At 45.3% G+C, this 72,089-nt stretch overlaps 1 protein-coding gene and 1 pseudogene across 1 annotated transcript; one reads left to right on the plus strand and one right to left on the minus strand.

Moving 5' to 3' along the window:
* Positions 1-8,733: 8,733 nt before the first annotated feature.
* Rpia (ribose 5-phosphate isomerase A) lies at positions 8,734-45,875 on the minus strand. The gene is made up of 9 exons (XM_004660503.3): positions 45,591-45,875; positions 37,034-37,094; positions 35,415-35,470; positions 22,113-22,172; positions 19,740-19,804; positions 18,826-18,894; positions 18,019-18,160; positions 15,600-15,699; positions 8,734-9,625 (listed from the first exon to the last, which is right to left on the minus strand). Exons 1-9 carry the CDS (start codon positions 45,873-45,875, stop codon positions 9,528-9,530), a joined length of 936 nt encoding a protein of 311 aa, XP_004660560.1. The 3' UTR covers positions 8,734-9,527.
* Positions 45,876-63,348: 17,473 nt separating this feature from the next.
* LOC123461500 lies at positions 63,349-63,824 on the plus strand (annotated as a pseudogene).
* The last annotated feature ends 8,265 nt before the right edge of the window (positions 63,825-72,089 follow it).

Consider the following 72,089-nt stretch of genomic DNA (forward strand, 5'->3'; position numbering starts at 1 on the left):
TAGCTGTCCTGGGTCTGGCTAAGTAGACAGGATATATTAAAAGAATCCCATTGGTGCTGGAGAGATGGCTTAGCCTGAAAAGCCTAAGGACTCAGATTCAACTCCCCAGTACCTAAGTATATAAGCCAGAGGCACATGGTGGCACATGTGTCTAGAGTTCATTTGCAGTGGCTAGAGACCCTGGTGTGCCCATTCTGTGTGTGTGTGTGTGTGTGTGTGTGTCTGTCTGTCTCTCTCAAATAAATAAATAAATATGTTGGGATTTTTTGTTTTGTTTTGTTTATTTCATGGTAGGGTCTCTCTATAGCCCAGGGTGACCTGTATTTTCAGGATAGCCTCGAATTCATAGCAATCCTCCTACCTCTGCCTCCCTAGTGCTGGGATTAAGGGTGTGAGCAAAAAAGGATACCACAGAACTCCAAAATGACTGGGAAGGTTTGGAAATTGAATTTGAAAATAGAATTAACAGAACCTGGTAAACAAGCCCAACTCCCAAAAAGGGCCTGTTTAAGATGCCACCATTGATGCTGCCACCCTGAATGCTGTAACTGGCACTACTGTCCGCTCTCCTAAGTTCTGGATGCTAAGTGAACACTAAACGGTCCTTGTATTGTTGTCATTTCCTGTGACAATTTACTGATTGCATTCGTTCCTTCCTTTATGTGGAAGTGGAGTCCATTTCTCCACCCTCTTGAAGCTACACTGGTGTTCTGACCCGTGAGCAATGTGGCAATGTGGGAGTGACACCACATACTGCCTGAGGAAGACTTGTGGCTGCCACAAGAACATTCCCGTCATGCTTTGGGTGTGCGTTAGTTGCAGCTGCTAGTTTGTTGTACTATTGGCAGGTGGCGGGATCTTTAGGAAGCAAAGCCTGATGGCAGCTAGAGCACTGAGGGTCTGCCTTTGACGGAGACACGGCCTCAGCCCTGTCCTCTCCCCGCTTCCTGGCCACTGCCAGGTGAGACTTCCTCTGCCATGTAGTCCTGCTAGGATGCACCGTCTCCCCACAGGCCCCAAAACAACAGGCCCGTGGACTGCATCCCTGAACATTCAAGCTAAAATAAACCTTCTCCTCTTTGTTGCTTATCTCAGAATTTTCTCCCAGTGGTGGAAGGTTAGCTAAAATCCAGGTGCCTACAATTCCGTGAGGAAGCCCAAGATGGCTCATGGCGAGCAAGAGGTCCAGGCTGCCCGCAGATGTTTCAGCCTCAGTCAACATTGCTCCAATCGAAACCATGTACACCAGGTCCTGTTCAATTTGTACTTCTGGCTTTATACGGGCACTAGGGAATCGAACCCAGGCCATCAGCCTTTGCAAGCAAGTGCCTTTAACTGTTATACCATCTCCCCAGACCTCCTTGTTCAATTTGTGAGATTGTGAGCAAGTGAAAGTTAGTGTTTGGGGTGCTCTGTTATGCAAGATATAACTAAGATACTCTCTGGTGGTTCAAACTCTAGGCAGATCTTCTAATTGCCCAAGCCTAGGTCAGTGCCCTGATTGACAGGAAACAGGGAGATTGGACATTTTGGCTTCAGTGGAGACAGAACTGTGTCCCTCACACAGGAAGTTCTCATAGCAAAAAATTCTCCAAATAGAAGTTAGATGTTCTGACAGAGAAAGAAAAAAAAAACAACCTATCCTGTCTTTGTTTGGCCATATGCCTTTTTTTTATATTGATCTTATTCTACAAATCTTAATGATAGGGTCTCCTTCCCAATAATTGTATTTTTAAATATTTTATTTATTTAAAGAGGAGAGAGAAAGAGGCAGATAGAGAGAGAATGGGTATGCCAGGGCTTCTAGCCCCTGCAAACAAACTCCATATGTGTGTGCCACCTTGTGCATCTGGCTTATGTGGGTCCTAGGGAATCAAACAGGGCTCCTTAGGCTTTGCAGCCAAGAGTCTTAACCGCAAAGCCATCTCTCTCTAGCCCAAGAATTGAATTTCTTACTCCCACATATGTATAACTTGTGTGACTTCCTAAACAATGGTTCAATTTAATGGAAAAACCTTTTTTTTTTAGGTCCAGTCTTGCTCTAGCCCAGAGTTGACCTAAAATGCACTATGTAGTCTCAGGCTGGCCTCAGACTCACAGTGATCCTCCTCCCTCTGCCTCCCAAGTGCTGGGATTAAAGGTGTGCACCACCATGCTGTGCTAGATTCAGGAAGCTTTCAGGATCCTGTCCTCAGGGTAACCAGTGACATTACATGGTATCACAAAAAATAATGTCCAAACAAGAGAATATTTCCTATAGTGGAAGTGTCTCTTACCACTTTTGTGCACTAAATGCAGAAAGAAAATATTTTATAAACTTTAAAGAAAATCTCTTTTAAGGGCTGGAGGAATGGCTTAGTGGTTAAGCGGTTGCCTGTGAAGCCTAACGACCCCGGTTCAAGGCTCGATTCCCCAGGACCCACGTTAGCCAGATGCAAAAGAGGGCACACACGTCTGGAGTTCGTTTGCAGTGGCTGGAAGCCCTGGAATGCCCATTCTCTCTCTATCTGCCTCTTTCTCTCTCTGTTACTCTCAAATAAAAAAATAAAAATAATTTTTTTAATTAAAAAAAATCTTTTTTAAAAGAAAAGAAAGTCTTATGAAAAAAGGTGGGAGAGCTGGAGGGATGGCTTAGCAGTTAAGGCACTTGCCTGCAAAGCCAGAGGACCCAGGTTCAATTCCCCAGGACCCACGTTAGCCATATGTACAAGGGGGCACATGTAACTGGAGTTCGTTTACAGTGGCTGGAAGCTCTGGCACACCCATTCTCTCTCTCACTCTCGCTTGCTCATGCTCTCTTTCTCTGACTCTTAATTAAAAAATAAAAATAAAAATAAATCTTTTATAAAAAGGTGGGAAGTACCTCTTAGCTCCTGCCTGCCTGGGACAACCACAGCTGAATAACAACCAGGATTTAACGGTGGAGTTCTGTGGTGTAGCATGTGCACGTACATTCACCAGAAGAAACAGGACCAGCAAAGCTTGTATACAAATGTCCAGAGCAGCATTATTTCACAGTACCCAAGAAGTAGAAAAAAACTAAATGTCCAACAATTATGAATCGGTAAGTCCATATAAAAAATATTCACAGTCAGGTGTGGTGATGAATGCCTTTAATCCCAGCACTTGGGAGGCTAAGGTAGAGGGATTGCCATGAGTTCAAGGCCACCCACAGACAACACAGTGACTTCCAGGTCAGTTGGCTTAGAGCAAGCCCCTACCATGAAAAAACAAAACAAACAAACAAATTCAGCAATGAAAATGAATAAAGTGCTGATGGTACATGCTACAACATGGATGAAAATGGAAAGCATGATGCAAAGCAAAAGCACCAAAACACAAGGTTATTGTCTTATTCCATTTATACTAAAGATCCAAAAGAAGCAAACCTGGGCAGACAGAAGTTGAGTTCACAGTGCGGGGCTGGGGAGGGGGGCAGGACACTGAGGGGAGACAGAGAATGATTGGTGATGGGCACGGGGTTTCTTCAGGATAATGAAAACATTCTAGAATTAACTATAAGGATGGCTGCTGGACTCTGTGAATATATTAAAAATCACTGAACTATACAGGTTTAAATGGATGAATTACATAGGAACTGTCTAATAAAGCTATAAAATAGAGATCTGTGGCTGTGGATGTAGCTGGTCTGGCATGTGCAAGTCCCTGGGCTCAATTCCCGGTATTCTCCTGGGGAGGGAGGGGAACCCACAAGTATTCAACTACTGACCTCCAAGAGGTTTTCTACCCGACTTCCCCAAGCAACACACGCATGCACACATGCACAAACATGCACACACATACAAAACCCCTTGAGTAAATCTATAGACAATGCTTCACAGAGACATACAAAATTACTATAACAGGGCTAGAGAGATGGCTTAGCAGTTAATGTGCTTGCCTGAAAAGCCAAAGGACCCAGGTTTGATTCTCCAGGACCCATGTAAGCCAGATGCACAGGGTGGCACATGTGTCTGGAGTTCATTTGCAGTGGCTGGAGGCCCAGGTGCACCATTCTCCTGCCTTTCTCTTTCTCAAATAAAAAAAAATTAATTACTATAACAATTTGCCTTCCAGTACATTCCAGAAGACTTGGCAAGTAAAACTGTCACACATACACAAAGGTAGCAAGCACTGTTCCAAAAGCTGGACGTGAGCGAGCTGTCGAACTTACTTTACTAGCCTCAGCACTTCCTGCCTCTCACACAGCTTCTCAACTAAAATCATCACTGAACATGGGTGCTGGAAGATTGGTGCCCTTCCCCAGAGTTCAGGTCATAAAGTTATGGAGACTGTCTCCTTGATGTATAGATTCAAAGTTTCAGTTTGAACTGGGGTCAGGGAGGAAGCCCTTCCCCAGCCGGGATAGCTCTCCATGTGACTCAACTCTCTTCTGGCTGTCAGAAATATAACAAGACCACAGGGAAATCCAGGTTTGCTGCACAAAACCAGAGCCACCCTACTGAAGCCTACATAAAGGTACACCAGTGCTCTTTTTAATTCTAGATTTCTGTTCTCCAATATTGTACAATACTGTAGCCACTCACCATGTGGGGGCTAATGAGCCCTTGGAAAGTGGCTAGTCCAAGACAAGACCTCTGAAGTAAAATACACGTATTTTGAAGATGTAATAGAAAAAAAGAACATGAAGTACAATTGTTAAAATGGTAGTATTTTTGGCCTTTGGAATTAAATATTTTATTAAAATTAGTTTCATCTGTTTCTTTTTAGTGTGATAACAAGAACATTTTTAAATATGTAAGTGACATTTCTACTGGACAGAGCTACTCTTTTCATGCTGTTGTTGTTTTGAGACAGGACATCATGTAGCCCAGGCTGGCCCTGCACTCACTATGTAGCTGCACTCCACCAAGTGTATTACATCCCCAGCCCAGCAGCACAGTAACTGACAGTCTGTGCTGCCCCTGGCACCAGGTCACTGCGGGCTGTCATTCGGTGAGTGCTCCTCACAGGTGGGCAAAGAATCAGGAGGGAGACACCTCCTCAAAGCAGAACACAGGCCAAGTGCAGCAAACTCAGAGATAGGACTCAACAGTGACAGTGGACTGGTCTCACCCTGCTCTAAGACCAGCTTCTGAAGTAACATGATGACAAACACTCTTATTTGAAGGATCTCATCAGGGAAGTTTCATGAGTCTTCCTAACAGATGTCACCAACTAGGATTTCAGTTCCCTGAGACACAGTTGCCTCTTCTCCCACCTTGCTGCTAACCTGAGAAGGTTCTCAATGATCTAGCACAACAGAACGAGGCTTCAGTGATAATCATCAACCACATAACACCCTTTCCACAGAACACTGCAGTTGCCTTTGCTTGAGGACCTGAGCTGTGCCTCCACTCTAGTCCACGCTAGCCACCACATCCATCCCTCTCAAAGCACCACTGCTTGTTGGCCAGCTGAGGCTCACGTGGCTAGGCTACACTGGAGTGTTTTGCTGGCTTGTGATACAACCCAACAATTAAAAATGCAAAGGCGCTGAACCTTTGCCAAAACATCATCTGATTACTGGGTTAGTGGAGAGTGGAGGCTGATGCAATCCTAAATCTGGCCACATCAGCTGCTAGGTGTGACAGGAAGTGAGCAGTCAGGCATTTGAGAAGGTCATAAGAAATTGCCTGGTCTCAATGAAGTCTGGAATCTGGGGCCAACTTGCCCAGTTCAAACCAAGCGCACAATGCTAGTTAACCAAAGGGTGAGGAAGATTTGCTTATGGAAGTCTCAGGCCTTCTGGATCCTAACAAAGAGGAACACTTCCCCTGCCATCCAGGAACTAGCATGGCTCGATCATACCATGATGTGGCTACCAGTTAGCCTGGCACCTACGCTTATGTCATAGTGTTCTCCTGGTAAACAATTCCAAAGAACGCTAAGTGGCAAGCAGACAAGATGACACTGTAATCATGATGGGAAAACAGGACCCTTCTATAATCATTCAGGCAGGAATATCATCCAAGTCACAAAAAGGACTACATATTCCCCAAGCCTGGCTCATGTGTGGCCACTCCCTTCCCATGCCAGCAGCTTTAGCCCCCTCCATAGAGGTAAGACTTTTTAAGATGCCCAACCACAGAATTATCGCTGCTTCTGCTTTAGTCTTGGAAGCCCATGGTGGCTACCAAGCCTGTACCACAGGGAGAAAGGGGAGGAAGAAACAAGCCCAGAGGAGGGAAGACTGGCTGTCAAGCTTGATTTCACTGCCACAGAGAGGACTTGGGCCAAGAGCATTTTGCCATGACCCACCCTAGGATATATGCCCAGCTCTACTCTTCCAAAGAAAGCTCAACAAAATACAGACATACATTGCATTAACCATGAGCTTACACACAAACACACACACATGAACATACCATTCACTGTCCTCAGTACTTTAACAAATTACTTGTGACTAAACTTAAAACTAATAGGTACAACCCAGGACACAAGAGCCTACAGCCACCTCAAAGCAAAAGGCCAGGAGCCAGAGAAGACTCCCCAGCTTTCCAATGTGTGACCTGAACCAATTACTTAAACTGAGCCTGTATTTGTGTGTGTGGGGGGGGGTGTTCATGTGTGAGTGGGGACAATGGCATGCATGGCACGTGTGGAGGACAGAGAACAAATTTCAGGTGTCAGTCCGACCTCCCACCTGCTGTGAGGCAGGACTCACATTGTTCACCACTGCTTTTTCCCCAGGCTAACTAGCTGGAGTTTCCCGTCTCCTGCCTCCACCTCCCTTCTTGCCTGTAAGCAAGGCTGGGATTACAAACTCCTGCCTTCAAGGTCTGGCTATTTACACAGATAATGGAGTTCCAAGCTGGGGGACTCATGCTTCCAAAGCAAGCACTTTACCCACTGAACCATCTGGCCAGCCCCCGAGCCTCAGTTTCTCACTCTGCAAACTTAGACACTAAAAGGAGCTTTGGGATAACTGAAAAAAGTCTAAGTAGATTAGTGCCTGGCACAATGGACAGGTCTGATGTGACAAAATCCTTTTTCTCCTCACTTTGAGCTCTAAAACTACAAAGATTTTATTAAGGCCAAGTGAATTTTCTCAATTCCTCTCCCAGAAGGGTGGTGGCCCATCTTGGTTACAAACTTTTCCCAAAAGCCAAACTCAAAGCTTGTCCTGTTTTGCAAGTCAGTCACGCATGACAGGAATTAGAATGCTCATCCAACTTACTACTTGCAAGGTCACATTTGTTTTTGTTTTTGGCTTTTCAAAGTAGGGTTTCACTCTGGCCCAGGCTGACCAGGAATTCACTGTTAGTCTCAGGGTGGCCTCGAACTCATGGCAACCCACCTACTTCTGCCTCTAAAGTGCTGGGATTAAAGCCATACACCACCACATCCAGCACATTTAATAGTTGTGTTAAAGAATCTTTCATCAGAATTTACCTCTGCAGGACTGCCATAAAGTGCCTCAAGCATACCAGTTGTGTGGTTTTTGTTTTGTTTTGTTTTGTTTTGTTTTCTTTCCCTTCAAAAGTGAAGCCTCACAACAACATTCAAAGGGCTACAGTTTTGGTCACAGGTGCAATGCTTACAAAACCAAGACAAAATTTACATGTGATGGAAAGCAAGCAGGTGTTTCAGAAACCCAATTTAACATGTTTATCTTTATCCCCACACTACAAAAAAATTCTGTGCGAAAATTATAGTCTATCACCCAAACTAAGTCCTAGCATAATGCACGCCTCACACCAACTTGCCTAACAATGAGGGAGACAACTATTTTATAGAGCATTTTAAGTGAAAAAGAAAAGGAATCCAGCACGAAGCATTTTAAAAAGCCTCTTTATTGCTCAGTCCTGACTGACTTGTCTTAGCAGAGCTTTAACTGCTAACAGACAACAGACTCCAAACTCCAAATAACTTAGCTGGAGAAATGGCTGCTCAGACATTGTGCAGTTAGCATGGGGAAATGAGCTATGGGCACTGAGATCTTTAACAGAAAGTTTGGTTCCTGGAGGCCTGTCCAGAATCATCAGTGCTGGTGTCCACCTGCCTTTAACAGATTGGTTCCTGGAGGCCCGTCCAGAAGCATCAGTGCTGGTGTCCACCTGCCTTTAACAGATTGGTTCCTGGAGGCCCGTCCAGAATCATCAGTGCTGGTGTCCACCTGCCTTTAACAGAATGGTTCCTGGAGGCCCGTCCAGAATCATCTGTGCTGGTGTCCACCTGCCTTTAACAGAATGGTTCCCGGAGGCCCGTCCAGAATCACCAGTGCTGGTGTCCACCTGCCTTTAACAGATTGGTTCCTGGAGGCCCGTTCAGAATCATCAGTGCTGGTGTCCACCTGCCTTTAACAGAATGGTTCCTGGAGGCCCGTCCAGAATCATCAGTGCTGGTGTCCACCTGCCTTTCCCCATCTATGGACCTGTTTCTAGACAGTGCACTGCTTACTAAGCACTTTATCTGAACTTTACAACAGGATGGGGAAGCACAAAAGCCCAGGCCAACTATTTCACTGCTTATCAGCTCCAATGCCTAAAGGTTTGAATATAAAACCTGGGAGGAAATGTAACTTGTACTCAGTTGTTCTGCCCTCAAATTAACATTGTCTGACAAAGGTCTGTGGAATAAATTTTTTTAAATAATGAAAGAAAAACCTACCAGAAATAAACATGTACCTCATCTTTGTCTCAGATTTCTTGAGTGAATGTCAGCTCTTATCTAATAAACTAGTAAGCAAAATGAATTCTGATATCACTGCTAATTAGTAAAGACCAAGGGTCAAAATGGCACAACAGTATTTTATTTCATCCTTCAAACAACAGAGAAGTGACAACTTCTGATGTCAAGTCATGCAAGTAATATTAAAGCAACAGAAAAAATATATTAACAGAAAGAAGATCATTTAAAAAAAATAAGTGCTTCACATTTCATGGCAGTGCTTTGGCAGGACCAGCAAGTATTTCTGGCCAGTTGCTTCCAACAACAGCATCCAACAGTTACCCTGATAGTTTCACCTGATAGTTTACACCCAAACCACACTGCTCACTCACAGACTTTTGTAAACCTGATCGTGAAAAGTAACTAGGTATTGTGCGTAATAATAATGAAAATTACCTAAAAACAAAACAGTGTGACAGAAAAGTAAACCAAGTTTCCTTTAAGGCATCAGAAGATGACGCTGGCTGGCCCTTCACTGCACCAGCTGAAAGAAAGGTTGTAATTTTTATTTCTTAGCAAATCCAGTATTTCAGAGGTTTGACCAACAAACTCACAGTAAAAGGTTTCAAAGACAGTCTTGACCCTCTGTTTACTTATTTTTTTGATGTTTCATATAAAATAGGAAATCAAGTTCTACTTTATAAAAAAACTGAATATTTTTATAGTAAAAATATATATGTTTAAATTTCTCTTGTTAAAAAGACACGTAACTTTGGAGGATGAGGTTCAACCACCCCCACACGCACGGCCAGCTGATCACCCTGGCAAGGTACATTAAGGCAAAGGCTCCAGGAGAGGTGTGTCCACCGTGGCTGTGGCAGGGGGACTCCATGAGCACCCAGCTCCTCACAGGGTCAACAGAAAGGCTTCTCCCTCACGTTCACAGAGCCATCCTGCATCCCAAAGTAGACTCTCTCTGCCATGTTGATGAACAGGCCCGTGTCCACCACACCTGCAGGATGGACGACAGAAAGAGGCATTGAGGTTCAGCCTCCCAAGGCAAGAACACCAGGGAGTGCAGGGTCTCTGGAAGCAAACATAGTAGCTCTGGGCAAATAGCCCATCTCCAGCCTTGCTTTCCCATGCAGCAACTGAAAGAGACCCAAGTGACCTTCCCCTCCCACCACGGCTGGCACTCTGTGCCCAGTGTGCCAGCTCCGTCCCACCTCAGGGCCTCTGCTTGTGCTGGTCCCTTTGCCTGGCTGGTCACCTTCACGAGCTTCAAGGGAATGGATGCTCTTCACCCTCCGGACATATGAGATGGCATGTCATCTCCTAGAGTCCCTCCAAGACTACTCTAGGAGCCCCTGTGCCCCCAGCATCAATCACACCACCAGCCTGGAGAGGCTTCCTCAGAGTGGGAGGTGCTTGTGAGGCACACCTGACAAAGGAACCAGAGTATGTAAGCAACTCCTCAAAGCCAACCAACAGAAAAATGAACAAGGATTTCAGGTACTTCCTAAAAGAAGCCATCCAAAATGGCCAATTAAGTGCTCTCAAAGGTACTCAAATTCCACCAGGCGTGGTGGCTTATGCCTTTAAATGCCAACACTTGGGAGGAAGACAGGGGGATCACCATTGAGTTCAAGGTCACCCTGAGACTTCATAGTGAATTCCAGGTCAGCCTGGGCTACAGTGAAACCCTGCCTAAAAAAAGAAAAAAAGAGTCTTATATTTCAAGCCAGGTGTGATGGCTCATGCCTGTAACTCAGCATTCAGAATGCTGCAGTAGGCTCTGGATCGCTGTGAGTTCAAGGCCACCCTGGACTACAATGAGTTCCAGGTCAGCCTGAGCTTAAGTGAGACTCTGTCAAAAAGGGGGAAAAAATAATAAATACATAAATAAATAAATAAAAATCACTCAAACTCAGTAGTCATCTGGAATGCAACACTGCTCAGTCTCCAGAATGACAGGCAGCCATGACACAAGGAGGGCCACACATGGATGGAGAGTAAACTGAAAAACCACTTTGGGAAATGTTTATTAGTAATACTCTAATGCTGAACACATTCATACCTAATCACCTAGCTATGCTACTCCTAGCTATGCCAGGGTCAAGATGTGGTCAAGATGCTCGCCGCAGCACCTTTCCTGGTGGCTGAAGTGCTATCAGGAGTAGAAAGGGTATACACGCATACTCCTTTTCACACATACACAGTGGAATACTATTCATCAATGAGAATCAACTATATATGGTCTTTACCAAAATGTTGGCATACACACACACATACCCATGCGGTAACGCTGGTCAACTATCAAAGACAAGGTGTGATGAACCTGGTGTGCAGGGGAACACACTGGCATGGGTTGCTGGTAAAAGGGGTACATCAGCAGTCTATACGGAGGGCAATTTAATGCCATCTCGTAAAATCAAACACGCTTCTCTTCTGAGCCAGTACTTCCACTCTAGCGAAGGACTGGAAGCATAAATGACTACTACTGAGGAGCTGGTTAGGAATTCGTGTTCTATGAAATTCAATACCAGTTATTTTTTTACTAGCCAATACGTAATAAGCTCCCAGATGGGAAAGAACAAGAAACAGAACATGTGCATGGGGTGCCATACATGGGGAGAAGCAGTGGGGGAGGGGAGTTTCAACTTGTTTTTTGATGGAAGACCATCTCAAAGCAGGCTGTACAAGCTTTTGGTTTCAGCAATGCTGGCTGCCTCCAGACACAGTAGCTAGCTGGCTAGAAAACAGGGGAGGGAAGGAACACGTGTCACAGCTTACTTGCAATTTTGAAAGAGGTTAATTTCAAAAGGACAGTACAATGAAAGCTTCCAAGGACAGCTGTCAACAAGCAAACAAAATGGACAGTAAGTCAGTGAAACATGACATCCCTAGCACCAAACTGTCTGCACACCAGGAACTTCCTGAAGAACCAAATCACACTGGTCACTCATTCTGATCAGTACCCCTGCAGTCAGTACTGAGGATCCCTGAGAAAGGCAAGCCTGGTTTTTAAAAAGGCTCTAAAGAACAGGCGAGGCAGCATTCTAAGGCATGATTCTGGGGCAGCCCCTCTTAAAACTGAGATGCTGGGAGGCACTGATCCCCTCCCTCCAAATAGCATCCTGTGGAAAGACAAAGGGGCAGAATGACAAGGGAGGAGGGAGAACATGGCTGGCTGTCGCCGGTCAGCAGAGGCACTCTGCTCCAGGTGGAATCCTCACGGACTGTTCTGAGCATCCTTACTGGTGCAAATGCACCTGGGCCATCTGCAACAGGGATAAACAGAGAAACAAGCCCTGCTCCTCCTCCCCTGGTCTTGTGAATAAGAGAATCTAATGGGGGGGAGGGGGGAGGAAGGAGTGGGAAGAAAAAAGAACTCAAAACAGGACCGTGGATGGCATACCACCTTCCTCACTCTGCGTGCTAATACAACTTCAGCTTCTTTACAATGTATTTTCTCATATTTAGGTGGAAAGCAAGATGGGGAAATTTCCTTATCTTAAAAAACAAAAAGCCAGCCTTAATAAGTCAAGAAAGGCTTGAACAGGAACAAGAGCACTCTCTAGTGGGCACTGCAAGAAATTCAACAGACCTACATTAGAGAGCAGCTTCCTACCCTACCCTGCCGCTGGGTCTGTTTGCATTGGTAACAGGGGCAAATGCTCTCATTTTACCAACTGTGACCACCTCCACCACCACCTTTTCTTCTTAGGTAAAGACTGCTTTATTCAACTAAGGACTAAAACATGCTAAAGAAAAATTTAGAGGAATGAGTGTCAGTTATACCATTATTATTACCTAGCAAAAATAACTTAGAATTTAGAATTTGGTGGGGAGGAACAGACAGGGTTTCATATAGCCCAAGGTGGCCTCAAAGTCACTATGTAGCCAAAGCTGACCTTTAAATCCTGAACCCATGTGCTGAGATCGTAGGTGTGTAGCCCTACACCTGGTAAAAATCCACAGCTAATGAAGTAGTGCCCTTTCTCCTTGGTGATTTATTCAACTTGAACACACCCGTGTGCAAATCGTTTACTTCTCACAACAACCCTGTGATGTATTATTAGCTCCTTTTACAGAGGAAAAAACTGAGGCACACAGCTGCTAGCCAGTGCCTCCACATTCACACTGCTAGGGCATGGCTACAAGAGGACCCCCATCTAGGCAGTCTGTCCCCGGAAGCCACAGTCAGCCTCTAAACCACTAGCCTGGCCTCATCTGCTCATTAACCAGGTCTGGTTTAGATCTATCCACACCTCCAAGAGAATGATGCTGGCTTCTTTAAATCCTCCTATAAACCCTTGATACTTCTCAGACTAGGGCTCTAGACTCCACCTCCTCTACCCCTGCCCTGGCTCCTACTCCACCATCCCCTGGCATAAGCTACATGCTCACACCACACAGCCTCTCTTCACTCTGGCACCTGGGCACGAGAGCCTTCAAGTTCAGGGCCTCCAGGCAGACAAGCTATGGCTCCCACCTTGGTGCTACATCCCCTGGGCGAGGCACACAACTGTGTCATCCTCTTTAACTACCTTATCCCAGTAGGAATCCAACTGAAACCATTTTGAACACAAAGTAGTGTCTGATTTATGCTTTATAACATACAGGTCAACACCACCTCCAATACGATGGAACTGCCTCACACTTTCCAAAGAAGCAATCTGTGATCTGTGGAGACTCTCTCCAGCAGAGTCAGCACTTTTTATGACATTTCCAAGTATGGCTTCACAGGGCTTCCCCAAGGCTGCCTATGGATGTGCTGAACTGAGTCATCTTCCCCACCGCTTAAGAGCCCACCAAGGTCAAAGAGGCTGTGGTCAAGCTCACGAAAGGAAAGACTCTCCCAGAAATGGTAGCATTATTTCAAGGCAATTGCTCCAGAACTATCCTAGCTCAGAGTGTGGGGCACACACGCCCCAAAAATGATCCATGAACAGGTGGGTGAGAGAGGATGCCCAAAGGAGACAAGCTGAAATCCCCAAACATGGTACAAGGAAGCTCTTCCCAACTAAGTCTCGCAAAACCTGTGTCTACGGTATGTATGTAAGTATGTAAACTAAGTTGCTCATCCATGTATACTGCTGATCTATTCATAATAGCTAGGAAATGGAACTGGCCTAGATGTTCCTCAACTGATGAGTGGATAATGAAGATGTGGCACATTTACACAATGGAGTTCTATTCAGCAGTAAGGAAAATTGAAATTATAACATATACAGGGAAATGGATGAATCTGGAAAGGACTATACTAAATGAAATAACCCAGGCCCAGAAAGCCAAATGCCGCATGTTCTCTCTCATACGTGGATCCTAACTACAAATGTTGAGACTTGTGTGTAAGCTGGAGTAAAAATCAGCAGCAGAGACCAGTAAACTAGAAAGGACTAGAAAGGGGCTCTAAGGGAGGGAGGAAAAGAGGGAGGGAGGAGGGAGGGAGGGAGGGAGGGAGGGAGGGAGGGAGGGAGGAAAAGAGGGAGGGAGGGAGGGAGGGCGGGAGGGGAGGACTGACGGAGCAGGCACTGTGTGCGTGTAAGCTGATGAGCAGATGCCCAGGGGTGCAGTAACCTAAGTGAGAGACTGAATAAAGGAAGGACGGGGGAGGGTTAATCAAAATTTAAGATGCTATGAATAAGATGTACGGAAACCTACTTCTTTGGACAACGGTACACCCAGAAGCCATAGATTGTTACTAGAAAGTTTTCAGTGACAGGGATGGGATGTGCACTGCTGGCCAGGGAGATCCTTGATGCCCCCAAAACATTTCAGTCCATTGCCAAGGCTCTTGGTGTCCCACCAGAAACACATGGTAAGACCCTTCTGCTGAAGACTCCACATGATAGGGCTGCAAGGTCACTGAGGAAGCAAAGTGGAGGTGAGCTGAAAACCTCCTCTCTGTGGACCAGCTCACAGAAAGCTGGAAAATCTATACTGCATGCAGACCTATGGGACAGAGATATCATCAGTAGTGGTAAACAACAGTGGACACTGCAAGCCTTAGGTTTGGCCAGCCAGCCCAAATGTCCAAACAGGTGCAATAGTGGCATGTCTGTCATGGGGGAAACCAACCACACACTAATTTGACTGGAGGTCTGCTCCATGGGAGGAAATATATACCTGATATGAAAATCTAGTCAAAAGCCTACATAGCGAGGTAGGTTATAAGCCCTAGGGTGTATCGCCTGCTGTTGTCTGGCTAAATGCATATATCATGCTCACCAAACTCCCTGTAGGCACTTTTCTCAATGTTCATATACATATATTAGTGCTACTCTCACTTTTGGTTAGAGAAGCTTCTCTTTTCAGATGGCAGTGAATGACCACTGAGTGGCACAAAAGGCACCAGAGTGCTGTAAAGAAGTGACAGAGGAGTGCTCTGCACTGAAACATCTCTATGATACCTTCCAAGGCTCAAGGTCCATTGAGGAAGAGGTGATGGAAAAGAATGTAAAAGACAAGGAAGGGTAGAACTCCTTACAATGCAATCTTCCAGGCACAAAATGGCCTGGATACACATGACCTCACAGTACCTGGTATTACCTACATAAGACCATAAAAGGAGGAAAAGATGATGACATCAAAATAAAATACAGACCATTGGAGAAGGGGGGGGGATATGATGGAGGGTGGATTTGTAAAGAGAAAAATGGAGGAGAGAGGGAATAATTATGGTTTATTGTCTATAATTACAGAAATCATCAATAAAAAAAATAGAAGCAAGCTAGGCATGGTATTTTACACCTTTAATCCCAGGACGTGGGAGGCAGAGGTAGGAGGATCACCATGAGTTTGAGGCCACTCTGAGACTACATAGTGAATTCTAGGTCAGCCTGAGCTAGAGTGAGACCCTACCTCAAAATAAATAAATAAACAAATAAATAAATACCCCTATCTAACATGCCTCCTGTGGCCAGAAGAGGACAGTTATGAAGGACAAGGTGACCACATCCAGTAACTTCCAAACAGGTTACCTGGGATCATTTTGATAGCTGTATTTACTTCACTCCATTTGTGTATCCGGTCAAACTTCCAGTCCAGGATAAAATTCCCATTATCTGTCACCACAGGACCCTAGAAGACAAATTTCCAGTGACTAAGGATGAAGACACAGGAAGGCAGAGAAGAGAAAGGAAGAGGTGCCAACCAAAAATAAGTGTCCTGGGACTGGAGAAGGCTTAGCAGTTAAGGCACCTGCCTGCAAAACCCAAGAACCTAGGTTTGGTTCCCCAGTACCCACATAATCCAGGTGCACAAGGTGGTGTTTGCATCTGGAGTTCATTTGCAGGGGCTAGAAGCCCTAGTGTGCCCATTTTCTCTTTGTGTCTCAAATAAATTAATTATTTTTTAAAAAAGAGTCATGATTAATAGGCTCTAATCATTACTCCCTTTTCAAACTTCATACAGAGTCATGTTGTGAAGCATGGATGACTTTTGAGCAGGGGTTTTAGAGTCCCAAAGACCTGGTTTAGTTAAGTCTCAGTGCCACGTAGTATAGAATTCAGAGGAGCCATTAGCTTCTCTGAACCTTATTGTGTCTCAACTGCAAAGGGAGGACAATGATGAACACCTCAGAGGCAGCTTGTGTGTAAATCATGTGTAAAAGTATTTACCACAGTGTGGTCTCACAGGAAGGACTTGACAAGTCTTAGCTTTTACAATGAGAATCTTCAACACAACAGATGGCCAGTATCACACTGCATTCTTAGTATCATCAGCATCAATACATGAACTAAGATGACACTACTTCACCTGGCACAACTTCCCCTTGACCAGAAGTCCATCAGAAAAGTAGGGAGCAGCCTTTAAACGATAAACAAGCTTTCAGGAACATCCCAAATATATATGGACATTTCATTAGAAAAAAAAGACACTGATGGATCAATTTAGAGTTAGCAGTTATATCTGCAAATGTCTGAGAATACTTTTTATCTTAAAAAAAGCAGATTTTGTTTGATATCTAACATGAAATTTCAATCAAAATCCAAATTTTGTATGTAAAAAGAAAAAATTAGGGGTCAGGGATAAGCAAGAGGGAGGGAGTGAAGAGAGTTTTAGTTAATGAATCCAGAATTCCTCAACTGCTTTGGACACAGAACAGCATATTGTTTAGGACACAAATGCTGACAGTGGCCTGAGAAGACAGGGTGGGAGCTCGGTCAGAACCCTGGGAAGGAAAGCCCAGCAGTGGCTCACACCCATGAGCCCGTCACTGGGGAGGTAGAAGCAGAGCAGCAGGAATTCAAAGCCATCTTTGACTATGTAACAAGTCCAAGGACAGCAGGGGCTGAGACCCTGTCTCAAAAGAAAACGTAAAAAGAGAAAGAACTTTGCAAGGTGAAGACTGAGGCTTCTGCAAGGACTAACCACATGCATCTCTGAGAAGCAACCTCCAAAGCTTCCTCCTGCCCTTCAGCTACCAACAACCACACTGTGAATCAGTGACCGACAGAACCACTATGATTAGGACTACTTTTATTTTTTAAAGGATGTCAAAATAAAAGGGCAGGGCTGGAGAGATGGCTTAATGGTTAAGGCATTTGCCGGCAAGGCCAAAGGACCCAGGTTCAGTTCCCCAGGACCCACGTAAGACAGATGCACAAGGTGGGGCATACGTCTGGAGTTTGTTTACAGTGGCTGGAGGCCCTGGCATGCCCATTCTCTGTCTCTATCTGTCTTTCTCTGCTTTCAAATAAATAAAATATAAAAAATAAGTAAATAAATGAAAAGGTATCCAGTACAGTTACAGATCCTTTCTCTACTTCAGGATCTTTACATGGTTATGACTACAGTTCCATTCTAGATTGTTACTTTTGGTTACTTAAATGTAACAGGAAGTTCTTTGCAGCCCACTTTAACTAAAATGTCTACAGTATCCACCTGAGGAGGTGCTCACCTACCACACGTCACATTTCAGAATAAGGAACACTAAGGATGGAGCTCCGTGGTAAATACAGTATCTGCCTAGCATGGGCGAGGCCCTGGGTCTGACCCCCAATACAGCTACTCCCCTCAAAAATAGCATTTGCCTGGAATAAAATGAGAGAAAAACAAAGAAGAAAAAAAATTACAGGATGGAGCCTGAAAAACTTTCTGTGGGGGGGAGGGGTCCCCACAAGGCAGTGTTACCAGCTGTTCGACAGAGCAGTCCAGGCCTCAGACAAAGGTCAGGTCTGAGGAGACAGAGACCCACTCCCCCTTGTACACAGTGGACAGGCACTACAGCAAGTAGAGCCTTAGTCTACACAAAAGTGGAGAAAGAAACGACTAAAGACAATTCTCTAAGAACGAGCAAACTGATTTAAAATAAACTAATACTCCAGAGACCTAAGGAGAGCAGGAGGAAGAACAGCACACTGAGAGCCCAGCCTGGAAGCATCCCTGGTCACTTACAGCCTTGCTGACAGCCATTCGAAGTTCAACCTCGCCTCCAAACTTTCGGGTCACAGCTCGGCTGACTGGGACATAGGCCATTGGGATCACCTCAATAGGGATTCCCTTGTGCCACTGATCCCCAAGATTCTTGGAATCTTTCCTGGAGGGAAAAAAAGGCACAATAGAATTAAGTAAGTCCAATGGCTCAGTAGCTGGACACTAGGAGGGAATGAGGAGATCAGGGACAACATATGGAGTTATAAAGCTTATTGGTTGCTTTACTCTTAAAGAGATACTTGAAATAGCTCAGCAAAAATGTCCAAAATGTTATATAGCTGACTGTTTGTTATACATGGGTTTACTACTTATGCTGTCCCTATAGCTAGCTGTATTTCACCAGTAAAACCACACTGAGAACAAGTGCCTCCTCCCAGATTCCTTGAAAGGGAATCAGCCTAGCAAAGCCTGACCCCACAGGAAGCAGGGTGTGCTGAGTCACTGCCCATGGGCAGGGCTGGCCCTGCTTCCTTCCTCTGAGGTGCCCATGTGGATCTAATGAGTGACAACATATGAGGACAGACTGCTAAAAGGGTGACAAATGGTTTCTATCCCAACCCGAAGAGCAAGGGCTGGAGATCCCAGCCCAGTGCAGGAATACTGTAGTAATTAGCAACAGCCACCTTCAGCACTGAACCAGAGGCGGAGTCACGGCCCTAAGTCCTCAGAAAGCCAGGTAGTCTGGCTCTTCTCTAGATGCTTCCTCCTCTGTAAACAGGGGGGAGATCTACTTCTTCAGATGGCAGATCAAAATCCTCCACACTGTACCTGAAATCAGCAATCACAATGAAGCGACTGGCATAGCCAGCCACAATCTTCTCCTGGGTCAGGCAGCCCCTGGAGACAGAAAGAAGTAAGCAGACGTTGGAGTGAAGCAAATACGAACATGGGAACTAGGATCAAACATAGGAATCCAAATCTACTCGATCCTGGCACCAAAAGAGAAACTTCACTCGAATTTTAAAGCCCTGTCTTCAATCCTATCATGCTACTTCTAGTAAACAGACCACAGGACATTAGCCTGTGTCTGGTAGTTCAGGACAGGCATAACCCCCTCCAAGATGCACCAGGGAAGAAGCCTTAGGGGCAGGGTGATGTCCTCTGGATGCAGCCAGCTTTGAACACCTGCCCTTCCAGATTATTTGAGTCAGGTGATGAGCACAGGGCCCCAGACACTGAGTGAGCAGATCTGGGTCTGGCCTGCCTGCACTGCTCACCAGCCTAACTACCTCTACCTCTCACCTGCTACCAGGAGGGTTACATAACATGAAAAACACATGTGTCATCCAACAATCTGCTTGACTGGTAAGAACTAGGAGAACAGAAAAGACTACACATTTTTCTGATCACCAGAGCTCCCAAACCAGCACTTACTACCTAACAGTCATCCAAAAAGAACAGCATTCCAAACTGCTCAGACATCACAGCTCTAAAGCAAAAACTAAAGACCTAACAATCCCACCCAATAATATGGTTTAGCCTGTGTGCAAACAGAAAATCCATTAAGATAAATCTCACAAAAGAGGCCCAGATGGGCAGTAAGGATGAGAAATGGCAAGCTGGTATCAACATCCTGACGAACAAACTTCTAGTACAGTGATGTGTTTACTTTGCATTCCATTTTGCTTTGCCAAGGATTAACTGACAGGTCTCTTTAGCAACAAAGTGCTCGCAACACTCACCCACCGCCCTTGATGAGATTGAGCTCAGCATCCACTTCATCAGCACCGTCGATGGCGAGGTCAATCTGTGTCACAGAGAAGAGAGATCACGGTGAGGTTCTCAGAGCCTCGGGAGCTGAGGCTCTGCCAGGCGGGACTGTGCCGAGCTGGCAGCTCATGAGGCCCTCAGCAGCACCATCAGCTGGTTCAGGATTTCCACTTAACCAGTGAAGAGACAGGCTCCTCGGGGATAAGCTGCTTCGCAAGGGCCACAGAGAGAGGTGCTCAGGGCTTGGGACACGCTCCTCTGACCAGCTCTTACTCGTGACACTAGTCTCCCTTTACCCTCCGTGGACAAGGCCGAATCACTCACAGCATGTACTCGCAATACAGGCACTAGCACTTCCAAGGAAATCAAAACTGGATCTGGGGGTGGCAGGTAAGGTCAAAAAAAATCTTAGATTGTATAGTTTCGAGCCATCCGAAGGACCACAATGACATCAACAGATACACAGCAGGTCTGTGACATTATATTCCAGGGGAGAAGTCAACATGAGAAAAACTGATTTTGAAGCTGGTACTAATATGGGCAAATACTAGCAATTTCAAGTGGACAAGATAAATGAAAACTTCTCTAAAGCAGCTGACAATTATTCAGAACCTTCCTGGATGGGAATTTCATGAGGTATTCCCCCTAATATCCCACCAAAGCAACTGCCTGCACTTCTCCCCAGTTCCCTGTATGACAGCCTCCACCACCAGCCCCAAGCAGCCAAGAGGCAAGTGGGTTCACTCTTCTTTCAAAATCCAAAATCAAGGAAGCTGGACTTCTCAGCTCGTGACTGTATGCAGGACAACATGGGAAGCTTCAGAAGTAGCAGTCCCAATCAGGGACACTATCTGTTCATGTCGCAGTTGCTTCACGTGGGCTGTGTGTAGGGCACCCTGGTTGTCAGCACACCACCCCTGTGACCGAAGCTACAGCCTGCATGCAAACCCACGACCTGCACCACGCCTAGGGCCAGGCTGCTCGCAGTAACTCTACAGCCTGGAAGGTGCTGCTGTTTCGGTCTGGGCCTTGGGCCCACCTCAGCCTCAAGCACTCGCCTCAAAAATGCTTCACAGACAAATGGTTCAGTCTGTGCCTAGCTCTACCTACAGAAATCCCTTGGTCCTTAGTAACGGGAAGTGGGGCATGTTTACCTTGTGTACCTGGAAGGCAGGGGCTGCTACACATCATCAAACACACTCCCTAGCTGACTACACACCAACACAGTCTACTCATTTTACCTGTGGTGATTTGATTCAAGGTGTTCTCTATAAATGTAGGTATTCTGAATGCTAGGTTCCTAGCTGATGAAGATTTGGGAATTAACACCTCCTGGAGGCAATGTATTGTTGGGGACAGGCTTATGTGTGTTATAGCCAGTTACCCCTTGCCAGTGTCTGGAACACTCTCCTGTTCCTGTTGTCCACCTAATGTTAGCCAGGAGGTGATGTCCACCCTCTGCTCATGCCATCGTTTTCCCCTGCCCTCATAGAGCTTCCCCTCAAGTCTGTAAGCCAAAATAAACCCTTTTTCCCCCCAAAAGCCACTCTTGGTTGGACAGTTCCTGCGAGCAAAGCGAACTTGACTGCAACACCGCCCAAACCACTGCCCACAAGCTGATGGTTCCCACCTACCCCTCAGGAAGGTCCTTTCCTGGTCCTGCCATGAAGCCTTTACAGCTCAGCTCAAACTCACCTTCCTTCTCCACCAATGCCCAAGAGCCAGAAGTGCACAAATCCTAATTCTGGCTTTGCACGTACAACCTTAAGCACTTAACTTACCCTTACTGGGCTTTGCCCACATCCATACACTGGAATTATGAGTCCACATTAAAGATCATAACACAAGAGCAGCACTTGGCCTAATTCTTGGCACCTAACAATGGCTCAGACAATGTGCAGGGATGGTGGGAGGTAACTGCTCACTCTCCTCTGGACTAACCCTTGTGTGTAACAAACAGTTGTTGCGAAAAAAACAATTTTCATCAGTTTTCAAATGCCCACAGCTGCCTCAGGTGACGACTTCTTTTTCCACCTAAGTGTAAGCTCGGTGCACCAGTTCATTCTCATACCTCCATGAGAAAAAGAAATCCCAGGAAGCCCCGGATCCGGCCCTGGGCTCATCCAGTTCTTTACCACACTTGTACTAAGCTCGCGGACTACAGCGGGCGCTATGATCTAACGCTCTCCACTTCTGAGCTCGGCCAGGATGAGCACACAGGGAGGGTCCCAGGCTACGCACTGCTAACCAGCATTTACTCTTGACCCTCCAAGACATATGGACCTCACGAACAAGTGAGGGCCACAAAAAAAATGAGAGGCACTCAGTGGTCTGTTCCCTCTTACCTCTGGGTGTCGATCCAGGTCACTGAGGGTTAAGCCATACTGCAGGATGAGCTGCCTCGCCTAGGGAGGACAGGAGAAGCAGCTGCAATCATTCACTCTGAAAACATGGCAAGCATCCCGAGAATTCTTTGAGATTTGTGTCAAACCCTAAGGTCTGACCCAGGCTCCCTCTCAAAATCCAAACTGGCTTACAAAAGGTAGGAGATCCAGCCTCACAACCAGTAAACTGCTAACTCATCCTGGGAAAAGGTGAAGAGCACACAGGGAAGACACCATTCCGAACCCAGCTCCAACTTCCTTCTCCTTGACTCACTTAAGTAATAAACCCACGGCAGGGAGAGGCAGGAAGCCCAGCAATACTTGTCGCAAAACAGCAAGGGCCAGGAGGTAGCTTAGTAGAACACTGGCCTAGCATGCCCAAGGCTCTGGGTTAGATTCCTCACCCCACCAAAGGAAATAAACAAAAAGAGCTAAAATAAAATCCCAAAAGCACTTAAGAAAAGTTTTTCAAACAATCCATCAAAGTAGGATAGTGGGTGCACACCTGTACCTCAGCATCTGAGGCGGGAGCTGAGGCAGAAGAGTCACAGGCTCACGAGTACAGGAACAGTCTAGACAACATAGTAAGATCCCATTCCCTCCAAAACAAAACACCAACAGAATGAAAAAACCCTAAGCAGCTCATTATGAACTGAGTAAGGATAAGCAAGGCCGCACACTTCGCAGTTCTGTGGCGGGAGTTCACCTCTGCTGGTACTGTGGACCTGGTCAAAAAGCCCACGCCTGCAGGGTCCCCAGCCCCTAGGAAGAGTGCACTACTGCTGTTTTGCTAATGGACATGTTGTCAAACTGCACCTTCAATGTTTTATGCTTATAGCACAATAAGGGTGAATAATCAAACTACATCATATGCACATATGAAATTGTCAAAAATTTTAAATTTTTATATTATTTTTCTTTTATTTTATTTTTTGGTTTTTCTAGGTAGGGTCTCACTCTAGTCCAGGCTGACCTGGAACTCACTATGTAGTCTCAGGGTGGTCTCAAATTCACGGCAATCCTCCTACCTCTGCCTCCCAAGTGCTGGGATTAAAGAGGGGTTACCACCACGCTCAGCTCTTTAAATAAAATTTTTTTTTTTTTTTTTGGTTTTCCGAGGTAGGGTCTCACTCTAGCCCAGGCTGACCTGAAATTCACTATGGAGTCTCGGGGTGGCCTCGAACTCACAGTGATCCTCCTACCTCTGCCTCCAGAGTGCTGGGATTAAAGGCGTGCAACACCACGCCTGGCTCTCTTTAAATTTCTTTTTTTTTTTTTTTTTTTTTTTTGGTTTTTCGAGGTAGGGTCTCACTCTGGTCCAGGCTGACCTGGAATTAACTCGTAGTCTCAGGGTGGCCTTCAACTCATGGCAATCCTCCTACCTCTGCCTCCTGAGTGCTGGGATTAAAGGCGTGCGCCACCACGCCCGGCTATAAAGAGAGATTAAGTTCAATAGCTTTCTCCCCTATCCCCACCAAAAAGAAGTTGACAAAAGGGCTGGAGGGATGGCTCAGCAGTTAAGGCGAGTGCCTACAAAGCCAAAGAACCCAGGTTTGATTGCCCAGGACACACATTAGCCAGATGCACAAGGGGGCACATGTGTCTGGAGTTCGTCTGCAGTGGCTAGAGGCCCTGGCACGCCCATTCTCTCTCTCCCTCTCCCTCTCCCTCTGTCAAATAAATAAATAAAAATAAAAATAAATTGAAAAAGAAGTTTACAAAAGAAAGAGGGAGGGAGAGAGAGAACATGAATCATGGTTAAGGCCAAAGTGACCCAGGGTCAGACACCTAGCTAAGGTAAAGGTAAAGTACTGTGAAACTCCCTATCTGATGAGGACTTGTGTTCCTATCATGCATTCATAATTTTTATTTAGCACAAATTAAATCTGAGTACTGTGATGGTTAAGCTCTGGCTGTCATTTGTACAGAACTCAAAAATCACCATGGGGGGAATCCCTATGACTATTAATTGAGGTGGGAGAACCCACCCTAATTGTGGATAGCACGGTTCTATAAGCTGGAGCTGAAGACCTAATACACACAACGGCCAGGTGGGCAGTAGCGTCCACTGCTCTCTGCTTCCTGACTGCAGGCCTTCCCCACCAGGATGGAGTGCACCCTCCGGCTGTGGTCAGGTGCTTGGTCAAAGCATAGAGAGAAACGAATACAACCCTGGACAATGATCTCAAGCTCCTAACGACACTTGAAGCCTGAACCCTAGACTTTTACTCCATGCTATTAAGAATTACTGATCTAACAGTTACGGTTTCTAAAGGCAACCTTATGCTGCAAGGAGATCTGTATTGACTATAAAATAATATGTTTGTTTCAAAATAGGGGTGAGAATGCAGTATAGAGGAAACAGGATTGGCTGTGAATTGGTAATTAAAACTCAGTAGTTAGTACACTGAAATTGATTTTGTCATTTTTTGAAGTTTAAATTTTTCCATAAAAGCTAAAATAAAATAATAGCTAGAAAAAAGATAAAACCCAAGTTTGTCAAAGAATGATATATGGTGAAGGAGGAGAACAACAATGAAAATGGTACTACTAGGTATTTCTTAGTTCACCATCTCCAAAAGTATACAAAAGCCCATCCTAACTCCAGACCCTGAGGCTATAAAAAACATTGGGAAAGTCTGGGCCTCCCCCAAGGTGACCCTGATGATTCCCACCACCTGGATAATCTTTGCTTACTCTGTCCCAAATTGCTCTGTGTGACCAATGGCTCACAGCAGAGATATCATACTGCTAAAGTGAATTTATAAATAATTTGGGGGAGGAGGTAGAAAGAGGTTTGGCAATCTCAAGTGTGTGTATCCATCCTATCTCTATCTATGCATCTCACACACACAGTATTTCAAAATCAATCACTAACACATCACACTGTCCCTCATCTGTATCAAGATTACATTCATTAGGGCTAGGTATATGGCTCAGTGGTTTAAGGGTGCCTGCTTGCAAAACCTAATGGCCTGGGCTAAATTCCTCAGTACCTATAGAAAACCAGAGGCAAGAAGTAGCATGTGTCTATAGTTCATTTGCAGCAGCAAGAAGCCCTGGTGTGCCGAAGCACATACACACATGCAAATAAATAATATTTTAAAGAGATATGTTAATCTAAAAGTAAAAATTTAAATAAAGAATTTAATAAATTCAATAAATTTAAAAATCAAAACTTGCTTTTCACTGGGTGTGGTAGTACACACCTTTAATCTCAGTACTCAGGCAGAGAAAGGAGGACTTCTGTGAGTTCAAGGCCATCCTAGGACTACAGAGTGAGTTCCAGGTCAGCCTGGGCTTGAATGAGACCCTACCTTGAGGGAAGAAAAAAGAAAAAGATGGTAATGTTGAGCTGCAGAAATGGCTCAGTGGGTTAAAGGCTCTTGCTCGCAAACCCTGACTGACACATTGGATTCCCCAGTACCCACATAAAGCCAGATGCACAAAGTGGTGTATATATCTGTAGTTTACAGTGGCAGGAGGCTCAGGTATACCCACACTCACTCACTCACTCAGTCTCAAATAAATCAATAAAAATGCTTAAAAAAAAACTGCTAAAGATTGATCTACCATATGACCCAGCTATAGCATTCCTAGGCATATATCCTAATGACTCATCTCATTTCCTTAGAAGTACGTGCTCAACCATGTTTATTGCTGCTCAATTTATAATAGCTGGGAAATGTAACCAGCCTAGATGTCCCTCAACTGATGAGTGGATAATGAAGATGTGGCACATTTATACAATGGAGTTCTACTCAGCAGTAAAGAAAAAGGAAGTTATGAAATTTACAGAAAAATGGATGGATCTGGCAAGGATTATACTAAGTAAGGTAACCCAGGCCCTGAAAGCCAAGTGCCGCATGTTCTCCTTGATATGAGGATCCTAGCTACAGATGATTGGGCTTCTGTGTGAGAAAGAAAAACCTCAATAGCAGATGCCAGTAAGCTAAAAACGAGATACAAAGGGAAGAGAAGGGAAGGGAGAAGGGTAATTAATAGGTTGGTATTGTATATATGTAAGTAGAAGAATAGATTAATGGGGGTGAAAAGGCCCAAAGTGAGGTCAGAGGAGGAGATTGAGTAGAGATGGAGGGTGGGCTAATCAAAATCTGAGAGGATATAAATACATCAAATGGAATCCTTCAGTTTTGGACAATGGAACACTCAGGAGCCGTAGATCATTGCTAGAAAATTTTCAGTGCCAGGGATGGGATACCTCCAGTGAGTTGTTGGCCAGGGAAGTCCCTGGTGCCCCCAAAACATTATAGGCCATTGCCGAGGCCCTTGGTTTCCCACCAAGGGAATAGATGGTAAGACCTTATTGCTGAAGACTCCACATACTTGGGCTGCAAGGCCACTGAGAAATCCTGCTGGAACTGAGCTGATAACCTCATCCATGTAGATCAGCTGCCAGAAAGCTGGAAGAAGCCATTCTACATGCAGTTCAATGGGAGAAAGATACACCACCAGTGAAGATACTCAACAGTGGACACTGCAAGCCTTATAATTGGCCAGCTAGGCCAAATGAGCCAATGGGTGCAATAGTGGCATGTCTGTCATGGTGGAAACCAACTGCCCCCCAATTGGACTGAAGGCCCACTCCAAGGGAGAGAATACATCCCTGATACTAAAAACTTAAAGCAGGGGTAGTCATGAGCCCTAGGGTTGTAACATCTGCTGATGTCTGGATTAGTGTATATACTATGCTTATCAAATTGCCCAGTAAGCACTTCACTTAATATTCATACCCTTATATTAATGCTACTCTCACTTGGATAGAGAATCTTCTCATTTCAGATGGCAGTGACCTTGGGACAACTCAAAGGGTATCACGGTGCTGAAAATAATTAACTAGAGTACCGAGTAACATCTCAATCACACCTTCCAAGGCTCAGGGTGTAATGTGGAAGAGGTGGAGGGCAGAATGTAAGAGCCAAAAGAAGGGTTGGACTCCTTACAACATGCTCCCTCCAGACCAAAAATTAGCCTCGATATCCATGACCTCATAATGCCTGACACTACCTATATAAGACCATCATAAGAGGAGGGAAGGATCAAGACATCCAAATAGAGGAGAGACTTACTGAGATGGGGAGTAGATGTGATGGAGAAGGGAATTTCAAAGGGGAAAAGGGGGGAGGGGGTATTACCATGGGATATTTTTTATAATCATGGAAAATGTTTAATAAAATTGAGAAAAATAAAAAAAATATTTCAACAACAACAAAAAAAAAAAAACTGGCTTTACTTGCAAGTCTAGAACTGGACAACACTTCCTCAAATCAAATGAATGTTTCAGGCTGGGGAGCTGCCTCAGCAGTTTAAAGGCACTTGCTACCCAAGCTTGCCATCCCATGTTCAATTCCCCAGTGCCCATGTAAAGCCAGATACACAAAGTAGCATATGCCTCTAGACTAGCTCATTTGAAGAAGCAGCAGCCTTGGAGTGCGCATGTATCCCTCTCATTGCAAATTAATAAAATATTTTTAATGAGTGCTTCTAAAAATGAATGTTTCAGGGCTGGAGAGATGTCTCAGCAGTTAAAGGTGCTTAGCTATAAAGCCTAAGGACCTGGGTTCAATTCCACAGTATCCACATAAAGCCAGATGCACAAGGTGGCACATGCATATGAAGTTCATTCATTGCAGTGGCTAGGGGCCCTGGTGTGCCCATTCTCTCTACCCTCCTCTCTATCTCAAGTAAATAAATAAAACATTTTTGAAAATGAGTGTTTCAATGAATCAAGTAGAGGAGGCTCATATTATAGATGTAAAAGCCAAAGAAAGCAGAAGCAAAGAATCGCATATGAGTTTTCTCTCACATGTGGAATCTAAATGTAAACACACGCACCATGAAACTAGAAGGGGCACTACAAGGGGGAAAGGGGCTAAAGAGAAGTGCTGGAGAGACGGCTTAGCGGTTAAGCGCTTGCCTGTGAAGCCTAAGGACCCTGGTTCGACGCTCAATTCCCCAGGACCCACGTTAGCCAGATGCACAAGGGGGTGCATGCGTCTGGAGTCCATTTGCAGTAGCTGGAGGCCCTGGTGTGCCCATTCTCTCCCCCCCCCCCCCCGCCTCTTTCTCTGTCACTTTCAAATAAATAAACATAAAACAAAAAAAAAAAGAGAAGAAGGGAAAAGAAGAGGCTAGTCAGGCAAAGACAAAATATCACATTTTCTCTCATGGAGAATCAAGATTAACCACACAAGAGTGCACGTGACAAGGAATCAAGATTAGCCACACACGTGTACATGTGACAAGAAATCAAGATTAGCCACACACATGTACACATGACAAGAAATCAAGATTAGCCACACACATGTACACATGACAAGGAATCAAGATTAACCACACATGTGCACATGACAAGGCATCAAAAGGAAGATGACCTGGGGAAGGAGGGAGGTGCAGGGGTAAAGGATAGTGGCAGGTAATAAGAACAAAGTACTCTGATACACAAATATGAAAAGTTCATAATGAGGTATTATTCTGTATGCTAACAAAAACAGTAATAATTTCAAAAACAGGACATAAACCATTTTGACTTCCTTTTGATCAGCTCGTTGCTTATTTGTTTTGATTTTGTGAGCCCTGGCTGGCCTGGAACTTGTTCTTTACACCATACTGGCCTTGAACTTGTGATGATCCTCCTGCCCCTGCCTCTGCCTCCTGAGTGCTGGGATTACAGACATGCACTATCACACCAGTTTAACCATTTCAGGAGACAGAATCTGGCTAAACTGAACCCAAAATAAGTTGGCCTTGGGGTTGGAGGAACTGAGTACATGAATTTGTCAAAGCTCTATGAACTGTGAAAGGCTGCTCGACCTAATTAACTAGAACAGGCCAGCACTTCCCAGTCTGGATACAGTTATTAATTATGGTCATAAAACACAGGTGAGTTAAGAGACTATTATGTGAAAAACACAAGCACAACTTCCAAAGACAGAAATTTGAACACCTGTGTTTAGTTCAGCTCCTTCCCAAAGCCTCTTTAAAACTACAACAAAGAATTTTTTTTTAAAGACATAAGCCTCACAGAATAAAACCACTACCAATTCTTAAAAGCTAGGTCCAGACCTGGCTCACTGAGCAACTCTGAGTAGCCCCAGACCTCACCTAAAAGCCACATGCTGTGTGGGTTTCTCTAGTCCCAGCAAGCCCACACAAGAAGGGGGGAGGTGGGAGGGAAAGGACCAGTGAACAACAGACCCTGCCTCAAAGCCAAAGGGAAGACGACGACAAGGACTGACTCGAGCACTGTCCTCTGACCTCACGTGCACACTCACACTCACACCAAATGTACTCAGAACTAATAACAAAATTAAGCTAGGTCACAGTGACAGTTCATTTTGGTTGTCAACTTAACTAGACTGAAGAATGTCTAAAAGCTTCGGGTTCATCAGTGAGGCTTTTTCTGGAGAAAACTGGCATGTGAGTTACTGAGTAGCAAACCAAAGACCCACCTTCACTCAGGACACCAGCGCCCAAGGCAGGGGAAGCGCTTTTGCATGCCCACTCGACCCCTCATGCTGTGGGGCTTTGCATTTGGTTTGGTCTGAGTTCTTTTTTTTTTTTTTTTTTTTTTTTGGTTTTTTGAGGCAGGATCTCACTTTATCCCAGGCTGACCTGGAATTCACTATGTAGTCTGAGGGTGGCCTCAAACTCACAGCGATCCACCTACCTCTGCCTCCTGAGTGCTGGGATTAGAGGTGTGCGCCACCACGCCTGGCCTGTCTGGGTTCTTGCTGCTGTGGTGCTGCCCACAGACCAGACTGTAAAATGAACCTCTACGAAGGAAGACCTGCCCAGTGGCCCTCCAACAGGACATCCTCAGCCTCACACTGGGCCTGCACTGGTCCTCTGGTTCGAAGGCTTTCAGTTTCTGAGAGTGGGTAGCTGCCAGGGTACTCCAGCCTGCACATGACTGTTGTGCGGTGACTCAACTCCATAAGGCAGTCCCATAAATCCTTTTGTATAACAATTCTATTGGCTGTTTCTCTAGAGAACCCTGATAAATACAGCCACTGATGAACAATGGTCAATGACACAGATAAGGAAGATATCCCAGAGCAGGGCGGGAACAGCTAGGAAGCAACCAAATAAACAAGAGGAAACTTCACCAAAGATTAAGGAAAAGGTGTAATTAAGAACTCCAGAAAATACACATAATGATAGGAGTTTTAAAAAAGGAAAACTTAGGGGCTGGAGAGATGGCTCAGCAGTTAAGCGCTTTCCTGTGAAGCCTAAGGACCCTGGTTCGAGGCTCGATTCCCTAGGACCCACATTAGCCAGATGCATAAGAGGGTGCATGCATCTGGAGTTTGTTTGCAGTGGCCGGAGGCCCTGGCGTGCCCATTCTCTCTCTCTCTCTCTCTCTCTCTCTCTCTCTCTCTCTCTGCCTCTTTCATTCTCAAATAAGTAAATAAATAAAAACAAAAAAATGGGGGGGGAGGGAAAACTTAGCCAGGCATGGTGGTGCACGCCTTTAATCCCAGCACTTCGGAGGCAGGGGTAAGAGGATCACTGTGACATCAAAGCCACCCTAAGACTATACAGTGAATTCCAGATCAGCCTGGGCTACAGTGAAAGCCTACCTTGGGGGGAAAAAAAAAAGGAAACCTGGTTGAAAGCCTACTGACATATCCATATCCTGTTCACCTACTGCCAAAGCAGCATGGCGATTGGCTCTTGGGAGAAGAGAATGCAGCTAGTCTTAGAGCTGGATCTACAGGACAGCTGGGGCAAAGGGTGCTTCTTCTGTGACATCAAACTGCACAGAGTTACCCCAAAACAGAGTGCCCTATCAAGTCCCCATGATTCCAGGGACTTGAGACAGATGGGAGACGCATCCCTCCCTAGCGCACTGGGTAGGTTTTATAGTCTGTTAAAGCGACTACCAGTGTTTATAAGTTTTCTAGGTTTATATTTAAACACTCCTCCTGATGCTCATTTTCCTGTGAATAAGAAAAGATGGGACAATCTAATCCCCTAACTAGCAGCTGTTGGACTCTCCTCTGCTTCCTGGATGCCTTGAACAAGACTGTCAGACTAACAGCCAAATGGACCACCCTCTCATGCCCACACCAGCAGTCTTGAACACTCCACACATAACCTGAGAAAACTGCAGCTGACAACCCTGGCTCTGGAAGGCACAGCCTTAGCTGGGGCTATCTAAAACAGTTGTACCAGCCGTTTTGCCATCATAAGCCTCAATGAACTCCAGATGACGCTGCAACCATTTCCACCTTGGTCAGAAAGGGTTCACTTTGTCTCGTGGTCTAGCAGAGGAACTTCTGTGACTGCTGCTAACAGGCTCCTCTCCTCTCACGTGGTCTTTTCTCAGTACTTCCAAGCAGTGCAGCTGAGCTGGTAACCGAAGCAGCAGCAGAGGCCGCAGAGGACAGTGTGATGGCAAAATCAGTGGAGCAGAAGAGGTAGCTGCTAGCCAGTAAGCAAGACAAGCAGTGAAGGTCCCAGTGGCCCAGCAGCGGCACCACTGGAGGGCCCAGCAACTACACAGCTCTGCTGGGTGCCTCCACAGTCCTGGTGGAGGGAGGTACCCCACATAGTTCTGGCAAGGGCTGAGCTGTAAAAGGATTAGGCACCCAGCTGCCTAACAACTGGAGAGGCCAGGACAGAAAGGACAACATGAGTAGAGAGAGGATGTCAAGAGAGTAGAGAGCCAAGACTGAAGAAGGGTAAAAGCCTCTAAAGAGCCCGAGAAGGGAAGCTGTAGGCCCTGGTCACTGGACCAAGTCTTCAGAGCTCTAACACTGGCCGCTGCCAAGGGTTCCAAAAGCTGAGGCCTGTGGGGACTGTAACACTTCCAGGGATAAAGGTCCCTCTACCTGGGACCTGCACAAGGAGGGTGCCATTTGCCACTTCTCACCTGCCTACTGCCTCTGCTTAGTGTTGCCACACCCTGAGGGAAGCCAGGCTGCTAGAGACCAGCATTTGGGAGCTTCTCCTCACCACCCAGGATTCCTATCTGAAGAGCAAAAGAACCCTGGGCCATTTGACTGGTGACAGAGTGTGGTGGTTTGATTCAGGTGTCCCCCATAAACTTAGGTGTTCTGAATGCTACGTTCCCAGCTGATGGAGATTTGGGAATTAACACCTCCTGGAGGGACTATATTGTTGGGGACGGGCTTATGGGTATTATAGCCAGTTTTCTCATGCCAGTGTTTGGCACACTCTCCTATTGCTATTGTCTACCTTATGTTGGCCAGGGGGTGATGTCCACCCTCTGCTCATGCCATCGTTTTCCCCTGCCATCGTGGAGCTTCCCCTTGAGCCTGTAAGCCAAAATAAAGCCTTTTTCCCACAAGCTGCTCTTGGTTGGGTGATTTCTACCAGCAATGAGAACTTGACTGCAACACAAGAGTGAATGGGAAGTCTAGTGTAAGCCTCACTCACATGACAAGAGTTACTCTCCATGTGATCTACCATCCACCAGACTCTAGCCTCAGCCTGCTCTATTGGTGACAGAATGATCCAGAAGCAAGGAGGAGCCAAGCCAAGCAAAGGCACTTTTCAAGCCTCTGGTGGCTTCTCACTGGGTCATGGCCGAACAGTAGCCACCACAGATATCACTCTGAAAACAAGAGAATTGCAAGCAGTTTACATCCAGAATATGGACAGAGTTCCTGTAATGCACTTCACCCACTTGGCTCCAAGGACATGGTCAGCCATGCCTGCTCCTCCAGAAACAGAGGTGACCAGTCTTCTCTAGGAAATCTGATCAGCAAGAGGAATGAGGCAGGCACTGGCTAAACAACTTCATGCAAACCAGCCTCACCCAGAGAGCTCACTGCTTGAGCAGCGTCTTGGCCTACCTCTTGTTAAATGAGGAGACTGAAAAAAAACAAAAAACAAGAGTTTGGTTGTTAAAAGATTATATTTGATTCCCAAATTCACAGTTAGTTTGCTGTACGTAAATTTCAACTCTCACAACCTGATAAAAGCAATTGAAAAAACATATATACAAGAAGAAATCTTCAAAAACATGTCATTAACGTCCACAGACAAGAAATTAGAAAAAAATCAATCTCATTAAAGAAAAGAATAAGACCATGCCAGGGGACAAAAGAGGACAAGAAGAGGTGAATATGATCAAAGTATATTACATACCCACAAAAAGACATCGTAATAAACCCCACCGTTTTGTACAACAGAGTAATTTTATAGTAATTTAATATGATTTTTAAATATCTTATTTATTTGAGAGAGAGAGAGAACAGGCACACCAGAGCCTCCACCCACTGCAAACGAACTGTGCATCTGGTTTTAAGTGGGTCCAAGAAATCAAACCTGGAGCCTTAGGCTTCACAGGCATAAACGCCTTAACTTCTAAGCCAGCTGTCCAGCCCAAATTTAATATAATTTTTTATAAGACAAAAAAAAAAGACCTTAACTGCTACAGTTAAGAAACATGAGGGTTGAAAGAATGAGGTCAGGAACACCAGGTCAGATAAGAGGGCTCGCGGCTGGTTATGAATGAGATTGCCAACCTGACCTGGAAGAGGAAGGCCAGAGTGCCGGGAAAACCAAAGAGGAAGCCTTTGGCAGGTTCCAGCTGCCCCCCCCCAGAGGGGGGAGCTCCCCCCCCCCCCCCCCCCCCCGGGAAGAGCATGTGGAAGACATCACTGCCCTTTCCCCTATTTAAACTCTCAGCTTTACGGTGCTTAAACCTTTATACAGATTGCTGCATCTAATTATAACAGAAGGGGGGAGGGGGTGAGGACGGCTTCAAGAAAGCCTCTGCCTATATGCCCATGCAGAGGTGGGCAAGGAAGAAGGGGTGGACAAGAAGTTCAAGCCGATACAAGACGCAGAGCCTTCTGGCAGCAGCCGCAGGCCGGGTGTGTGCTGCCCTCTGTAGCACGTACTCGCTTCCTGCTTTGCTTTCTTGTTTTTGCCTCCTAAAATAAACCCTATCTACTTGCTCACTTTACCTGTGCCCCATTGAGAATTCTTCCGGAGTACAAGAACTACTGCTGTGCATGGACTTGGAGGAAGTTAGGGAAAAGGTGTATTTCCCCATCCAAAACAGTACTAAAACGTTTTAAATAAAAATAAGACAAAGCATGGCTGGGAAGATGGCTCAGCGGTTAAAGGTCTTGCTTGCAAATCCTGCATGTCCAAGTTCAATTCCCACGCCACCCATGTCAGCCAGACGCACAGTGGTGCAGTCATCTGATGTTCGCGTTCAGTGGCAAGAGGCCCTAGCTTAAGTGTTCTCTCCTTCCCTCTCCAGGAAAATAAATTTTAAAACATTCTTTTTAAATTAAAAAAAAAATCATTTTAGCACCAGGCATGGTAGCCCATGCCTAAAATTCCTATCCATGGAGGGTTGAGGCCGTAAGGATGATAAGTATGAGGCCAGTCCAAACTACAGAGTGAGACTGTTTCAAAAGGCAAAAAGGAAACCATTCCAAACAAAGGATCACACACCAGAATGGTATCAAGCTCCTCAACGGCAAATTTTTAAAAACCAGAATACACACAGAAAGCCTACAAAATGCTCAAGAACTTTCTTTTTCGTTGTTGTTCCTCCACGTAGAACACTGACAGGCCCAACGGTGCGCAGGCCATAGTGCACAGCTGTGAGGTCGGGAAGGCGCTGGCTACCTCAAGTCCAGCACACAGCATTCAAAGCACTCCTTCCTTCCTCCGGTTCCTACACTCTTCCCAACATTAAGAAAGTTCATGGCGGGCGTGGTGGCGCACACCTTTAATCCCCGCACTAAGGAGGCAGAGGTAGAGGATCACTGTGACTTTGAGGCCACCATGAGACTACATAGTGAATTCTAGGTCAGCCTGGGCTACAGTGAGACCATACCATGAAAAATCAAACAAAAAAGTAATTTCTTAACAGAGAATTCTCAAGAGACAGTTAGTTCCCTTCCAGTCCTCAAAGCCAACTTTCTATACCTTTCCCTGTTTCCACTGTGGTCGTCTACACAGCTCCTGCTATCACAGCTACACTTCCATTACTGTGATTAATTCCTTTCTCATCAACAGCAGGGATGTTTCTTGAGACCACACTGTCATCTCTTCATATTCCAAAGTGCCTGAACTCAAGACATGTTGAATATTGTGGAGCACATGACAATTCTTGATCAGCAAGCACCTCTCCTACTCCTGGCTCCCTCAGCTAGAACAACCTTATACACAGCACAAAGCCACACGTCCAGAAGACCCCACAGGTGCTTCCAAGATACAGGATGGGAAAGAAAGCAGGACATGGCATACCTGGAAGGAAGTGGGGATACAGACGAGGTTCAGATTCTCTTGTTTCACTCTCTCAGCTGTGGAGACAAGAGTCACACCGGTGGTTTTTCACTCTTCACATTTCATTTTTATTGTCACATGTGTGTTTGCTTAAATCTAACTGCAAGGGGAAGGCCTACTCTCCAAGGCCAGTGCCTCTCATTCTGGATTCCCATCTTTGGTGAAAAATCTAGTGACCTCAGAGAACAGGGACACTAGGGAACCTGAGGAAGTTAGCACTGACCACAGAAAGCAGATACAGTGTTCTAATTTTTATGTGACTGATGACACATTAGTTTCAAACAAATCTATTTTTAATCCTAACAGTCCAAAAGATAAGCTACAATTATTATGACAAATGAGGAAACTGAAGAACAGGGAGGGAGAGTACCTTGGTAGTTAAACAGCTAGCTAGTCAGCACAGGGCTAGAAGATGATCCTGGGCAGTCTAGCCCTACAGTCTAACCTTCTATCCTGCATGCCTTTTCCAGGGCAACATCACAACTTTACTTTGCAGTTAGTAAGAAAAAGAATCATTTATGGGCCCCAGAAAGTGGCTAAAACAGATTTACTCATCTTTGATTTTATTCATTTTAAATATCCAGGAAAAATCAATTTTAAAATAAAAGTCAACAGGGCATGGTGGCACGCGCCTTTAATCCCAGTACTCAGGAGGCAGAGGTAGGGGATTACCATGAGTTCAAGGCCACCCTGACGCTACACAGTGAATTCCAGGTCAGCCTGAGCTAGAGATCCTACCTTGAAAAACCAAAATAAAATAAAAATAAATACAAGTCGTGCAAAGCTGTCTTTTTAAATTTTAAGTCTTTTAAATCAAATCTGTCTGTGGAAGGTTTAGATGTCACTCGAAATGCTCAGTAGTTACTGTGCCCAAAAGCCCCCCTCACACAGGGTTAAGGTGGGAAGGTATGGGGCACTACAGCTCCCAGCCACCACCACACCAGGTCTACAACCACTTCTTAATGACAAAGGGAATCTGGACTTTTGCCTGAGCCCTAACCCTTGGCACCTACAAGAGATAGGCACTGGGCAAGCCTATCCCCAGGCTTTTTTCTTCTAAACAAAAAGCAGGGCAGTAGAACCTGTTGAGCAGCCACTTAGGCTAATAATCCTGAGCCTGTCCTGAGCACAGATACAACCCAATCACAGTGAAATCAGCACCTGCAGAAACTAGCCACCAACTGTAGGAGCCCAACTACGTCAAGGTCATGGAGGGAGCAAACTCACTATGACCATAACTTTTGTTTGCCAGAGGCAGTCTCAGACCAGGCACAGGATCCCTGATGGGAACGTACCATGAAGCAGACTACTCAGGTAGGCCTTCACCCAATCGCATTCCTCCTCCCTGGCTGAGCCAAGTAAATAAAGGAAAGGGCTCCCTCAAATTCAGCTAAAGAGGACCAAGAATCCCTCTTCCTAGGGGTTTCCAGGAAACCTCTTCAGTGACCTCAGACAAGCAGTCCCCCTCCTCCTAGCTCTGCAGTGCTGGGGCTAAGACTGACAAGTGCCAAACCTGTGCCACTCCCTCCTGGGCCCCACAATCATACACAGAGCATCGGGCAGACAGTCTGAGAACATACCTATTCGCTGCACAGCATGGACAATTGTAGAACCACTTCCAATTCCAAGCACTTGGTTGTCCTGCCCAAAAAAAGGAAGATAAAACAAAGCTCATTAGTACCGCATCTAGTCCCTCATCCTACACCTTAGAGCTATGAAATTATATAACCACAGGTCCATACAGGTGCTAGGTAGGAGCTGTGCCCACTTCACAGGCACGTAATCACTGAACCTCAAAGCTGTACTTTATCCTGGTGCCCAGCGTCCAGTGGGCAATTCGTCAGCAGGGCCCTCGTCTTTCTCTCCTGACACTTCCAGCATGGCCACCTTCTCCCTACACTCTCCGGGACAAACTGACAGCTCGCCACAACTGCACGGCCACCCGTGCCGCCTCTGAGAAACGGCCTACACACAAACACGGGAAGATTCCTGGCCGGCCCACGGGAGCTCACGAGAAAGAAAGGGGTGGAATGGGCCTTCTGGCTTCAGTTATTTTTCACACAATGAAAAGGTGGGAGACTACCACCTTTAAGTCCGCAGCCAGAGAAACCTCAGGAACACACCCCACCACCCACAACTCTGCCAAAGTCGGAAGGGGGAGGGCCTGCGGTAACCTAAATAGTTAAGCTCATCATCTTCTGTCCAGGTAACACCGGAAGGCCCCTATTGCGAGTGGGAAGAAAGTGAAAGCCTTGAAGGAGCATGAGGAATATTCTTCTTCTGCAACAAGAAAGATGTGAAACAGACACAGAGCATGTCTGCATCCAGTCCTAGGTAAAGGGCTGATGGGGTGGGGGGGTCAGACACCAGCCACTTGCCCCACAGCAAGCAGACACTCAATGATGAAGGGGAGCTGGAGAGATGGCTCAGCAATTAAAGGTGCTTGCTTACAAAGTCTGACATCCCAGGTTCAATTTTCCAGTACCCATGTAAAGCCAGATGCACAAAGTGGCTCATGTGTCTGGAGTTCACTTGCAACAGGAGGCCCTGGCATACTCATACCCTCTCTTTCTCTATTAAATAAATAATAAATAAATATTTAGAATAATATAGAAAAAAAGTATTGCAACTTTTTTTAAAAGTAATGATGAAAAGGCTGGGAAGAATTTTGATCAACATAGCTACATTGGGAAGACACAAAGTAAACATTTCAGCCCATCTTCAAGGTACTGACATGAACTTTAGTTTAAAATAAAGGAAGAGGGCTGCAGAGATGGCTTAGTGGTTAAGCACTTGCCTGTGAAGCCTAAGGATCCCACCCAGTTCAAAGCTCGATTCCCCAGAACCCATGTTAGCCAGATGCACAAGGGGGCGCATGCGTCTGGAGTTTGTCTGCAGTGGCTGGAGTCCCTGGTGCGCCCATTCTCCCACCCTTCCTCCCTCCCTCCCTCCCTCCCTCTCTCTCTGCCTCCTCTGTCTGTCACTCTCAAATAATAAAAATAAACAAAAAAAAGGAAGACTGTTTACAATCATGGAAGTTGTTAATAAAAAAATAAATTAAAAAAACAAAAGATGAAGGGATTGAGTAAAGGAAAGATGGAGGGAGTCTAATCAAAACCTAAGAGGATATAAATAAATCATATGGAAACCTACTTTTGGACAATAGAATACAATGGAGCCATAGATTGTTACTAGAAAATTTTCAGGGCCAGGGATGGAATACCTTCCGGTGAGTTGTTAGCAACAGAGGTCCCCCAAAACATTACAGGCCATTGCAGAGGCCCTTGGTTTCCCAGCAGGAAGAGATGGTAAGACCATATTACTGACGACTGCACATACCTGGGCTGCAAGGTCACTGAGAAATCCAGCTGGAACTGAGCTGATAACCTCCTCCATGTAGACCAGCTGACAGAAAGCTGGAAGCTGGAAGAAGCCATTCTGCATGCAGCTCAATGGGAGAGAGAAATCACCAGTGAAGATACTCCACACTGGATACTGCAAGCCTTATATTTGGCCAAACAGGCCAAATGAGCCAACAGATGCAATAGTGGCACATCTGTTTGGGGAAAACCAACTGTCCTCTAACTGGACTGGAGGCCAGCTCCATGGGAAGGAATACATCCCTGATACTGAAAACCTAAAACAGGGGTAGTCATGAGCCCTAGGGGTATAACATCTGCTGCTGTCTGGCTCAATGTATATACTATGCTCATCAAACTACCCAGTAAGCACTTCTCTTAATGTTCATACCCACATATTAATGCTACTCTCACTTTTTCATTACAGAACTTTCTCTTTTCAGATGGCAGTGACCTTGGGATGACTAAGAAGGCACCATGGTGCTGAGAAGAAGTGACAGGAGTGCTCAGCATTGCAATATCTCTATCACCCCTTCCAAGGCTCAGGGTCTAATGCGGAAGAGGTGACGGAAAGAATGTAAGAGCCAAAGGAAGGGTAGGACTCCTTACAACATGCTCCCCTAGGCACAAAATGGCCTCACAGTGCCTGACACTACCTACACAAGACCATCATAATAGGAGGAAAAGATGATGACATCAAAATAAAAGAGAGTCTGATTGAGGGGATATGATAGAGAATGGAGTTTCTAAGGGGAAGGTGGGAGGAGGGAGAGCATTACCATGGGATATTGTTTTCAATCATGGAAGTTGTTAATTATAAAAAAGAAGAAGAATATAAAGAAGGAATTAGAGTAGGGAGCAAAATAATGCATAATTAAGGTTAGTTCGCCCATTCTTAGACATCCATTCCTTGAGTGACTAACATGCCTACATGCAGAATTAAACATGTGACCTAAAATAAAGGAAACATGTACACATGGAAGAGAGGGCCAGGCTTTATCCTGCTTCTAGTTACTTGTGGGTGGGTTCCAGAGAGGAAGGTTTTGTTCTTTTAGCAAAAGCTGCTTCTAGTACCCATGCACCCCAAGTACAAAGTTCAAGAAATACACGTCACGATACTCAATCCACCATCTTAAAACATGGGAAGAACCTATGAACAGACCGGTCAGACCACAAAATGCTCAGCAAGGCCATGGACTACTAACTGTTAGCAACTAATACAGAGCTCAGTTGCCAAACAATTTCCTGGGACCAACCTCTTGCCAACAATTTCCTGGGACCAACCTCCTGCCAGCCAGACTGTGGCAAAACAAGCCCAGAACAACAGGGTGAATTACTACCTACCTGCCAAAAACGGTTACAAATGTTAACATAAAGGCAAATTTCACAACAATCCCTTATGACCTGAAGACCCACTATTCCCACTGCAAAGACTCATCCAACATTGACAGGAAAAATTTAGAACTGTGAATGCTTGAACTTCTTGCATTATTTGATGCTACAAGGCTATGTACTAAGACAGCTCTGTAGACTTTAACTTGCAGAAAACTTAACAAGTCAAACAATTCTTACCCATAAAATTCAAACTAATTGGACTGGAGAAATGGCTTAGTGGTAGTAAAGGCACTTGCCTGCGAAGCCTAAGGACCCCAAGTTCAATATCCCAGGACCCATGTAAGACAGAATCAGAAGGTAGCACATGCATCTGGAGTTCTCCTGTAGTGGCCAGTGGCCCTGGCATGCCCGTTCTCTCTCTACCCTTTCTCTAATAAATAAATACAAAATAAATTAAATTTTAAAAATTCAAATTAGGGCTGAAGAGATGGCTTAGTAGTTAAGGCACACACCTATGAAGCCTAAGGACCCTGGTTTGAATGTTCAGGTGCCACATAAGCCATATACACAAGGTGGCACCTGCGTCTGGAGTTTGTTTGCAGTGGCTAGAGGCCCTGGCACACCAATTCTCTCTCTTCTCCCTACCCCCATCTCAAATAAATAAAAATTCAAAGTAATTATGCTCTATGAGATACAGCTGGTTATCAGCTTATAGATATTACTTATTGAATTCTTATAAATTCAAGTTAACATTTCTTGACTGCATATAAATTTATGGTTCTTTAGCTTCTGTTGCTATGGTTTAAATGTTTGTCCCTTCCAAAACACATGTGGATTTAATTGCCTTTATAAGAGATGTTCCATGACTTATGATAGGGTTGTATCCCAATGAACCCACTGAAAACTGAAAATAACACTTGAGATTTGCATCACCTTCACACTATGAAAAATACCAGCCAGTAAATGTATATATTATTAGTTCATCAAGCTGCCCAGTAAGCACTTATCTTAATGTTCATACCAATATATTAATGCTACTCTCACTTTTGGTGGAGAACCTTCTTTTTTCAGGTGGCAGTGATCTTGGGAAGACTCCAAAGGCATCATGGTGCTGGAAAGAAGTGACAGGAGTGCTCAGCACTGCAATATTTCTATCACACCTTCCAAGGCTCAGGGTCCATTGCGGAAGAGGTGGCAAAAAGAACGTAAGAGCCAAAGGAAGGGTAGGACTCCTTACAACGTGCTCCACCAGACAGACACAAAATGGCCTGGATATCCATGACCTCACAGTGCCTGACACTACCTATGCAAGACCATCGTAATAGGAGGAAAAGATCATGACATGAAAATAAAAGACTGAAAAGAGGGGGGTATATGATGGAGAATGGAATTTCAAAGGGGAAAGCGGGGGAATGGAGCGCATTACCACGGGATATTGTTTACAATCATGGAAGTTATTAATAAAAAATAATAAATTTTTTTAAAGTTTTAAAAATTGGGGACAGCCACAATGATTTAAAAAAAAAAAAACAGCCAGGCCTGGTGACACATGCTAATTTTAATCAGAGCACTCACAAGGCAGAGGCAGAAGAATCACTATGATTTTTAGGTAAACCTGATACTACACAGTGTTTCAGGTCAGCTTGGGCTGCAGCAAGACCCAACCTCAAGAAGCTAGATGGATGGATGGATGGATGGATGATAGATAGATATCAGTAACTATCTATATGAGGAGGATATGGGACTTTTAGTGAGTTATTAACCATGAGTGTGTCACTCTCATGAAATGGGTTGGTGCCCACCATAGCACCAATATCTAGCTATCTTTCTTTCTCTTGCCAGACACCTGGGCCGTAAAATTAACTTCCCAGTCTTCTGAACTATGAGTCAATAAATTCATTTGTTATAAATAACCCAAGCTCCAGTATTATTACAGCAGGTGACCTAACATACCTGTGAACAGGTTCCTACACCCTGTCCAACTGTCATTAATTTAATGAGTTAAGTAAAATCTTGACTTATGAACAGATCCTTATCATGATGTTACCTCAAAAAAAAAAAAAATCATCCTCTGGGCTGGAGAGATTTCTTAGTGGCTAAGACAATTGCCTGTGAAGTGGAAGGACCCAGGTTTGATTATCCAATACCCATGTAAGCCAGATGCACAAAGCGGCACAAGCACCCGGAGTTCATGCACAGTGGCTAGAGGCCCTGGTGTGCCCATTCTCTCCATCCCTCCCTCCCCCTCTCTCTCTTTGTCTGTATCTGCCATTTCTCTCTCAAAGAAATTTTTAAATCATCTTACTTTATCAACTCCCTCTCCCCTCCCCCCACACACCTCACTTTGAACTCCAATATACTCAATTTGCTGAAATAACCATGCATTTCAAATTTCTTAAGAGTTCTAACAACTGATTAACAGTTCTCCTGGCAAGGCAAATCCCAATTCAAACTTCAAAACTCTGGAGGTCCCTCAAGACAAATCCCTCAGTCCCACAGCACAAAAACCACTTGCATACAAGGGATAAGCCCCTTGGCCCCACATTTGAGTTGGTCCTTCTCCAAGTTGGACTAGATTTAACACTAGAAAACTTTAGAATGAGTAACCAAAGTACAGACAATTTAGAAGACAGCAACATGCATCAGATTCTAGTGTCTCCAGCAACCACACAGTTGAACACTGAAAATGATTCTAGCTGGGCTTCCATCTTCAGAAGACTTCATCAATTTCTGTGGTCTTAATTTCATAAAAGCCAGTTTTAATAACACACAGTTCCAAAGCCACAGATAGCTTAGGCCATCAGAGCAGATCTTACAGATTCCACTTGTGAGAATATATCTAATGAAATCATTTGGCTACCTGAGCAAACCCCAAAAGTAAGGTATTCAAAACAAGAGACACTCGGGTGTGGTGGTGCATGCCTTTAATTCCAGCACTCAGAAGGCAGAAGTAGGAGGATCGCAGTGAGTTTGAGGCCACCCTGAGAATACAGAATGAATTCCAGGTCAGCCTGGGCTAGAGTGAGAGCCTACCTCAGGGAAAAAAAAAAAAAAAAAAAAAAAAACAGAAGCCATCACAGAATCGTCACAAGACATTACATGTCATTCAAAATGGTTAACTACCTCTACATGTAAAAATCTTTAAGTAATGTGACTTCTCATTGCCAAGGCAAACTGAACCTGACCATTGCACTTGACCTGAAGCTGAGATGTCTCACTACACAGCAGCTATTGCCAGAGACCCCATTAGCAAGCTCTTGTCACCCACAGGCCTCCAAGCAGGCAGGTGGCACACAGGTGAACCTGGGTGAATTAGACAAGCTCTGTGCAAGGCTTCATCTTTGGCTTCTAGAAGAGGAACTCCAGGGTTCCGCCAGACCTCTATGGCTCTTTTTTTTTTAATTTTTTATTTATTTATTTGAGAGCAACAGACACAGAGAGAAAGACAGATAGAGGAGAGAGAGAATGGGCGCGCCAGGGCTTCCAGCCTCTGCAAACGAACTCCAGACGCGTGCGCCCCCTTGTGCATCTGGCTAACGTGGGACCTGGGGAACCGAGCCTCAAACTGGGGTCCTTAGGCTTCACAGGCAAGCGCTTAACCGCTAAGCCATCTCTCCAGCCCCGCTCTATGGCTCTTAAACTATGCGACTGTGCCACCCTGAAATGAAATGATGGACCCAATGAGCTAGGGGCGCAGAATCCCTGCACCCAGAGACTCTAAGCACAGGGCAACCAACAACCCACAACCTTCCTATCTCTCTTCCCACTACCCACAACTCAACGAACAAGTCCTAGGCAGGTCTCACTGCAGCCAACACGGACTCTGGAGATAAGGTTAACTTTCCTCCCAAGAGCAGTTTAGGGGCTGGGCAGCAGAAACACTCAGATGATGAGACCGACCACAAGCTACACAGACGCAGCAGCCAGGTGCAGTGGCCGGTACCTCTAACTCCAGCACTTGGGAGGTGGGAGCAGAAGGAGTAAAAGTTGGCCAGCCTGAGCTACATAGCCAGACCCTCAAAAGAGAAATCTTGGGAAGTAGGAAAAATGTTTGAACCAAACCCTACAGGACACAATATGACTTTAACAAGTGCCTCCCAAAAAAGCCAGTGGAGATCTCCCCAAAACTGTCTTTGCTTGATGTGGCTGGAATAGTGTTTGGGAGGCACTAACCTTAGATAAGGGCTTTCAGGTTTCTACATAGGTCAGGGAGGCAAGCACCAAACACCACCAAACGTTAACATAAATACCTTAACAAGACAACATAGATATAGGCTTTCTTAATTGTATAGATTTCATTTGCTCATCTAAATTACTTTATGCAGGTATTTTGAAGTTTCACTTTATGGCCCCAACAGCTGTGAGCTCTGAATTCCAAACACAGTGCCAAATTATACGTCTTGCATTCTCGCTCTTAATTCCTGTCAAAAATCCTATTGGTAGCTACACTTACAAGTTCCACCAGAGCAGGAGGCACAGTGGAACTGGTGAAAAGACACTGGAACAAAAGACTCGGTTTGGCCATTCCTCCTTCCACAGAGCAGGCTGAGCCACAGGTTACCGCGGTGGCCCCGCCCACTCAGCCAGGTTGCAGCTAGGCTCAAAGAACGCCGACGACGCCAAGTAACTTGCACAGTAAAGTATTAACAAATGAAACAACTCTGCTAAGAGGACAAAAAGAATCTCAAAGCCCAATCTAAGAACTAGAAAACAAGGCCCGGAAACTCCGGCACAGGTCAAAGATACTCCTCCAGGCTACGCTGAATTTACTCCAATTAAGATAATTGGCGGGTGACAGCAAACTCACGTGGACCGAATCCATCCACACCTACCACTTAACAAATAAGTGGGGCCACTAATCTTACTGAGTAACTGCTAAACATCTCTGCAGCCCCACCCAAAGAACAGCATCCTCCAGACTTCAAGTGCCCACCCAGCCCTGTAGAAAGGGGTTTTAAAGTGTCGCCTTCCCTCCGACGAGCCCACCCAGGGCTCCCAAGAGCAGGCTCAAGAGCCTCTTTCCAGTGAAATGTCAAAGCCCTTTGCAAACCAGCTCTCCGCCGGCTTCCTGGTACAGGGGGAAGTGCAGACCTCCGGGCAGTCCCAGCGCTCACCAGGTCCTACGCCGATAAGGAAGGCGCGCATTAAGAGCCTTAGCCGAACGCTGAGGTCCGAACCTCACACCACCAGCTCCCACTCTGCAAACTGTTCAGCGCGACGAGAAGTCTTTGCACTTTTAGGAGACTTGACAGCAACCGACTCCACAGCTAAAAGGCCTTTCGGGAGTCGGGAGGAGGGGTCTAAACGCGGGGAAAGGGCTCACCCTATCCCCAGTCAGGCAGCCCCCGCCCTCCCAAGACTCCGGAGTGCCCAGCAGTGCCCGGGGCGCGTAGCACGAAGCCATCACGCCGAGGACCGGCGCCCCGCGGCCCCAGATGCTCGCCTTCACGTGGTTCTCCACCGCCGCGCGACCCGCCAGCTTCTTGGCCTCCTCGGCCTTGGACATCGTGGAGGGGGCCGGGCAGGCGCCGCTGGAGCCCGGGCCGTTGGTGCCGGAGCTGCGGGTGCCGCCGCGGGTCCCGGACTGTGCACGCCCCGGCAGCTGCACGTGGGAGCCCGGGAGGCCCCAGCTGTTCCCGCCTCCGCCCGAGGCCGCGCCCCCGGCCCGCCCGGGCAGCGGGGCCAAGACCCGCCCGTAGAGGGTGCTGAAGGGGCCGGGGCGCTGCATCCCGACGCCTCGCTCCAACCTCTGCCGCGGTCCCGCCCCTGGCTCGCCCGGAAGTCGGGTCGCTCACGCACACGCACACGGCCCCTGCGGCGCGCTCTTGAGCGGCGCCTGCTGGGAAATGTAGTTCTATGACGCCGGCGGCCTGGGGCCGAGCCCCAGCCTGAACTACCGGCCCCACAAGACCCCGCGATGACACTGCAGCGGGTGTCAGCGAGGCAGGGATAGCGGCGGTGTAGGCTGCGGACAGCTCTGTCGGCCTTGGGTTCAAGGGTCTACACCGCTACGTGAGGCCCAGGAACTTCCCTGTCTGCGCATGCATCCGCGGGAGGGGTGTTAGAAACCTGACATTGTCGTCTTCCTCAGCCGTGGGGTCGGAACGCGGCCGTGGGCTAGGCCTCAGGACAGTGGTCTGCAGACGTCACGGCCTTCTTAAATGTCAGCTCTAGATTCATTGGGAATTCACACATGCCCATTTGTCCCTCTGATGTCACTCTTAGACGTCTGCAGGCCCAAGATCACACGTTCAGCAACCCCTGCCTTACACATGGTCGTACGCTTGGTGTTGGATGGCATACCGTCTAGATGAATCCTCGATGCCCAGATGGCAAGAGTGGCCTGCAGAGACCCTGCAATCCCTGGTGACTAATAAGGGTTTTGTAGTTAAAAGCTTCCAGTCTTCTTAACCTCTAGAATTTCCTGCTGTGTGGAATGGGAAGGGTGAGATTCTTAATGCCAGCGTTTTGCGGGCAAGAAACTAAAGCTGACCCAGCTTAACATAACCCGTGGAAGTTCTTGGTCTCTTTCTGTAGCCCAGACTGGCCTGGAGCTCACACACACACGTTTGATGCCCAGGCTGGCATCAAACATAAGGCAATCCTCGTACCATAGCCTCTCAAATACTGGGATTACAAGTGTACACCGTCACAGAAGATTGGAAGTTCTTAAAGATATATGGCCTTTGTTCTTGACTACTATAGGGATATCCTTTGCGCATTCAAACTCAGTCTCAACCCTTCATCATTTCTAGGCAAAGCACCAGTAAAAAAAAAAAAAATAATATTGATTCATATATATATATATTTATTTATATATATATATATTTATATTTATATATATATAACCACCCTCATCATCTAGGCTTTCTCTTACTGTGCAGTGCCCTTGAATTGTCTGCTCTCTGATCCTGGGCCTCTACCTTGCCTGTAGGAGCCAAAGGGTTGTGAGGTGGTATTTGCATTCTCAGCTTTATTTCAAATTCAGAAAATGACACAAGGTTCTGTCTGTCTAAAAGGCAGGAGAAAAAAATCTAGAGTTTCACTACTATTGGCCTGCATAGTTCAAAGTCACCCACAGAATATGTGTGAGCTTTATTGTATCACCCAGTAGCAGACAGCTTCAGGTTCACTGTGATGGACTTCCAGACCAGACACAGTTATGGAGGAAGGGATTTATTGAAGCTTACAGATCCAGGTGAAGTTCCAAAATGGCAGAAGAAGCTGGCCTGCTTTCACAGGTCCAAACACAGAGAGAGAGAAGCACCAGCCTAAATGCCACATAGCACAGCACACTTCAGGAACTCCAGCTAGGCACACTTCGCATATCTTTAGATTAAAATTGCAAACCCACCACCACACCTTAAGAGCCACCCAGTGACACCGCCTCCAGCCAGATGGCTGCAGATACAAACTAATAATACAAACTAATAAAACACCGGATATTTTGGGGGCCATCTATCCAAATGACAACATTTTACCCCTGGCTCCCAATAGATTCATAATTATCACACATTGTAAACTGTACTCAGTTCAATTTCAAAGGTCCCCACAGTCTTCTTGATCAATGTAAGATAGTAAGTCCTGCAAAATCAAACAAGTTAAATACTTCCAACCTATAAAGGCACAGAGTAAACATTTTGAACTGTATAATGCATAGCAAGGAGAGACTAGAACAAAGCCAACTCAACCACCATCAAACAAACATCAAACTTCTGCAGTTCAAGTTCAATATAACCAGAGACTGACAGTCTTCAGATTTTTACAATTCACCCCTCCAGCTGGGCAGAGCAGCCAGGGCACACTTCCATCCCAGGCCAACAGTGTGCTCCATGGTAGCCCTTGCATAGTTCTGGTATATCTAAAACATCTTCAGGTCTCTATACAAACCACAGTCCATCTTCCAAAGGCTCTTTCAGCCTATCAGAGCACCAGGCCCTGCTCATGTCACATCTCAGCAGCAGCTCCTGGAACCGGGTGCAAGTCACAACTACTCCACACACTTTTCATGCTTCCAAAACCAATACCAGGTGTGCAGGACACAGACATATTCTTTTTTTGTTTTGGTTTGGTTTTGGCTTTGTTTTTTGTTTCTTAAGGGAGGGTCTTGCTCTAGCCCAGGCTGACCTGGAATTCACTATGTAATCTCAGGGTGGCCTTGAACTCACAGCGATCCACCTACCTCTGCCCCCCCCCCCCAGTGCTGGGATTAAAGGTACTGGCTCCATATTCTTAACTCAGAAAGGAAATAAATCTTAACCTTGAAAAGTAGGTTCCTTCTCCAGTTAACTCTCTCCAAAAGAGTTTGCATTTCTATGAGAGTCTTTCCTCAGGCATCCTTTCCATTATCGTAATGTAAAGCAGTTGGGCCATCTTCCTTAAGATTGCTAATGGTTTGACAATAGCAGGTTCAATAACCTAAGACCAGTCTTAGTGCCTGTAATTTTAACTTGCTTGAAGTTTTCCAGCTTAAAAATCTTAAATATCTCAGTCCAATTATCTTTAGCCAAGCACATCAGTCCATTACAAATTTAACCTTTATCAAACTCTCTGGGCCTGAGCAGCAGAATGCAGCCAGCCCTTATTCCAGTAGCCCAGTTCCAACAAAGTACTTGCAGTCTTTCCTTCCCCTTAGAAAGTTCATAAGCCAAGCCTCAAAGTTCAATACTGTCTGCACTTAGCATTCTCAAACTCACATCAGAGTAGTCCATAAAACTTGGCTTAACACTCCAGAAGACATCTTCAGTTACAAGCACCAAACCCATGCCCATTCCTCCAAAACAAAACTTCCAAATGAGCAACATCCACATGGTCAGGTTCATCTCACGCCATTCCTGGTGCCATCTTCTGTAGCAGACAACTTCAGGTTCAACCAGATGAACTTCCAGACTAGGCACAGGAGGAAAGGATATTTATTGAAGCTTACAGACTCAGGGGAAGTTCCATAAAGGCAGAAGAAGCTGGCTTTGATTCACAGGACCAAACAGAGAGAAGCCTAAAACCCACACAGCATAGCACACTTCAGGAACTCCAACTAGGCACACTTTGCATATCTTTAGATTGAAATATCCAATCTACCACCACACCTAAAGATCCACTCAGTGACACCACCTCCAGCCAGGTGGCTGAAGATGCAAATTACAAACTAATAAAATACTGAATATATTGGGGGACATCTATTGAAACTACCACACACCCCTTTGAGTAGAGTCCCTGTTCAGGTTTCTCAGCAACCACTACCAAAAAGTGCATGGAGAGTGTTTTCCAGTGTCTACTTTGCCCCCCCCCCCACACACACACCTCAGGACAAGGCCCTTTGAACCACTTTAAGCACTGCATCTGCCCACCTGCCTTCTGTGCACTGCCAGCTGCATCTTATTAGCTGCATATCACCCCTCAGAGAAGTCTTCTGGGCCCTCCTTACCTAAGTGAGTCTCTCACTCATACTCTAGCACTTTTAATAGAAACAACTCCAACGTGGAACTTTTCCTTTTCTATTTTATTTTATTTTCAAGACAATGGGGCAAGATAGGAAGATAGGAGAATTAAGAATGCATGGGAAGGGCTAGAGAGATGGTTTAGCAGTTAAGTGCTTGCCTATGAAGCCTAAGAACCCTGGTTCAAGGCTCAATTCCCCAGAACCCACATTAGCCAGATGAACAAGAGAGTGCACACATCTGGAGTTAGTTTGCTGTGGCCAGAGGCCCTGCTGCACCCATTCTCTCTTTCTCTGCCTGCCTCTTTCTGTCTGTCACTCTCAAATAAATAAATAAATAATAAAAAAAATTTAAAAAAGAATGCATGGGAAGGAAAAGGAGCCCTTCATCCCAGAGTCTGGTTTTTTTTTTTTTTTGGTTTTTCGAGGTAGGGTCTCACTCTGGTCCAGGCTGACCTGGAATTAACTCTGTAGTCTCAGGGTGGCCTTGAACTCACGGTGATTCTCCTACTTCTGCCTCCCGAGTGCTGGGATTAAAGGCGTGCGCCACCACGTCCGGCAGAGTCTGGTTTTTTGATGCAAAAACAAACAAACAAATAAATTTAGTCTTTCAAAAAATCTTCTCACCTAAAAGGGGATAAAGGATCATTTATTTTGGAGCCAAATATAAGTGACCATGGCTCAAGAACACAGATTTAGTTTGCCCCCAAATTCCATGCTCCAATATAGTAACCATTTCATGAAGCTTTTATGGCAATACAACAAAGAAAGTGATAAGTCAAGACACTTAAAATACATTGGTGGGTACATCCAGTAGGTGGGTTATAACTGTAAAGTGAGCAAAGTGTTATATTTCTCTTCATTTCTTTATATCTAGCTCAGAGAAAAACAAGTTACTTCCTTGTAGGAGCTCATAAAAGAATGAAATGAAACACTTGTTCAAGCAGATGGGCATAGTAGATAAACAGGAGGCTCTGCTGGTCTGATAGCATTTCCTAGGGCCTGCATTATTGAGCAAACTCCTTAAGATAAGTGGGACCCCTGGTCACAGGCCTACCTCACAGCCCCCACATGCTTCCTGTAACTGACCAATAGACCTATTTACAAATTCCTTTTTTCATTTTCTTTTTTATTTTTTTAATTTTGTGGCTGTAACTGTTACATGTGAATGGTGATTTATGGTTTAATTCCCACCTTGTTTATTTTTAGTTAAAAACTGACACTCAGAACCATTCAGGGCTGCCCCCTGAGATTACCTCTGGGGAGCAGACCTGATATACCAGACTTTCTTCTTTTACTTTTCTTTTTTTTTTTTTTAACCCAATAAAACTTTGCCTCACATTCTGTGTGTTGATGGTCTTACTTGTGTGACACCAGACTCCAAAACATAGCAAAGTTGGGGGACTTTTGTTATAGACTTCAAATACTATCTGATGACATTCTTAACTTTGGATTAGTGGAAGCCAGTAGTTTGTTAAGAATACATTTTAAAGGTTTTGATAGCCACCAGGATGTTAGATCAGACACAAGGAATGACAATGAATGGTGTTCAAAGGGACTAAAAGTAGCCCAAGATAATTTGTCTCCAGACTAGGACATTTATCTCACCATAATCACTAAGAATCTTTAACCCAGGTATGCTCCATTTTATCCTTTCTTTCTGGGAACTTCACAGGCTTAATTCTTTCACCAGCCAAGAATCAAAAATTCCGTCACAATTGACAGGAATTTCTGTGAAGTTTGCCTACCTAGAAACAGTATTCCTTTTATATAGATACTTCAAATCTGAATGTCAAAATAGCAACGAACATTGCTTAAAATAGGCATATATGCTCAAGAAAGGCCTTTCTCCTTTCCAACCTGTAAATCTGTAATTTTCTAAGAATCTCACAAGAAACTTCATTTGATGTAAAAGGCATGTCTCACTCCCTTTCTGCAACCTTTGTGACCCATGGTTTTACTTTAAAAGTTTGTAATTTAGCCAAGTGTGGTGGCGCACACCTTTAATCCCAGCAGCACTCGAGAGGCAGAGGTAGGAGGATTGGCGTGAGTTCAAGGCCGCTCTGAGACTACATAGAGAATTCCAGGTCAGCCTGGGCTAGAGTGAGACCCTACCTTGAAAAACCAAAAAAAAAAAAAAAGTTTGTAATTCTTTCCAAGGCACTTCAGGGCTCAGCCCGTAATCTCATTTACCAAAAAAGAAAAAATAAAACAAACAACCTTGGCAACTCTTTGGAACCACCAAAATCCTCTATACAGCTGCTGCAAAGATGCTTAAGGAAAAGAGGCCTACACCCACACTTCAGTGTACGTTCCTTTCTCTGAGCACCTCTTTCTCTCAACCTCTTGTGCTGGAGTCGTTAATAAAACCTCTTCCTAATCAGCTGAACTACTGGCTTGTCCTGGAATTCTTTTCTGCGGTGAAGTCGAGAATGCCAGCTCGCTTGAGCAGAGGTGTCTGACTAGAACCCCTTAGGCTGATCGACGCAGGCAGCAGTGTGGAGCTGTCTCTCCAGGCCACGGCCACTGACGTTGACAACAGGGCTTCGATAGGTTGCTCAGGCTAATTTAAAGCTCATTTTGTATTCCAGTTAGCCCTTGAACTTTTGGTCCTCCTGCCTCAGATTCCCAATAGCTAGGATTATAGGCATGTACCACCGAGCTCAACTAAACGTCTTTGATCATTTGTTTACTTGATTTGATGCTTATCAAGCATCCTTTGTAGAGGATGTCAGGCTGCTCCTGATGTGCAAAGGGTCCTCAACAAATATCTGGAGCTTGATGGAATAACACACATTTCATGCTCTAACCCAAACTCCACCTTCAGCTATACACGACTTCAGTTTCTTCACATGCACACAAAGCTGTGCTCTCTCACACACTACCCTTTAGCTCTCAGATGGACTTTAAGACTTCACAATTTTTTATTTTTCTACATCCCTGAATCCCATTCCTGGGTGTATTGGCTGTTCCTTTGTAATTCCTTCCAATCACCTGCTCCACAGTTTGCTCTACTTGACTGTCTCACTTCAAAGACTAAAATCCCTTGGGCTGAAGAGAAGGCTTATCAGTTAAGATGCTTGCCTGTGAAGCCTAAGGACCCAGGTTTGGTTCCCCAGAAGCCATGTAAGCAAGGAGTACATGGTGGCACATGCATCTGGAGTTCATTTGCAGTGGCTAGAGGCCTCTGACACACCCATTCTCTCTCTTGTTTGTTCTCTTTCTCCCTCTCTCCCTCCCTAATAAATAAATGAAATTTAAGTTTTAAAAAAGCTATAATATCCATGATGGTAAACTATTCATAGAGTACAAACTACCCAATTCAATATTTGGGAGTAAGCAGTGTTCTCTAAAGGTCTACCTATTGGCACCTCTTCGTTTTCTCCTTCCTTCTCTCCTCCCTCCATCTTGTGTTCATTCCTTCAATCCTGCCCTGTCCCCAGCCCCAGCCATTTATAAGTCCACAGATAATGTCTTGTAATGCTCATGACCACTTTGAAATCCTACTGATGGTTCCTCGGGCCAAAGACTGAAGATCCTTGAAATAGTTTGAGCGTTGTCTCTGTGACCCTTTCCCTCTGCACAGGCACCATAGTAAATAATTACATATGTTGTTACATGTAATCAAAACAATCCAAGAAATGGTTACTATTATTCTCAGTGCATACAAATGGGGCACTAAAGAACTCCTCACCTCCCCAAGGTCAAGCTGCTTGTAAGTGAAGCTGGAATACAAACTTTCAGTGACTCTAGGACCAAACCTTGACCTAACAGAATCACCTAGATGGAGATTTATTGCCTTGCCCCTCCCTGAACTCTGTATAAGCCCTGAACCTTGCATAAACCACTTAGATAATGTCTTTTTTTATTTAAAGTCGTAAGTAATAGCAGGGAGTGTTGATAAGAAAAAAGTTGCTATGGGAAAGAAAAGAAAAACAATAAATGAGGAAATGTTACTGTATTATTTACTTTTCCCATTACTGTGACAAAATACCTGACAAAAGCCACCTAAGAAGAAAAGACTTATTTTTAGCTCTCAGTTTGAGAAAACACCATCCACAGTGATGGGGAAACGGGGGCAGCAGGAGAGTCTTGGTGCATAGCGCAGACCAGAAAGCAGAGGAAGGGGAGTGCTCGCCCAAGGCAGCTTCCTACTTTCTCTCCTCTGATGCAGTCTACAATGCAGTCCACAGGATAGTACTGCCCACATTCCAGATGGATCTTCCCTCCTCCTGTAGACTTCTCTGGAAGCATCCACACAGGCTCAACCAGTGGCATGTCTGCTAGGTGATTACAAATCCATTCAAGTTGACAGTGAAGATGAACCATCACAAGTCTATTTCTTATCCACAAACATACATTTTTTTTTTTTTTTCATGGTAAGGTCTTGCTCTAACCCAGGCTGACCTGGAACTCACTATGTAGTCTCACACTGGCCTCAAACTCATGGTAATCCTGCTACCTCTGCCTCGCAAATGCTTGGGATTAAAGGCATGAGCCACCATGCCTGGCTCAAACACAACACTTTAACCATAACATTTCACTCTTGTTCCTCAAAAGTTTATGGCCACTCCCTAATACAAATTACATTTAATTCATCTCTAAGAGTGATCAGTATCTTAATAGCTCTAACACTGTTCTAAACTCCAAAGTCAAAGTCTCTCCTGAGAGTCAAGTCAATCTATCAACTGTTATCTTTTCACTTTGAGTAAAATAAAAAAGCAAATTACATACATGTAATATATAATGACACAGAATAGGCACCCCCCTTCCAAAAGGGAGGGATGGGAGCATGGCAAGAAAAGAATTAGACCAAAGAAAGATGGAAAACCAGCAGAACAAACATCAGATCCTGTGTGGAGGTTTGATTCAGGTATCCCCCACAAACTTAGGTGTTCTGAATACCAGATTTCCAGCTGATGTAGATTTGAGAATTAAGCCCTCCTGGAGGCAGTGCATTATTAGGGACAGGCTTATGGGTGTTATAGCCAGCTTCTCCTTTCCAGTGTTTGGCACACCCTCCTGTTGCTGTTGTTCACCTGATGTTGGTTGATGTCCAGCCTCTGCACATGCCACCATTTCCACTGCCATCATGAAGCTTCCTCTCGAGACTGTAAACCACTAGCTACTCTTAGTTGCGTGTTTTCTGCCAGTAATGCAAACCTGTAGCCCCATCTTCAGCATCCAGAGCTCTTGGTGGTAACATCTGGGCTCCAACCATCTTTGGAAGCCCATTCTTCTGATTCTGTCACCTGCAGGACACATAGATTTCTTGGACCAGCTCCAATCCTGTCTGCAGCATTTCTTTCTAGACATTCTATAATCTTGGTCTCTCCAGCATAGTCCATTGTCCACAGCCACTTAGGCTTCAATTCCATAGCTTCATTAAATGGCCCCTCAGGATTCCTTGCAGAGAATTCAACGAAACCACACGTTGTCCAGCCTCGTCAGCTTTCTAGAATCTTGGTGCAAGCCTGCATGAAACCATAACTCTTTCATTTTCCATGAATGCAACACCACATGGATGACACTACCAAGGTCTGCCGCCAGCTTGTGGTGTGACCTGGTCCCCTTGAACCACAGTTATAGTGACTTCTGTGTCCTTGGTTGTCTGAACTGAGGAAAACTCTCCTCCAGGTGGTTATTTTCAAGCAGGGAAGCTCTTCAGTGCCATTCTGCTAAAGTTCTGTCTCTCCTGGCCCTGGAGATATGACCTAGTAATTAAAGGCACTCACTTGCAAAACCTGGCAGCCTGGGTTCAAATCCCTGGTACCCATGTAAATCCATATGTACAAAGTGGCAAGAGGCCTTGGAGTGCCCATTCTCCCCTCTCCTCTTTCTCTTATTTTCTCTCTCATTTTTGCAAGTGAATAAAAATGAAAATAAAGGTTCTATCCTTTCAAATAAATTTTCATTTTTAAAAGTTGGAGTATGCCAGGCGTGGTGGTGCACACCTTTAATCCCAGCACTGGGGAGGTTGATGTAGGAGGATCACTGTGAAGTTGAGGCCAGCCTGAGACTACAGAGTGAATTCGGGGGGCGGGGGTTGCTCTTATAGTACCTTACCTATTGCCTCAGCACAGTGCATGAGGTTTGTCTTTAATGGTGCAAATCTCTTTAATAAGCACAGCTACGTTCCCTCAGCCTGCCTTGCCTGCCATTTTAAACTCACTTTCCTTGCCAAATTGAACATTTTTCACAGTTTATTTTTCTACTCACTCTCACTATAGCTGTGACTAAAAGCAGTGAGCAGTAACTATACCGCAGCCTAATGCAAAATTCCCTCTGTCAAATAATTTAGTCTATTATTCTAATTCCACCTCACTTAAAATTTCAGGACATGGGCAGGTTGGCTCATCAGTTAAGGCACTTGCCTACAAAGCCTAATGGCCCACGTTCCATTCTCTCATGACCACGTAAGGCCAGATGCTCTGAGTGGCATGTGCATCTAGAGTTTGTTTGAAGTGGCTAGAGGCCCTGACATTCCCATTCATTCTTTATCTGTGTCTCTCTTTTTCTCCCTCTCCCCTTGCATATAAATGAAACTTTTATTAAAAAAATTCAGTACATGGGCAGAGTGCAGCCAGTTTCTTTACAAGAATAGCCCAGTTTCCAATAGAGTCTTAAAATTTTTATCTTTATTTTATTTATTTTATTATTATTTTTTTTTATTTTTTTATTTTTTTTGGTTTTCCGAGATAGGGTCTCACTCTGGTCCAGGCTGACCTGGAATTAACTCTGTAGTCTCAGGGTGGCTTTGAACGGCGATTCTCCTACCTCTGCCTCCCGAGTGCTGGGATTAAAGGCGTGTGCCACCATGCCCAGCAAAATTGTTATCTTTAAATCTCATGAGCCAGGCCTCTGCTCTCCAAAGCATATGAAAACCAAAGCATATGAATCCCAGGGTCAGGTAGTCACAGTAATGACCCAGTGTTAGTATCAATTCTCTGTATTAGTTGCTTTTCTTGTTACTGTAACAAAATGCATGCCAAAAGCACCTTTAAAAGGGGGGTGGTGGGCTGGAGAGATGGCTTAGCGGTTAAGCGCTTGCCTGTGAAGCCTAAGGACCTTGGTTTGAGGCTTCATTCCCCAGGACCCACATTAGCCAGATGCACAAGGGGCGCACGCATCTGGAGTGCATTTGCAGTGGCTGGAGGCCCTGGCCCACCCATTCTCTCTCTCTGCCTCTTTCTCTCTCTCTCTGTCACTCTCAAATAAATAAATAAAAGTGAACAAAAAAATTACTTATTAAAAGGGGGTGGTATTTTAGCTCCAAGTTGGCAGGAATGCATGGTAGCAGGGGTGACTTGATCCATGGCAAAAACTAGGCAGCAGAGGGGAATATAGTGCACAGATGGATTTTCTCTCTCTCTCTCTCTCCTCCTATTATGCAAGTCTTGTGTAGGTAGCATCAGCCACTGTGGGGTCATGAACACCACGACCACTTTGTGTCTGGAAGACTGTATTGCAGAGCCGCCTCCCCTTCTCTCACTCTTGCATTGTGTCCACCACGTCTTCCACAGTGCTCCCTGACCTTGGGGGTGTGATAGAGATGTCTCACTTAGTGCTGAACACTCCACTCTCTCTCTTCTTAGCACTGTGATGAGCTTGAAGTCTCCCCCGTTGTCACCACCATCTGAAAAGAGAAGCTTCTTTAACCAAAAGTGAGAGTAGCATTAATATATGAGCCAAACATAAGCACTCAGAGGACAATTTGGTGGGCATAATATATCCATCTAGCCAGACATCAGTAACAGTTTCTCCCCTAAGGCTTATGACCTCCCCAGCCATAGGATTTTAATTAGGTTTTCAGTACCAGGCATGAATTCCTTCCTGTGGACAGGACCAATCAGAGAACAATGGTTTCCTCCATAACAGACATGCCACCACGGCACCACTTGGCACATTTGACCTGGATATTCAGCCATAAAGCTTGCAGGGTCCAGTGCTGGTTAAGATTGTTGGTGATTTTCTCCTCTCTCCAGCATTCTCACAACTAGTTAGCAAGAAGGAAGCTTCCAGCTCAGCTCCAGCTTAATTTCTCAGTGATCAGCAGCCCAAGCATGTGGTGTATTCAACAAGAGTGTCTTACTATCTGGCTTTGGTGGGCAGCCAAGAACCTTGGCAATAACCTGTAATGTTTTTGGATCATCAGGTCAGGACCTCCCTGGCCAACAACTTGATGGAAGGTATCCTACCCCTAGCACTGAATTTTTCTTGTAACAATCTATGGCTTCTGGGCATAGTATTATCCACCACCACAGGGTATTTCTGCCCAAAGTCTTTGAACATATGCATTACTTAGGTAGTGAAGAAGTAGGTTTCCATATGGCTTATTTGTAAGGTTTGTAATTTTGTTTTGTTTTTGGAGGTAGGGTTTCACTCTAGTCCAGGCTAACCTGGAATTTACTTTGTATTCTCAGGCTGGCCTCGAACTCATGGTGATATTCCTACCTCTGCCTCCCAAGTGTTGGGATTAAAGGCGTGAGCCACCACACCAGGTCTTTGTTTGTTGTTTGTTTTTGGGAGGTTTGCAATTTGTACTAACCCTTCTCCCATCTTCTCCATTCCTTCCTTTCTCTCTCTCCCTCCCTCTCTCTCTCTTTCTCTTTCTCTCTCATTTTTGTATTTGTTTCTGTTTTTCAAGGTAGGGTCTCACTGTAGCCCAGGCTGACCTGGAATTCACTATGTATTCTCAGGGTGGCCTCAAACTCATGGTGATCCTCCTACCTCTGCCTCCCAAGTGCTGGGATTAAAAGAGTGTGTTACCATGCCTGAATCTTTTTTTTTTTTTTTTTTTTATTATTTTATTTATTTATTTATTTGAGAGTGACAGACACAGAGAGAAGGACAGATAGAGGGAGAGAGAGCGAATGGGCGCGCCAGGGCCTCCAGCCTCTGCAAACGAACTCCAGACGCGTGCGCCCCCTTGTGCATCTGGCTAACGTGGGACCTGGGGAACCGAGCCTCGAACCGGGGTCCTTAGGCTTCACAGGCAAGCATTTAACCGCTAAGCCATCTCTCCAGCCCGATGCCTGAATCTTTTTCTCTTAAGAAAAAAAAAAAAGTATTTACTTATTTGAGAATGACAGACAAAGAAAGAGGCAGATAGAGAGAGAGAGAGTGGGCACGCCAGGGCCTCCAGCCACTGCAAATTAACTCCAGACACATGAGCCCCCTCGTGCATCTGGCTTACGTGGGTCCTAAGGAATTGAATCGAGGTCCTTTGGCTTTGCAGGCAAACACCTTAACTGCTAAGCCACCTCTCCAACCCCTTTTTCTCTTTTTATTGAATTTGGGGTGTCAGTTCATGAGATAGTGCTGCCCATATTCAGGGTGGGTCTTCCCTCCTTAGTCAAGTCTCTCTGGAAACACTCTCACAGACACACCCAGTGATGTGTCTCCTAGGTGATACAAAAGCAGTCAAATTGACAGGGAAGGTTTACCATCACGGTTACCAGCCAGCTGGCTGCATACTTTCTCTCACTCACCCATAGAGAAACTGAGAGACAAAAGGAATGTATCAGTGCTCCTCTTTCATGTGTTTTGTTTGTTGGTTTCATCCCTGGGCATTGGACAACGAAGGGACAGCAGAAACAGGTGGTGCCCTCTGGTGGTCATCTCTCTTGCCGGCCTCTGCAGGACCATTAACTATCAGTGTTGTGACTCTTGAGTAAGCTTAGAAATAGGGATTCCTCAGTCCCCAAAGCAGCCAGGGTTCCAGCTTCCAGCCCTTCTTTAGAAGGTCAGGGACCTTTGTCCCTGATGAGTTCACGGCTCCCTGGAACTTTTCTAGTGAGCAGAACCTGCAGCTTCTCTTTCCTTCTTCAGCCTCGGCTCGCTGCACCCTCTCCTCCCAGTCTTTCTCCTTGCCCTGGCGGCCCCTTGACACTGTTCAGCCGCTCCTCCTCCCGCTGTCAAGCAATCAGCCGGCTTGCTGCTTCCGTTGCTCAGCCTGCCAACAGCTCAGCTGTCACTGCTGCTGGCACACCCCTGCCTGCCATTGCTCCTCGGCTGTCACTGCTGCTTCTTATTTCATCTGACCAGCTCTGTCCACAGTACAAGTGTAGCAAGAAAAGACCACTAGGACCTCATGTTGCAGCACCAGGGAAGGGAACACAAGATAATGTCTTCCAGATGACTTGTAAATGAGCCAGAACAGCCTGGGTATATAGTCCGAGAAGGGGTGTTTGGACCAATCATAACACAACTCCCACTGTAAATTGAGGTTTGTGTTTGTACAAATCACCATCGTGCTCTTCTGCATCAGTCACAGCAGCCCCCTTGCTAGGCAACCAGGGATCCTCTAGCCTAGGTAGAAATGGTTGCAGAGTCATTTAGAGTTCACTGAGACTTAGGATAGCAAACACAAACACACACACGTATACATATAAAATCATGTATAAACTGTTTGAAACAGCGCTGGCTGAGGCTGAGCCTCTAGGAACTGGGACAATCAGCTGCAATTGTATACTATACCGTGGAGTTTTCAAAGGAGCCTGTGCTAGCATAAGGGCAGTGCAAATGACTGACAGCTCTTTGGCTGAAAGCACCAGGGCGGATAGGAAGAGTTCAACTGCTGCTAGTTACGGGGCCAAACTGTCCCATCCACCACTACCCCTGCTTTTTGTTACTTACCTGAAAGAGAACTTCCAAAGCAGTATGTACAAGCGCTGAAGACCCTCTCATTAACACTAATGGTGATTTTAGCAGGTTTGACCATGCCTAATACCTGCCTGGTGTGCAGGGAATGCTGGGTCTCCTTATCTGCCTCATAAGAACTAGCTGAAGAGTGATGCATAAGCATGGAACGTGGATCACTTTCAGGTTTCAGCAGAGCCCACCATCCATACTGCTGGTGAGAGTGAGGGTCTGGTGCCACCGGGCTTAGGAACTTGCTCTCCTGAGGGAGCCAGTGTAGACCAGCCTGAAAGGAAACAAAGGCACTGGGCTCACTGGCACTTTCCTTAATGCTGGGAAGAAGGTGTCCCCAGGGGGCCTCACAGCCACCACTATGTACCTGTCTGGGCTTCAGTGGAGCAGAAATAGCTCTTCCTTTGTACTTTCCCACATCCATCTCCTCTCCCTTCTCCACTTATTTTCTTTTCAAAGTATGAAAATTTGGAAAGTTATCTCCACACAAGACTGAACTCCAAACCAGATACTGGAGTGGACTTTGAGGATCTTGTGGGAGATGTGACTGGGGTAATCCTGGCTCAAATACACCTAAGCCTGGCCTTTGCTTCATCCTGGTTCTGTTTAGCATCTAGACTCAGAGACAACTACTCAAGTTCATGTGGCTCCTGAAATCTCACAGCTTTAAAATGATCCTTTGGAACTTTAACCTGTGGCCTGCTTTGTTTCAACCTTTTCCCCACAAGGGCAGGTTAACTGTCAAATAATTGTTTTGACAGTAGGAAGTATATGGACATGACTGATGGTGCTCCAGTACTCAAGATGACTCATGGCTAATACATCAGCTTCACTCTATGGCTATGCACTTAACAATGGAATGCAGCACAGTACAACCTGTTTGCCAAAATCTCATCCTCCTACTGGTTGACCAAGACCACGTGTTCTGGCGGGGGTGGGGGGAAGTGTACTGCTGAGGAAAACCGGATTTTGTTTCAGACTCAGGCTGCCTTTTGAAATCTTTACAACAGTGACTGTCAGCTTGGAATAGTTTCTGCTCAGCCCTCGTGGGTATTGGGCAATATCTGGAGATACTCCTTATTGTCACAGTTGGGCAAAAGCTGTGTTATGGGGCCCAGTGTCGCACAAGTAAGACCATCGACTTGCAGAATGTGAGGCAAAGTTTTATTGGGTAAAAAAGAAAGAAAAGAGAAAGAAGGAAGTCTGGTATATCAGGTCTGCACCCCAGAGGTAATCTCAGGGGGCAGCCCGGACCTGTTCAGAGTGTCAGTTTCTATAGAAAAAGAAACAGGATGGGACTTAAGCCATAAATCACAACCCACACATGATAGTTACAGCCACAAAAGTAAAAAAAAAAAAAAAAACGGGGGGCTGGAAAGATGGCTTAGTGGTTAAGGTGTTTGCCTGCAAAGCCAAAGGACCTTGGTTCGATTCCCCAAGACCCACATAAGCCAGATGCACAAGGGGGCACATGCATCTGGAGTTCGTTTGCAGTGGCTAGAGGCCCTGGTGTGCCCATTCTCTCTCTCCCTCTCTCTTTCTCTCAAATAAATAAATAAAAATAAAGTTTTAAAGTGTGGGGGGGGGCTTGTAAATACGTCTGTTGGTCAGTTACAGGAAGCACCTGGGGGTGCGAGGAGGCCTGTGACCAGGAGCCCCGCTTATCTTAAGGAGTTTGCTCAACAATGCCGCCCCCAGGAAATGCTATCAGACCAGCAGAGCCTCCTGTTTATCTACTATCCCATCCCCATCTGGTTTGCTTAAACAAGTGTTTCCTTCCATTACTTTATGAGCTCCTACAAGGAACTTACTTCTATTTTTCTCTGAGCTAAATATAAAGAAATGTAGAGAAATATAACATTTTTCTCACTTTACAAATCTAGTTAGGCCAAAGATGCTGCCAAACATCATAAAGTGTATACACACACACAGTTTCTCCACCCAAAGTGGCAATAGGGCTAGGATTGAGAAATGTTGCCTTAAAGAATTCTGAGGGAAGGGAATGAGCCAACACTGTGCAACAGTGGCACGTCTGTTCTGGTGGAAATCAACCGCTCTCTTGTTGGACTGGAGGCCTGCTCCACTGGAGGGAATGCATGCCTGGTACTGAAAACCCAGTCAAAAGCCAATGACAGGAGGTCATAAGCCCTAGGGGTGTAATGCCTTAAGGTGTCTGGCTAAATCCATATATTATGCCCACCAAACTGCCCAGTAGGCACTTCTCTTAATGTTCATACCCATATATTAATGCTACTATCACTTTTGGTTAGAGAAGCTTCCATTTGCAGATGGCAGTGACCTCTGGGATGACCCAAAAGACGCCATAGTGCTGAGAAGTGACAGAGGCACATTCAGCACTGAAAGATCTCTATCACACCTTTAAGGCTCAGGGACCCTTGTGGAAGAGGTGGTGGATAGAATGTAAGAGCCAAAGGAAGGGTAGGACTGCTTACAATGCACTCTTCCAGATACAAAATGGCCTGGATATACAAGACCTCACAGTACCTGGTACTATCTACTCAAGATCATTATTAATAGGAGGAAAAGATGATGACATCAAAATAAAAGAGAGACTAATCTAATTGAGAGGGGGAGGGGATGTGATGGAGAGTGGATTTGTGAAAGGGAAAGGGAGGGAGAGGAGGGAATTATCATGGTTTATTGTCTATAATTATGGAAGTTGTCATTAGGAAATAATTTTTAAAAAAGAACTCTCAGTGGATCATGCTGCCACTGGCCGCCTGGGAGGGCGGAGGAACGGCAGCCCAGGACAGCTAGCTCTCAAGTGACCCTGCATGTCCCCACCCGACCCCAAGAGAGGAGCGGCCCTCGCCGGAAGAGGGGGCTGGGAAGTGGATTGGATCCACCTGGGAGGAGGAGTGGACCATCCCCGCCCGGCAGCAGCGAGGCCACGGCCGCAGGTGATCGTGGAAGAGCCCCTCAAGAGACTGCACCCCAGCCTGGCGCGGCGGCTCAGGGAGCTCCTATTTCTCATGTTGCCATCAGGTTTCATGCTTATCAGAAAGGGAGGAGTCTCGGGACTCATCTGAGCACAGGCTCCTCGCAGAAAGCTCACGGGTCCCAGCACGGCCCCCTTCTTACAGTTGCCATTGCCCCACATGGAGCCTTACGGTCGGCCAGTCCAGGCACAGATGGAAAACAGGGACTCCAGACGTTAACCATGACAAATTCAGGCAATCCTCAGCAAGGCACGATTCTCCAGTATGCACAGACCTCACGGACAGCAAATACTTGTGCCCAGCAACAAACAGGTGGCTGTGCAAGCTGCATCAGGAGACGTGCAGACGTGCCAGCTGCGCCCCTCACCACCCGCTGCTTCGCTGCCACGAGTTGTGGGGACGACGTCTCCCGGGACTCACATCTCAGGCGGCTAAGACAGACGACCCCCAGCTGAAAGGAGAAATAAGGTTGATGAAAAACAGAGAAGCCGCGCGAGAATGTCGCAGAAAGAAGAAAGAGTGTGTCAAATGCCTGGAAAATAGAGTTGCAGTCCTGAAAAATCAAAATAAAACTCTCACAGAAGAGTTAAAAACTTTGAAGGATCTTTATTCTCCTAAAAGTGTTTGATTTTTAAAAAGAAAGTATTTTGTGGACTGGCTCAAAAATTAGATGGATTTCATTTTAGTGGAGTTTTACAAAAGTGAAGCTAATTTTATTTAGGCTTTTGCAATGCAAAGGTAAATAAATGTCTTTATGCAAGAGACCTGGTCACAGGATGAAGTGGCAGATGGCCTTAAGAAGCTACAGGTGCAACTGGGGGCTTTGTAAACAAGAAACATCCTCAAGGAGCAAGAAGTGAACTCCAGCAATTCAACTTCTCTAAGTCAATCCAAAAATGGTATAGAAGATGAAATTTAGTAAATTGAATTTGTAAATCAATTTACCCTATAAATTTGCATTTCTTACTGTTTCTTGGGATTCGCCTTTTTCAGTTGTATGTGCATTTTGTTTCTACCAATAAATTCTAAATTACATTAAGTAGTGCATATGAATAAGGCTGTAATATTATATATATAACATATTATATATTTTATTATATTAGTATATATATGTATATATGTATATGTGTATGTATACATATATACATATACATATACATATACATATACATATATATACATACATATATATATATATATATATATATATATATTGTATTTTCCAAGGTAGGGTCTCACTCTAGCCCAGGTTAACCTGGAACTCACTCAAAGCAATCCTCCTGCCTTTGCCTCCTGATTGCTGGGATTAAAAGTGTGCACCACCACACCCAGCCAAGGCTGTATAATTTAATCAGAATTGATGTAGGCTTTTATCCAGTCAGGATTCCTTGTGTTCTTTTCAGCTCTCTCCAAATGCTGATGACATGAACCATTTTGAGTCAGTCTCTTACTAGAGCTTGAGGTGAGGTGTTCATTGCTAGAATTTAAAGTTTTTGGTTTTGTTTTTTGTTTTCGAGGCAGGGTCTTGCTTTAGCCTAGGCTGACCTGGAATTCACTATGTAGTCTCAGGCTGGCCTCGAGCTCACGGCGATCCTCCTACCTCTGCCTCCGAAGTGCACCACCACATCCGGCTAATTTAAAATTGTTAAGTTTCGCATCAAATGAGCTGTAGACTTAACTACAGCACGATGTTTTTTTCTTTGAAAGAAGGATGTTGACAAAGGAAACAGATGGAATATTCTAAATGTTTCATTAGGGAACATGTTTTCTCCTTTTGTCTCACAAATACAATTTTCAAATAGCTTAATGTAAACTAAAAAGCTCTCATTAAACTTCACAAACCTTATTCATTACTGCTTGGCACGTCTCCTAATTCTTCACTAATGTCAAAGATGACTTGAATGGAACTTTTTTGAAATGTGAAAATTCAGTATTTCTTACTAGCATCACTGGAGGAAAAGTGAGTTCAGGAGGCAGGCTGAATTCTGTGAGAGCAAAACCAGGAGTCCCGAGAGCGCCTCCTAGTGGAGTTTAAGTGCTGCAGGTAACCGCGCTTTACTTACAGAAGCAGCGGGATTTCTAAGAAGATGCATGCACTAGACAGCCCCTTGCACTCGCCAGTGCGGGGATGAAGAGGGGCCTTGTTCCCTCCAATGACCTGTGGGTGGCAGAGGGTCTCTTTTTGGAAGTACTGGAACAAGAAAATGCTCTTGTAACCCTTTTGTAAGTCGTTCAGATGTTACTCAGATGTTCTACTCATGTACCATCTGCATCGTTTGTGTTTACTTCAAAAGAACTGGGTCAGGGCTCGGGAAATGGCTTAGCGGTTCAAATGTTTGCCTGTGAAGCCCAGGACCCACGCAAGCCAGATGCACAGGGGGGTGCATGTGTCTGGAGTTCGTTTGCAGTGGCTAGAGGCCCTGGCTTGCTCATTCTCTCTCTCTATCTGCCTCTCTCTCTCTCTCATAAACAAACAAACAAAAGAACTGGGTCAGACGTGTAAACGAGATTCTCGGTATGTGTCTTGCAAAGGGTACTGGCTACGCGTCACTTGACATTTGGAAGTTCCTCTGATGCCACCTGCTCTGTTGGTGACCTTGCAAGCAAGGCAAAAGCATTATGGCCACCTTCTGCCTCTCTTACACCCAGCACCTTCTTATTTAGGAAAGAGGCACTGGAAAATTACACTTAAAAGAAGCTGGGGGCTAGTACAGTCATGAGGACTTCCACGGGGGTGGGGTGGGATGGGGGGAGCAATCATTTCACGTCATTCTCTTGCTCTCTCCAGGTAATCACTGAAGAGGGAGAGAGGTGCTGGATCTTCTCTGTGACAGGGACGTGTCACCGTCCTAAGCTTCAGTGAGACGATAAGAGATTAGCTGGGCATCCACCTATTTCACACACTTCCAGTTTTTCTTTTGTCCTCAAGAAGAGGCATCATTACTTCCTTTAGCGGTTCAGTAGTTGACAGTGATTTGCTTTCCACATTTGTTCTGATTTTGTTTTGTTTTGTTTTTTGAGGTAGAGTCTCACTCTAGGTCAGGATGACTTGGAATTCACTATGTAGTCTCAGGGTGGCCTCTAACTCATGGCATTCCTCCTACCTCTGCCTCCTGAGTACTGGAATTAAAGGTGTGCACCACCACGCCTGGCTTGTGTTGATTTTTGAGACATGGTTTCTTCAGGTAGCCCTTGGCTGGCCTAGAACTGGCTAAGTAGGCCAGCCTGGCCCCAATCTTGTAGCAATCCAGTCCCTCCCCCCACCCCGTTTAAATAATTGTTTTCATCCTCATTTCTAAGAAGTTTACAAAAATAAAAAAAACTTTTTACTAAATCTTTTGAATACTTCAGAAAGAAGGCTGGGGAGATGCCTCTGGTTAAGGGCACTTGCTCTGCAAGACTGTCAACTGGAGTTTGGATCCCCGACACCCACATAAAAAGTATGATGTGGGTCTGCTGGGCAAGGTGGCACACACCTTTAATCCCAGCATTTGGGAGGCAGAAGTAGGAGCCTCACCATGAGCTCGAGGCCACCCTGAGACTACATAGTTAATTCCAGGTCAGCCTGGGCTAGAGTGACACCCTACCTAGAAAAACAAAAAACAAAACAAAACAAAAGAACAGCCAGGCATGGTGGCACACACCTTTAATCCCAGCACTTGGGAGGCAGAGGTAGGAGGATCCCTGTGAATTCAAGGCCAGCCTGGGATTACAGAGAGAGTTCCAGGACAGCCTGGGCTAGAGTGAGACCCTACCCAGAAATAAAAACAATAAACAAATCTGAGATAGGTTGGAGAGATGGCTCATTGGTTAAGAGTGCCTGGTACACAAGCATGAGGCCTGAAACCATCTGGGTTTGATTCCCCAGCATCCATGGGAGCAGCTGAGTATGGCCACTCACCCTCAGAACCTCAGTGCATGGGGAGGGGGAGGGCTGGGGACAGAGAATTGCTGGGGCTTCTTACTAAACAAAAAGTGAATAACAACAGTTAAAATTGGTACCCAGAATAAGGTCATTGTTGCTGGAAACCTGGCTGTATGGCTTTTGGCCTTTTGAAGCTGATTTGCGAGAGGAATGTGAAGGATTTGAAACCCTTTGCCTAAGAGACGCCTTGTGGTGCTATAAGTACAGCTTGATGGACTAGCTGGTCAGAGCTGAAAGACCTGCATGCAATAAGAACTATGGACTGTGAGGTTTGGTTTATGAGGGTCAGAAAGAGCTTTGCCTGAACTGGGCTAGAAGCAGTTTGTGAAGAGGCTTGCTCCCCTTCTGCTGGCCTGTGTCCTTGGAACTTGTGCAGGTTTTCTTTTTGTTGTTGTTGTTTAGCTCAGGCTGACCTGGAATTCTCTATGTAGTCTCAGGGTAGCCTCCAACTCATGGTGATCTTCCTACTTCTGCCTCCCGAGTGCTGGGATTAAAGGCATGCGCCACCACACCCAGCTTGTGCAGGGTTTTATTGTGTGAAAATGGACTGGTGTAAGCAGAGGGATATGACATAGAAGAAATGAAATCTGTGGCTGAAACTTCTGCCCGTTCAGCTGCAATTGTGTGAGAGATTGCAACCATTGAGATTGGACCAGCTTACCTGCACTCAGACAACAGGAAGAATGCAAACTTTTTTGAAAGGGCCTAGATGCTGAAGGAGTGTCCTATTCTTCAAAGTTTGCTTTATCCCTCAGCTGGATTACAAGTTGGTAGCCCACCTGGTACTACGGAGTATAACAGATGCAGGAAAGAGAGGGTCATTGAATTTGCAACATGGTTTTGTATTTTGGAAGTGGCCATGGGCAGTGTGAAGCAGGCTTACTGAATTACCTGCATGGAGCCCAGTGGAACCATGAAGATGAACCTTGAGTTGCAATGGAAACCCAATGGAGATGCCAGGGCTATGGGATGGCTGCCAAGGAGAGCTACTGGCACTGGATGCAGTTTTCTGTGACTGTGAGTAGCCTAACTGGAGGGCCAGAATTGGAACTCCAGATACTGGTGACTTGTTAGACTTGGAGACTTGCCCCTGGTTAGAATTGTCAGACTTGGAGCCACAGAGTTTGATGTTTGCCCTGTTTGTTTTAAATCTTGCATTTCTTTGCTATGCCCAATGCCATCTTTTGCAGTGTGAATATTTATTCTGTGCCATTATGACATATATATATTAAATATAAATATATATATATATTAAATATAAATATATATATTAAATATATATACATATATATGTTAAAAGATCTTGGGACTATAGGGATGTTTGAGCATGATTGGGATTGGTAAAAACTATGGAGACTTAAAGTTGGACTGAATGCATTGCATTTTACATCATGAATGATTATCAGTTTATGGGGGTCAGGGGCAGAATATGGGGGGTTGATTCAGGTATCCCTCATAAATGTATGTGTTCTGAATGCTTAGGTCCCCATTTGACGGTATTTTAGAACTGAATCCTGCTGGAGGCAGTGTATTGTTGGGGGCAAGCTTATGGGTGTTATAACCAGTTTCCCCTTGCCAGTGTTTGGCACACTCTCCTGTTGCTGTTGTCCCTCTGACACTGGACAGGAGGTGATGCCCGCCCTCTGCTCATGCCTTCATTTTCTCCTGCCATCATAGCGCTTCCCCTCAAGTCTGTAAGCCAAAATAAAACCTTTTTACCCACACAAAAAAATTAAATAAGTAAAAGCACCAAAAGTTTGGCATCTCTTAGCCAGGTGTGGTGCTGCATGCCTTTAATCCCAGTACTTGGGAGGCAGAGGTAGGTAGATTGCTGTGAGTTCAAGGCTACCCTGAGACAACATAGTGAATTCCAGGTCAGACTAGGCTACAGCAAGAGCCTACCTTGAAAAAAAAAAGTCATCTCAGGGTTTGAGTGAGAGAGCCCATCTCAAGAAGTCAGACAGATGAGCAAAAAGAAGACACTTGACACCCTCTCTTCCGGTCTCCACAAACATCTGCACACACATGGGCATGTACTACACACCCGTGATATCACATGCTTACACCACACATAGTCCAAAGGAAAAAGAAAAAGGATGATACAAAGTGGAACATATGTACATAATCCTAGCTTGCCTACAGCAATGGAAGGCAGATCAGGAGAATCTAGCTTACAGGCCAGTCAATCTGACCTTCCCAGGGGCAAATGAGAGACCCTGTCTCAGAAAAAGTGGAAGGAAATAACCAACATCCCAGAGTTTTCCTCTGACGTGCACACAAGCACACACACACACACACACACACACTATTGAATAAAAAGGGCTGGAGAGATGACTCAGTGGTTAAGGCACTTGCCTGCCAAGTCTAAGGACCCAGGTTTGGTTCTCCAGTACTTACATAAGCCAGATGCACAAGGTAGTGCATGCAGCTGGAGGTTGTTTGCAGTAGCTAGAAGCCCTGGAACGCCCATTCTCTGCCCTCCCCCCACCTCTCTCTCCTATATATCTGCCTATTGCTCTCTGTCAAATAAATAAATAAATAAAATATTTTTTAAAAAAAATATGGGTTGCGAGCCGGGCGTGGTGGCGCACACCTTTAATCCCAGCACTCAGGAGGCAGAGGTAGGAGGATCGCTGTGAGTTCAAGGCCACCCTGAGACTACAGAGTTAATTCCAGGTCAGCCTGGACCAGAGTGAGACCCTACCTCGAAAAACCAAAAAAAAAAAAAAAGGTTGGAGAGATGGTTTAGCACTTGTTTGCAAAATCTAAGAACCCAGGTTCAATTCCCCAGTACCCATGAAAAGTTAGATGTACAAAGTGGTGCATGTATCTAGAGTCATTTGCAGTGGCTGCAGGCCCTGGGCCCATTCTCTCTCTCTATTTGCCTCTTCTCTCTCTGAAATAAATAAATAAATAGTCTTTTTTAAAAAGAGGTATAAGTGTTTGATGTTTGTTCATTTGTAATGAAAAGAGGCCCTGGTATGCATGCAAATAAATAAAAATGGAAATTTGAAAAAAATGAAACTGCTATGCCTAAGTTTTTAAATCATTTATGTTTTCTTTTAGAGTCATAAGTTCACAAAATCAAGATTAATAACCAATCCTGACATCTATGTCTCCCCTTGCAAAAGTTGCATGAAAGATTCATGCATAGGAGCACAGCCCTGACGGGTGCTGAAGGTGTTTGCCCCTCCAGCTTGTTTTCTATGAAGCTCTTTTGTCTCCCATGTGAAGCTCACATCAAAGCCCGGGGTTTTGCTCCATTGCAGCGTCCAGGGCATCTTCTGGTGAAACTATGTTGTTCCTTAAGCACCTCAAAAAAAATAAAGGTATGATTCTAATATGTTAGTGACTTATTTAATTCATTAGCGAGAAAACTGATGAGATTTTATAACCAGTTTAAAGAAGTTAATACATATTTGTTTATCTGAGAGACAAAGAAGGTGAAAGCAAGAGGATGATGAGAGAGAGAGAGAGAAGGAGGGAGAGGGAGGAAGAAAAAGGGTGCTCCAGGACCTCCTGCAATTGCAAAAAAACCAAAAACCAAAACAAACAAAAAACCTCCAGACGCATGTGCCACTTTGTGCATCTGGCTTTTAAGTGGGTACTGGTAAACTGAATCCAGCCCATCGGGTTTTGCAAACAAGTGCCTTTGACCGCTGAGCCATCTCTCCAGCCAAAGAGGTTTTAAACACTCAGATTATATGGAGTAAAGGAATGTTGCAATGAGTGCCAGTGGAGCCAAGACAAGCTCGCCCCACATTGGGACAAGAAAGCGCATTGAACTTCTCTGCTGGAGGAAACCGACTGTGCTTGTCTACAGATAAGATTTATTTTGTGCCACTGCTGCTTATCTATAGTTTACAAAGCTGCAGAACAGCTTTCGTAGAGTCAGATAACTTGACGGAGTCTCCTGTTCAGTCTAAGCAATACAGTTGTCTATGGAAGCTCAAAATATCCCCTGAGACTACATAGTGAATTCCAGGTCAGCCTGGACTAGAGTGAAACCCTACCTCGAAAAAGCAGAAAAAAATAAAAAAATTAAACTAAATTTAAAAAACTCTCCTGCAATGCCTCTTCAAGGCGCCCACACAGACTATCTCTTTAAAGCTAGAGGGATGGGGTCAGGAGTGCTGGTGCACGCCTTTAATCCCAGCAGAGGCAGAGGTAGGAGGATCAATCACTGTGAGTTCGAGACCACACTGAGACTACATAGTGAATTCCAGGTCAGCCTGGGCTAGAGTGAGACCCTACCTCGAAAAACCAAAATAATAATAATGATAAGTAAATACATAAGTTAATTCATTAATAAAATAAAGCTGGAGGGAAATAGCACAGGGTTCACCCAAGTTGGAGAATAGGTCATTGTAGGACTGCAGCAAGCCTAGGCTTCGCCACTAGGTGGCAGTAGCACCCTTCCCACACGCCGCTCCACGGTGAGGACCTCGCGGATGTGCTTCGCCGTTCAGGGGCTCCCCCTTACCTGTCTCCCAGCCCGCAAAGCAGGGAGGTGCGCCTCCGCTTGACCTTGACTTCGGAGGATATTAACGTTGAATAGTCAGACGCTCGCCCTTTCCCGTGGCCTCTTAAGCCAACCCAAAAGCAGCTGTCATCAGGAGCTGTCTCCCCTCCACACACACTTCTGCCCCTCCTCCTGCTCTGGCCTCCAGAGCAGCACATTTTACAGATAAGTAGGTGCATCATACATATTGATATAGCCCATATATATCCTATGGGAGTCTCGTGGTATCTACCCTGTATATGTAGATATACCTATGTTTGCCCACTAGAGGGCAAGCTCCTGCGCCCAGGGCTGAAGTGCCTCTTAGGTCTATCTCCTCAGCACGTTGCACTAGTACATGGTACACAACCAATACGCGGTTGTAACTTAGGTGAGTGGATGGATGATTACTGAATCAAATCAGCACAGTGAAAGTCTAACGTGAAGTTGTACAATTGCTCACAGTT

Source organism: Jaculus jaculus, chromosome 6 (genome assembly GCF_020740685.1).
Source record: "Jaculus jaculus isolate mJacJac1 chromosome 6, mJacJac1.mat.Y.cur, whole genome shotgun sequence".
Lineage (NCBI taxonomy): Eukaryota > Metazoa > Chordata > Mammalia > Rodentia > Dipodidae > Jaculus > Jaculus jaculus.

Excerpts from the sequence above, each read along its gene's own strand:
- Rpia (XM_004660503.3), bottom strand. The coding sequence starts at position 45,875 with ATGCAGCGCCCCGGCCCCTTCAGCACCCTCTACGGGCGGGTCTTGGCC. Across the intron at positions 19,805-22,112 it reads ACCTGGATCGACACCCAGAG|ATTGACCTCGCCATCGACGG; the intron begins GTAAGAGGGAAC and ends TCTGTGACACAG. Across the intron at positions 15,700-18,018 it reads GAATGGCTGTCAGCAAGGCT|GGTCCTGTGGTGACAGATAA; the intron begins GTAAGTGACCAG and ends TTTGTCTTCTAG.